This window comes from Dufourea novaeangliae, unplaced genomic scaffold (assembly GCF_001272555.1).
Source record: "Dufourea novaeangliae isolate 0120121106 unplaced genomic scaffold, ASM127255v1 scaffold115, whole genome shotgun sequence".
NCBI lineage: Eukaryota > Metazoa > Arthropoda > Insecta > Hymenoptera > Halictidae > Dufourea > Dufourea novaeangliae.
In genome coordinates this window covers 998,456-1,063,072 of record NW_015373998.1, presented here as the reverse complement: position 1 = coordinate 1,063,072, position 64,617 = coordinate 998,456, and the positions used below count along the sequence as shown (strand labels likewise).

The 64,617-nt window shown below is 33.8% G+C and overlaps 2 protein-coding genes across 2 annotated transcripts; one reads left to right on the top strand and one right to left on the bottom strand.

Moving 5' to 3' along the window:
- Window positions 1-6,123: 6,123 nt before the first annotated feature.
- Window positions 6,124-14,848, top strand: LOC107188077 (odorant receptor Or2-like). Its single transcript, XM_015576320.1, has 5 exons — window positions 6,124-6,369; window positions 6,561-7,154; window positions 14,257-14,364; window positions 14,520-14,672; window positions 14,738-14,848. Exons 1-5 carry the CDS (start codon window positions 6,124-6,126, stop codon window positions 14,795-14,797), a joined length of 1,161 nt encoding a protein of 386 aa, XP_015431806.1. The 3' UTR covers window positions 14,798-14,848.
- A 1,377-nt stretch (window positions 14,849-16,225) lies between these two features.
- LOC107188075 (unconventional myosin-Ie-like) lies at window positions 16,226-52,721 on the bottom strand. Its single transcript, XM_015576319.1, has 21 exons — window positions 52,680-52,721; window positions 45,761-45,811; window positions 45,042-45,131; window positions 44,868-44,962; window positions 44,500-44,677; window positions 44,248-44,410; window positions 43,755-43,862; window positions 43,529-43,657; window positions 42,236-42,432; window positions 41,769-41,936; window positions 22,800-22,970; window positions 21,987-22,153; window positions 21,216-21,429; window positions 20,203-20,433; window positions 19,413-19,697; window positions 19,108-19,263; window positions 18,889-19,028; window positions 18,658-18,809; window positions 17,760-18,146; window positions 16,546-16,875; window positions 16,226-16,302 (listed from the first exon to the last, which is right to left on the bottom strand). The coding sequence occupies exons 1-21, from the start codon at window positions 52,719-52,721 to the stop codon at window positions 16,226-16,228; spliced, it is 3,531 nt and encodes a 1,176-aa protein (XP_015431805.1).
- Between the last annotated feature and the right edge of the window lie 11,896 nt (window positions 52,722-64,617).

Sequence of the window (64,617 nt, the reverse complement as noted above, 5' to 3'; positions counted from 1 at the left end):
TGTAATCAGTGTTTCATATTTCTACAAATGCATTATTAAGTATTGCATCAGCACGCTATTACCCCACATAGCGGCAACGAATTTAAATTGAAAAACCGCCCTTGTCGAGACAAAATATGTAAAAGCAAATAAAATCTGTCATAGTGTTAGGAACATTATAAAAACTATACTTTTGTTTAGACAAATGCCAGTTTTGGTTATCCAGCAATATACATATTTAGGTACGATTGAAATATTTCGTAAGAAGGAGCAATAATAAACGGGCACAGTATTCCCTCTGTACAGGGTGCGTCACTCAATTGAGGCGGGTTATATCTCAAACTTGCTAAGAGATAAAAGAAGAGATAGAAGAAAAAAAATATTTCATGAAATATCTCACATTTTTGATAAATACTACGTGTACTTATTTTATTAAAGAAGATGTTCAAACGCTTCACCATCTTTTTTGTTTTTCTTTATGTTTGTCATATGAAATATTGGTTTTTTAAACATTGTACTTTAATACTCTTTCACGCAAAATGTTCCGAACAATTAATATGAGTACAAAAATACGCAATTCCATTTTTAAAAAAAGTACACATGCATTTTTCGGATACATTGTTGCACTTAAGAAGAAAGTGAAGTCGTAGAAAAATAGACATTACCATACCGTTCAACTGTTTCTTCTACAGTTTTTTTTTCTATTTTTTACCAATTTTGAGATATAACCCGTTCCACGGTTACCCGTGTAACCGTCCCGTTATACGATATACCCTGTATAATCGTGTTGTTCGGTGTGTGTACGTGACAATTACATATAGAGAGCAATATGACAGTGGTAAAGAGATGATGGGATAGAATGGAATCAAAACCATTAATATTCAATAGGGAAGGGCAATACTATGTATTAAAAGAGGGTCAAGAAATCGCGATTTTAAAGGGGAATACTGTATGTTATTACGGAAGCTTCTAATTCAAATATGGTGCTAGAGAATATATGTATGTGCAATAATGCTTTAAAGAAAGTTCGAAGATGTAGTTCGTTCACTGTACCTTCCAAGTTTGATAATTATTTACAATGACTGGCCCTCTGAATTACTGGTGTAATGAAACATGAAATTTGTATATTTTCTGTATTATTATTAGAAAAGTATTTTTACCTCGTTAACGACATTTTTTTAGATGAAAATCTATTCAACGTAATCGGAATTATTCACTGAGACTGGTGGATAATAAGAATCTAGCATGCTTTCTTGGAAGCACTATTGTTGATTAAAGGAAACTGAAACAGAAAGGAATGTTAAAATATATATTATATCACTTCTGCAATTCTCAAACATCAATCATTATATTCATATTTATCACGACGTGAAACACGTGTGAATCAGAAACATTTAAACGTCATGCCTATAGAAAAATAATCACTTATACTATTTATAAATTATCACTTATGCTATCACAGATTATATTTCTTTCGTTTGTGCCATATAAATATCCTACTTTTTTCGTAACCGTTATTATACTCATTTACTCTTTTGTAAAATATTTGCCATTTTAGGGAGGTGATAACAGTATACAATTTTTCCTACGATATACTAATTATTTATTGTTCAGTTTGACACTAGAATGCAGGAGGCCTAATGAATTTTATCTGTTCATGAATATGTGGAAACATTTGTCATGTTTTTTTTAAACACATTCAAAACTAATTTATTTTCATGTGAGTATACATCCTGAAACTTGTGTGAAAAGGAATTATTGCAGAAATGATGTAAATGTAAATGGGCAAGTAACAATAATTTATTTTGGAAACCTGAAACAAAACATGAGGTAATGTTCACACGCATGTACAGTAAAGCTTCCTTGAACGTTTAAAAATAGATGTTTTTGAAACTTCCCCCAAGAAATTGCCGTACGTCTAAAAATAGATGTCAAGGGGAATCTCCCAATAGTGGGGATGAAGCAGAAACTTTTAAGATGGCAAGTTGGCCGAACGTTTAAGGAGCCATTACTGTACTTGTATCTCCGCCTCGCCTGCTCGTTCGTGTAAATCTCAGTTGTAGTATTTTAGTATACAATTTTAGTAATTTCTTGACATATTTATACTAGCTTCAGAAAGGGAAGGGACATTTTAATGATGCGACATATGGTTTCATGAAATGTGATTTTTAAGATACGCGTGTGCCGACGTATAAGTTAAGCATTGTCTTTTCCATAAATAAACTTCTCATATTGTCATCTGCGTTAGATAAATCGTATCGTTTCATATATTTCAGTTCTTTTGTTCGATATGTTTATCGGAATGATTTATCTGAACGTTAAGATAAACCGTAAAAATGTGGATATTTTGTAACTCAAGAATAAGAATGTACTGTAAAGTTTGAACTGTACACACACACACACACACACACACAAACTTTTTGTGTAATATAGAAAACTTGCCTTTAACTGATATGAATGCACTTGCAAAACTGTTAATGCAATATACAAGAAACATATTAAGCAATCTCTGACACTTTTGAGATTCGTTTTTTTTTTTTAGAAAACTTTCTCAATATCAAATGAAACTTCCCTCGAAAAAAAAAATAGAAAAAAAGGAGAGCTTTCATTTCTCTCCAATCGAAAACTGAAATAATGTGACATACAGGAATAAATGCAGGCATATCATACTGATAATAACTGCCATAACCGATAGTTAAAGGCATAAGGAAAGAGCACGTTCACACCAGGGATGATCACGCATTGAGTAAAACGTAGAGGCATAAAGGTTTTAGCTTTAAAGAATTTACATTAGATCTCGTTTCTGGTTTTTTTTTTATCACTCTTAAGTGAAGTATGTACATGTAACGTCGATTTTAACCGTAGCGTTGGAAAGTAATAACAGGGGAAAAGTTTCAGGTAATTAAGTAATAGTTCTTGTTGAATTTCATAAACCTGAAACGTTTTTCTATGTTCTCGCGTGTAGGCGACGTTGCTGAACACGTATGGAACTTTATACGTTCGTTTTTGATAAAAACACGAACGTGTTTCGTGTATTTTCGAGGATTAATAAGTCTGGTACTCAAGGACGAAATAAATTATTATTTTGAAATATTCAGCTGCAATAGCTATGGTTTTGTTAGTACACTGAATTTAACTTCTGTTCTGTTAATACTATCTTCCTTAATATTAATCGGTGGAACGCGAATGCTGTACATGAAGTTACTGAATTGATATATGATTAATTTAGCAATAATTTATAATTCTAGTGCCTATGTATGTATACATTCGTATTTAAGAGTGCAAAATTATACATATAACACGATGAATATGCGAGACGCGATGTGTGTCTGTATATTTGTAATTGTGCAGTGTATCTCGTGACGATTATTTATATCATTAATAACATTCAGAATATCTAAATGACATTGCAATATCTAGAAAAAATCTAAGTAATAAATGAGACTTTTAGCTTGACAATTATTAATGTACAAAAAAAAAAGAAGAATGTGTGAAGTTATATTACAGAGACTGAGATATGAAAGTTGTTTTAACGTTTGAATATACTAATGATCGAGTGCAATACAAATTGGTTTCACAGGCGAAAAATATATTCTCATCGTTCTTCACTGCGAGATACTCTGTATGCGTATTTCTGTGTAAAAAAAAATTCTATCATATCTGTATGCTTATGTAACATTGTGCTAAAATAATCTTAATTTGTTTTATTTACTATTATTAAACACGTTGACCCGATATATCATAATTGTAAAAGCAATGATCATTCTTGCCAACGCTTAATCTGGAGGAGAAAACACGATTTTCTTTACTAGAAATGGTGTTAACTGTAAATCACTTCATGTGGAAATAACTAATGTATAATGTGTCAAAACGTATCACACCGTAGCTATTAATAAATGAGAGCAAATAAAGCACTGTTAGAAAGTACGGAAACAAAACCTTTATAATATGTTGCTAATACCTTTTCGTATAGTTTGTTAGGACTATGAACAAAAAAATAAAATTTATTTAATCCATCAATTATTTTAAATTATAGAGCAAAACACATTTAATAGTAAGTGAATGATAAACACTCCAATTTACATATTCCTATATCCCTTCTGTTCTCTCAGATATACTTCAAAATCCCGATGTCCGTTGTAAAAAGGACATTGGGGTTTCAGAGACTTCTTGAAGCTTCTACCTGACACGCCGGACGCTACGACCTTTGTCGATCTATTCCGATCATAATTTTAGAGTGTCCGCGAATTAAAAAAATTAATTTTAAAGACGAACGATTAGAGAATATAAACATATTTTTAAAAAAATATAAAAATAAAGCGTGTCTGGCTGAGTAATCGATAAGACGATATTATTCGTATTTTCCCGTTCCAAAAACAACGTCAAACTAAGCATTAAGACTATGTCAAAACTAGTAGACGTAAAACAAAGTAAAAATATTTTTTTAATCCATGCTTTGAACTTAATTTTACTTGTCCAAAACAGAACAAAACTGAGTCAATGAATATTTCTTGCTATACATATGTAAAAGGGGATTCTAAATTTTTTAAAATTCTTTACCTTAGCTCTGACTATGTACAGCAAATCCTCGATGACTGTTCGAAGACTCCGCCGGCCTTGACAAGGAGAAGTGTTGCGGCGACTCCCGATAAGCTCGTGAATTACCACTGGTAAATTATTACCGCGGAGTTCGTTAAAAAGGATGGTGTGATGGTGTGTGGTAATATGTGATTTAAATGACTTTGCACAACTTATAGTAACACACTTAGAATTTAGTGTAAACTTATCAATGTGATATATGTGTATGTGTGTTCTGGTTGACGGTCGAATGTGAACTGGTGAATGAATGAATGTATAGATGCTTGCTGAAACGTATCGACTCGTGATTGGTGGAAAATGTAAAATTTTGGTTGGTGTAAGTGGTTCAAGAGGTGGTAGTATGAGTTGAAAGAAGTAAGGTTTGGTGTATGTATTGTTTCTTGGATTCCTGGAAGTCAGTGCCGAAATATAATAAGGAAGGGTCTTGAGGACCGCAAGTGTTTTGCACGTAATGTGTATATAGCTGTCCAGGAATCCTTGTTTATGTCGATTTGGTGACCGTGTTGACGGACCAAGACACGACACCGCGTTGCGTCCATCGCCTACCTGCGTTGGGTCGCAACAAGAGGTCCCCAAATGTAACGCTGACTTTTTTTTAACGAGGCTTAGCACACTGGTACTTAGATTTTGGAATTCTGAAGACAATCATATTTATTTCAGCCGCGTAAGGCCATTGGTTTATGAAATATTTAATGTTCAGTGCCGATGAACCTTCGAACACTCATCGAGGAGTTACTGTATATTCCCTATTTTTTGTATCTCTTGCTCTTCATAACGATTAACCATTTGCCTTATAACATCGAGTCAGACACATAATGACTGAATTTAATAAACATGGACATTATTCGTTTTCGGTAAGTTGAAGTGAAACACTTTTTCGCTGGTATGAACATTCAAAATTTCGAATAAATATGCACGTGCCATAAGAACAAAATTTTGTTTGTATCTGAGAAATTATTAACAATAAAGTATTCCTGGAGAGTGCAGTCGTTAAAAAAATCGTAAGGCAAGGGGTTAATGCAATATCTGTCATTGTATTGGTTCAGTTAAGCTCCCTACTGTATTTCAATTTCAGCAAAATCCCAGACACGGTTGTACAAACGTGATCCGCTTAACATGAAACGATCCCGTGTAGTAAATTTTTATCTAAAACAGACGTTACGAATGTCGTAGAATTTCTTTGCTAACTACCGTATCGGGGATAACTCTTTTTCCTATTTTCTGAAGTTCGAGGGGATCAAGTATAACGCTGACCAGTTCCCTCCCTCCCTTCAAAACTCCAGTAACGTCTAATTTAGCGAATAACTGGACGTAATCGAGCCTAATGAATTATTCGTCGTCACTGGGGGTTTGCTCGAGCAATTTATCGAAATCCAAAGGGTGAAATGGTCGGTTGGACGCAAGGATGATCGAACGACGCGGAAATCATCGTGTTAGAACGAGGATAGCGGTCGCTGTGGGTGGATGAATTACGGCCATTTCAGAAAAAATCGCAGATTGTTACTCATCGATCTCGACGAAATCGCTCTTACAATTGCAACGATAATGGCCACCCTACCGTTGTATCAAACATACGTCAGCTTCGTGAACCGTTCCCTTCGGATATGCGGATTGTATCCGGACACGATTCATCGTAGCCTCAGCAGTCGAATCATTCCACCTTTTTGGCTACTGTGCTACGGGATTATTCTCTACACCGTGACGACCTGTCTCGTGCAAAATGTCACGGATATGAGCAAGGTTACCGCGGGTCTCAGCGGTATTATCGCGATCGTGAACGCGATCGTAAAGGTGAGTACGTTTTCTCTCGATCCCACGAGAGATTTCACCTTACGGTTACTAGACTGCGGATTTTTATGCGAAATAATATTATCTATAGTAATTGACAAAGACACGGCTTACATTTGAAAACCTCAAACCTCAAATCCCCTATCATCCATCAAGAACTCATCGAATAGGAAAGTGTACAAATATTCTTTCAGGCTTTTCGATTTGTCACGTATCGAGGCGAATTGGAACACGTGAACGGTGTACTCGAAACGGTGTTCGAGGAGTCGTCGGATCGAAAACCGGCGAACTCGCCCGCTTTCCGGCTGATGGGCTCTTTTTATCGTTTGGGCTACTACCAGTACGTCTGCCTGCTGTTCACGTCGTTCGTGTTCGTGGTTAGACCGTTATTGGCGGTGAGGTTTCGTAACGCGAATTATTCGTTACCCGTACCCGGTGTTTATCCGTGGACGATCAACTCGACACCGGTGTACGTTATTCATTATGTGATCGAATCGCACATTTGTTGGTCGTTGTGCGTGGTGACGATCGGCGTGGACGCGTTCTTCACTTTGTGCACGTTCCGTATATCCTCGGTGTTCAAGCTGCTGGCGCTTGAGTTCGAGGAATTGCCGAAACGGCCGATCGACAAGGAGAACCGCGAACTGACGTTACGGACCTGCATCAGGCGACACTCCACGTTGATACACTGTTACGATGTTATTCAAGAGATTTACGGGCCGATCGTGCTGGTGGTCGCGCTAGGGAACGCTTTGAGTATGTGCAGCATGATGTTCGAGGTGTTTCAGGTAAATTCGTGAAACATTGTTGTTTAATTCACAGTGACATCATGTTCTTTTTTTCCTTAATTTGCTGGTAAATTGACAGCGTTATTATCAGCGGTAACGCGTCGGGGACAAACACGGATATAAGGCAAAGTCGCTTTAACTGCGCAAAGGCCTTTACGTTAACTGTCCATGCGTCATCTCCACCACTGAGGGGATCCCCTCTGTAACCAGTCAAGCATATAGAGGTAGGTCTCGATTAATGTGAGTTCAAATAGTGAGGTATTCGATTTAGTGCGAATTATTAACTGATACCAGATTACAGTTAAAGCGAACAAAAATTCAGTTAATGGGAGGTTCGCGAGACTTCTTTGATTCGGCACAACTGTGGAAATAATTAATCCTTTGTTTTAACGGTTTTTAAGCTTTTTCTGTTTCGTAGAGACGATGTGTAAACCGTCTCTGAACTTCATCTGTTACACAGTCACGAAGTGACGTGTCAAACGACGTAATATTTTATGCGTATTTTTTTTAATTACAAGTTAATAAAATACGTATAAAAATGTATATGTAAAATTTTGTATTGTATGTTTTCTTATAGTTAAAACCAATTTCTGTATGGTAATTATTCGAATTAGTGCGAATTCGAATAATGCGATCAATTTCTAGGTTTTATTACTCGCACTAATCGAGATCTACCTGTAATTTATTATTACGCCGGCGACTGCCTCTTCACGAGACAACGGCTGAACAAGGGAGTCCAAAAAAGATTAAACGTCGGCGTGTCAGTCAGACAACACTGATGCAACTTTCGGTTATTTCAATTCTCAACTTCTCTTTCTTTCTCATTCCTTGTTCTTTTCTGTAACCATTGTTAATGACATTACAATTTTTAACGATGTCAGAGTAACGTGAGATCCTTTTGAATCTTCTTTTTCCATTCTTTAAGGTGTTAGCCGAAAGGAAATAAAACAAGTGTTATAGGTTCCTCGGCATTGAACATTAAATATTTCATACACTAACGACTATATGCGGCTGAAACAAATATGATTGGCTTCAGTATTCCAAGCACTATCATTGTGCTAAGCCTCACTAAAAAATCGGCGTTACACCTGGGGTCCTTTCCTTGTCAGTGCCGAGGAGCCTCCGAACACTCATCGAGGATTTACTGTATACTGCTCTGTTACTATGTGTGATTTTCCAGAATTTGCGGGTAGTTCATTTCTCTTTTCATTTCTCGAGTAAAGGTTCCTTTAAAAAATATCGAGTCATATGTTGAATAGCATGTTTTGAGTTCTATTAGGACTCGAATATATTACAATTTGCGTAAATTTACATTTTTGTAGACTTATATAATTTATATAATTTATGCATAATTTCGGTATACATACAAACACAGCAGGGACAGTTAAATTTACAGGCAGTGAAAATGTTTGTCAATGAGATTTAATAATGTCGGTATTATATTGTACATTACAGAAGAAAAAGATGCAGGCACTTATTGCACACAACAGCTATATAACCCTTAGCATGCGAAGGTGAAACGATCGACGTTCTTTACCAAACGAGGTCCCTAAGGGGCCCTATGGTCTTCTTATCGTTATCTTAATACTTTTACATTATTTTTTGTTAGAACCGTGTTTTTATTGAAGTTAATGAAAATACTACTAAAAATCTTAAGTTCTATTTGTTAAAAATGTTTATTCCGTAACGCATATTGATTTAGCGTCTAATTTCTACTCTAAACAAAATCACTCAAAATGCAGTCGGTCACAATTTTCGAGAAATATTTATAAATCATTCGCCCACCTTCGTTTAGACACAAACATCATTCACATAGTGTTATTACTCTAGTACAATCATCATATCAATCCATCGGTTACTCAAAAAAAAAAAAAAAAAAGTAAAAAACTGACATACGGAAACATAACGTACGAAAATCATACAGACCTTTGAGGTTTCTAATTTTGTTCCAAAAATCATTTTAACCGTTTTTTTTTTAAATTTGTTTTAACTTATCAGAATTAATAATAAGATACATAGAAAAATCTCCAGCAATATATTTTTAACAGTTACCGAATGGCATAAAAAAATATGTATTGTGGTCTTTGAGTGACCCCATCTTAGTATTTTAAGGGTTAATTTGTTAATCGGGCAGAAACGAAAAATTGTGACAAGATATAATGGAATATAAATAAAAAAAGAATCGTATTCCCGATTAACGAATTAACAATGTATAATGCTACGATCTCTGCCATCCACATCAACTCTATCTTCTTATAAATTCAGTAATGCCCGCTTAAGTGTCACATCGCCGGATCCAACTCGCGACAGTTATCGAGGCAGGTACATACATGTTCCAGAAATTGCCAGCTGTTTTCTCTCTCGGATTTGCTTGTGTAATGGAGACGAGAGTGAAAAACATTGAGTTGATATGGAATAGAGAAAAAATTTCGAGCAGTTCGGAAGAAGTGCCTCTATATGTTAGCACTTTCAAGAATTTGTCGGGATAACACCGCGGCAGTTAAGCGGACATTATTGTTTTTATTAAATATACTTACTTGAAAAAATACATTTTCATAAGTGTTCTAGTTTTAAAATAAATTTTATGCATTTCTATGCATGATATGCATGCATTTTATGCATGGATGCATAAAACAAAATGCAGTGATAACTTTAATGAAGACTAATTGCAGTTTATGTTTAAGTCAATAATTTCCTTTAGCGAAGGAAATAAATGTTTTGTGTAAAATACCTAAATCAGCATAAATTACCATGATCATAATAATCTAATTGTTCGTTACAACACATATGCTGGATGATACGTCAGGTTTGTTTTCAATTGCCTCTATTATATTTGGTCTTATAGATTGTGCTGTACCTAAAATAACGGAATCTTTTAAAGCTTTTAAATCGTAATCTGATATTATATATCTGTGTGCGTATCCTGTTTTCTTTAATAATGAAAAGAATTTTTCACAAACATATGTGGACCCAAACATAGCCAGTATGCGTGCTGCACAGTTGAATAAGCCTGGAAACCTCCCCTGCGGCAAATTTTTGTAAAATTTGATTATATCTACTCTGTTTGTAAATTCCTGTTTCAACTTTCTGTCACATTTTAAATCTATGAGCTCTAACTGCAAATCAGTTGGTACTACTTCTATGTTCACGTTAAAAGGCGTAGTCACAGCATTAAAATCTTTCTCCAAAGTAGAAATTTCAGCAAATCTCAGTGAGAACTCTTCGCTGAGATTTTTCAAAACAGTGACATATCTAGGAATATTAATCTTTTGAGGGGCGGCTGATGCTAATTTACTAAAATGGTATACGTTTCCAGATTGCATCTGTTCTGTCCACAATGTTAATTTCATTTTAAAAGATGCCATTACATCATGCAATTCTATAATTGTTTTTCCTTCTTCTTGCAACAACACGTTTAGAACATTCACATGTTCAAGAATGTCGCACACGAAGCTCAAGTCGAGAATCCATTCGGCATTTTGTAGTTCAGGTACTATGTAACCTCTGTGAGTCATAAATGAGTTAATATCCGAGCGGTGATTGTAAAATTTCTCTAATGTTTTTCCACGGCCGAGTGTGGCAACGTCAATGTGATACGGTAGCTCACCGTATTCAGTCTCCAAGTCCTTTAAAAATAATCTGAATTGCCAATACTTAACTCCGTGCGTCCGTATAAAATTTATTGAATTTACAACGACAGACATGACATGATCGAACTGAATACATTTGACGCATAAAGTTTCTGGATGGATGATAGTGTGTACAGCAATTACTTCTTGCGGAACTGCTAGATTTCGTAGTTTCGATCGTAGACAATTAACAAATCCATTGTTCGCGTCTACCATAGCAGGCCCTCCGTCGGTTGCGACTGAAACAAGCTTGCACCAATCTAGACCGTTTTGTTCGATTGCCTCCTCCACGCAGGAAACTATATCTTCTCCTCTCGTCGATTCTCCCGGAGGGAAAATTTCTAATAATTCTTCTGTGATCGTAAATTTCTCATCGACACCACGAATAAAAACGACTAACTGTGGTCCACCTAATATGTCAGTCGTTTGATCAAGGGCTAAAGAGAACGCAATAAATTTTTTGGTAATGGCGTTTAACTTCAACATCACGTTATTGGCCATTTCGCGGATGCAGTTCTGCATTTTTTCGCTGGAAACGTCGACTTCCAATACTTTGGTGATCTCCTCCGGCCAAAGTTGTTGGGCCGTCGCCAAAAGACACTTCCTAATAGTTTCACCATCTGAAAACGACCGACCAGTCTTCGCAATTTCTAACGCTATGTTGTAGCTTGCTCGAATTGCTGGATCATTATTACGAATTAACTGCTCCTACAATGAAATTAACAGTTTAACGTATTAATTTCGTAAAACTATTTTATCCGCAAGTTGATAGGATGAATATAATTTTGCTTCTTCAATAAACGTCATTTTATTTTGACGCAAACATAATGCAAAATAAAAAAAGTGATAAGTGACTAAAATTATTCACGTTATTCATTCGATTATTTATTAATTATTTGATGATTTTATTCTTGTAACATTCGAATTTTATATCCCGCCATCTTCAGATATCGATCGATTAACTATTCGCCGACAGTTACGTTTGCTGCCTGTTACTTAAAATTACGGAATCGCGAAAACAATTGAAATGATTAAAAACACTTCCATGATTCACTGTTTCACATTTGCATTCCGCATTTTACAATATACTTTATATTAACATATTATTTAATTATAGATAACTCTTTTATCCTGCTTTTTCACCGTCGCAGAAAATATTTTTTAATTCGAATTAACAACGATTTAGTAATAACAGCAATAATTAATTTTAATTAAATATGCTTCAACGGGGGTATTACAACATATTCATTATAAGTCTTACCTCTTCACGCAAGGCTGCTTCCGCCTGCCCCAATTTAGCTTTCAATCTTTCCACCTCTTCAGCTCGCTCCTCGGGTGAATATCCTTCGTAGTCCTTTGCGTGATACCTTATGTAATGTCGTCGCAGATTGTACTTTTTCAAATGCATAAACCCTTTGAGGCAGACAAGACACTTTACTGCTCCTTCGCGTCCAGTGAACATATACGCTTCTTCCCACGCGGGTTTAAAATAATAAATAACAGGATTCGAAGATTGTTGGGGCGGCATCGATTTTACAGATATTAATGGCTGAGCCATGACTGCGGAAAGAACGCGTCGAAACGAACGAAGCTATTATCAGTGTTTGACTTTTCGTATCATTTCTATGTTTAAATACACTTACCGAAGAATTATTCCGCCGGATCGTTTCAAACTTTTAATGAACCTGATAATAATGCCGCATTCGTTAACATGGAAGCAAACTGGTTGTGTTTTGAGGTTATACCGACCCCTCGGGGCAGAGTCGGGGAACGCTTGCTCTCAAGAGCGGGTTTTGCTCCGTTCCGACAGATAGCCAGACGGAGAGCGCGAAATCACGCCTCCGGAGCAATTGCTCAGTGGTGGGGTAGCGCATGCATGAGAGGGGGGAAATGTGTGAGAGCAGAGCCCGCGCCGCTCGCAGCTAGCGGCAGCTAGCGGCATGATTCGAAATTACGTTTACGCCTGCGCGTACCGTTCAAACGAGTTAAAAAAACGTTTACGATACAGATGCTTGTCAGTCAAATGTTCAAAAGAATTACACCTATTTTCAATATAAATTGTAAAAATGTCACTAATTAAACAACAGACTTAGAGCACGGTATAAGAAATATAAGATTAATTTCTAGAGAATGCAATTTTGTTTCTCTTAGTATATCAGTGAAGACGCGTCAGATTATCTCGATTTCCCCTGACTAGACGTTGTCCATTAAAAATTGTCTGTTGTAAGGTTTTGAATTAATATCATAAACGAGAGATAAGAATAAACCTAACCACAAAATGCATTTTTGTGGTACGATTTTCTAGACTTCATTATCGTTTGAGTGTCAATACCGACGGTACCGAATGAGCGCGATTCTGGGTGTATATTAGCACGAATCGGGCATTATATGCTTCGTTCATATTACGGTGTCTCAATTGTACGTACATACATAATATGATTTGGCGAGAATAAACATACATATATAAACAACCTATTTCGAAAATTTCATCCAATTCGGAGCATGGTGGTTTTCGGAAGTATAGCCAAAATGTAATAAAAAGGACATGAAAACGTATTAAGAATCGTGTAAAAACTTACATTACTTTTATAGATAACTGAAAATATGTCATTGTTCATAAGTAACTTTATACCGAAGCATCGCATATTTTTGCTCCCGTCAAATCATATTAAAGACACGTAACACGAACGAGATATATAATAAATCATTTATGCTAATAATACCCACAATTCATCTAGTATCGGTAACGTTGGGTAGTGACAATTCAACGGTGTTGGGGCTCTTCGGCCCCAAAAACGGGAGTGATGTGATCCCAGAAAAGTGGGTGGATGAAATACGTGGATGAAAGGTCTACTCCTATATCGATACCACGTCTGTGGTACCGATTTCCGAAAATGGTCACCCTTTCTACCTAGTGTGTGGTGATACGAACAGAGTACATACCGAACAAGTGATTTTTGTTGTTTGCAGCTAGCCAATAAACAAGCCAGCAATCAGTTGAATCAGTTGAGGAAAATAAACAAGCTCGCACCCAATTAGCACATATTAATTATCGTGCAATTAATAATTGCATGATAAATAATAATGATTTCCCAGGTCTCACCATATGGAGGTTGCTGCGAATAAAGATCCGCCCCCATCGCACCTATATCACCTACCCTTTGTGCAACATTTTCCCAACGAAATTAATTTTTACATTAAGAGAACTCTTTATATGTACTTCATATGACGAGAAATATACATATGATCTTCATACTCGGTAATTAGTTTAATCTAGAATATTTCTAAAATCGTTTGTGCTTAGAATTTTGTTGCCTTGCCAATTTTTACCACGGATTTGTCTGCGTCGGATGATGACCTAAAAGAATTATTTATGTATATGTCTGGCTAATCCTTGAACTTCACTGAACGCAATTCCGGTAATTGTTTTTCGGTTGTTTTAATGTCAAACGATTTTGTTCTCTCTGTTATAGTCAAAAGAATTCACGGTTGGAAAAATCATCGCGACTGTGATTTATCTTTTCGGGAAGCTAATCCAGACTTTCATCTACGCCTGGCCCGGAGAGGTGGTCGCTACTGAGGTTTGTATCGCGTTTAGTTCTCGTATGTAACAGTATTTTCGACAGAAGAGGATGCACATAACGTAGTCCTAAAATGAGCTAAGGTATTCATGTTTCCAACGCCGGAACAAAATAGTTGACAAGAATATTCCACAAATTATTTTACATTCTTGCAGAGCGATGCGTTTCGCTGCGAGGTTTACTGTAACGACTGGTACGAGCATATAGACGATCCCTCTGCAAAATTCTTCCTCATGATACTAAAGCAGAAACCAATAGTCATCAGGGCGTGTAGTATATTGGAGGTTTCTTTGGATCTTTTCGCCAAGGTAAAACAAACTCGTAACAGTGATTTCCGCCTTTCGATGCTATACTGAAAACCGTATACTTTCAGATTATAAATAGAACGATATCCTATTACTTTTTGCTGGTAACGCTTGACGATGGTTCATAATAAAGGAAACAAGGAATCGAATAGTTCAGCAACGTTTTCTACACTGTTCAACATTGTTGTAAATGAAAGTGAAAAATAACACGGGTTACGAATCTGTAACAGTGTCGATTTGTTTTTTGAAAACGAAAGTCGAACTAGTCTTGAAAAATAGCGGAAAGTAGTGCCCCTAAATACTTTTTGTCTTTTTAGCAATAACAGTAGACTATTATATTTGGATTCGCGATATGTCTTATTGTCAGAGATCGACAACGTTCGATTGACTCGATGATGGACAGTTGCCCGTTGTGAACGATTATGATACACGTCATGCAGTATTCTGGGATTTCACTTCCGGTACACTGTGGCTGCTGTATTCGTGACGAAATACATATAGACAATCCCAGTGATTTTATACTTAATATTTGGTAGAATTATTAAGAATCATTGTTGGTTTGCCTTCTTGTTTTACTGTTATCAAACGCTCTGTACATTACAAAATAAACTATTTGAAATATATTATCCTTTACAATACACCTTACACCCACAGTATAGCTTTCTTATTTTATGTTTGTATGTTTATATTCAATATAGAACACTTTTCAAACAATTGGACATAAGTCCAGAATTATTAAAAATGTACGTGATTTCTTTTTACGAAACGAAAGTTGAAATATATGTTGATGATTATGAAACCGACCTAAGAGATTTGTACAAATCGAATGTGTTAATTATTTTGTATTAATTTTAGTGTGTATTTCATACCACTAAATTTTTCAACCCTGTTTCTAAACCATCTTAAGACCTTTTCAACTAAAAAATATTATATCCAATATTTTCTGAATAAATAAAAAACGCAAACAAATAACTCGGGATTAATACTTTACAATTTACATGTAATGTTAATACTGTATAAGAATTGTAACTTGAACGAATGTGTCGACGGATGAAAATGAAGTATAAATTAATTTTGTATCATCTAAATATTGTAATCAGTAATCACGCTCTATTCATCAGAACGTGAATTTTGCAACCTAAAAATTTGTTATACTTGTGAAAAACAGTAAATAATTTATAAAACCTTCCACAATTCGAAAGCACAGCAGGTGCAATATCCAACTAGATTCAACAGTATAAAAGATAATAAACTACTTAAATAAATGTTTGGTAACTTTTATTGACTATTCAGGTGTCAAGTCTCGATTTCAAAACTGCATTGGATTTATCACAAGAAAACCAGTAATTGTACAAGAATTTGGTTAAAATACGGTGATGCAACCAACTCTGAAAACTGATGAAAGCGTTATACAGTTTTAAAAATGAAAACTCAAAATTATTAGGTATTTATAAATTACTCTGTTTCATACGAAACACTTTTCCTATGATCAACATATTTTTTTTCAGTATGAAATATACTGTTAATAAATGATTCATAATTTCATACACAACACTTCATAGCTTTTCAATATAATTCGATGGAAAGAGTCCCGTCTTTCCTTTCAATCTTCCGTGCCACCAGCCGCCTTCGTCTATAGTAAATAACAACAATTTTAAACCACAAACCTATCATAGGCAATTTCATTTTAAAGTCTTAAGAAATCCTACTAGACCTTAATTCGATTGAATTTATCATAAATAAAGATTCTAAATTTCACTCAGTGCAAGTAGAGTAGATGTGGAGATACCAGAGTTGGACACAATTTAAGTCCAATAGCATATAGTGACAAATAATTAGCAAGGTTTAAGGTAATTATGATACCGAAGAAACTCACGTTCTTTGAGTATTTCAAGAATGTCGCCTTCCTTGAGCTCCAATTCGTCAAGATCCTGCGCATTGTAGTCGTACAAAGCTTTCGCTTTGGGTAAACTAGGAACAACAGGTTTTTCCGAATGTTTCGGTTTCGGGGTAGCGCGAGGAGCGTTCGTTCGTTGCGGTTTCTCTAATACTGATTTGGTATTCCACTCCTTCACTGTTTGCATTTCCTTGTTGCACCCTGTACTTTTGTTGTTAGTACTGATTGCGAGGAGATTGTATCCCGACGTCATAGTTGGCGTATTCGGTGGCGGTGGTTCTGACGGCGGCGGGGGAAACTTCAAGAAACCTAATCAATCATATGTTTCATTTAACGATTGGCTATTCCTTCTAGGTGATATATTAATGTTCTTAATCTATACTACAAAATCAGCAAATATTATATCATCTCCACTGAATTAACACTAGATTATTTTTCTTATTATTAGACTTAACGAATTGCAGGCCCGTGGCTCAAATATTTCACTTACTGTCTTTTACTCATTTCATGGATAATCGACGTTGACATTAGACTGTGTATAATTTTTATTAACAACCTACAGCGTAATGTACTGTTACTGCTAGCAGTTAAAAAGTGTTCGATAAATATCGATATTGAGCGTGAGAGGAGCTACAATTTCGTCATTTTGCAGTGTTTTTTATTTTTTACTATCAGGATATTGAACCAAAAAATCGGAACAAATTCTCTAACACGTGCTCCTGGTAACTACCACATATCATAATTCTTTCAGAATTTTTGCATACCATTGAATAGGTAAAATAGAAGAAAAACGGAATTAGAAATTTTCTTTTTTTTGGTAAGCTATCGAATGGTTCATCGCCAGTCCAATTCGGTGTAATGGCATTTTTGACCCTCTTATTTGGCTATACCGTTTCTCAATAAAATTACATTACGCGAGTCAGAACAGATTGACTCATACAATCTGTTTTAATTCGTTCCACTCGTGTATTACATTAACACAACGGTTAACCCTTTCGCTACGGCGGAACTGGCAGCCAGTATGCTGCCACTGTATGGGACAATTGAGTCGGGAGAGTACACTTTCCCGTAAACAGTGTAACATCTACTCTAATTAATGCACTTAATTAAATTTAAGTACATTCTTAACTACTGTGAAACTTTTACGGGTGACTATAGACATCTTTAGGATATATCTTCAGAATTTGACTTACCTCGCGCTGTTCCTTTGGGATTGGTAAACATACCCATAAGTGGTATGTTATTCTCTAATTTATTCGGTTGTTTCACCGGTTGGTTTTTTGGTTTTGCCTCTGTACTAGATGGCAAGAGCAAACGATTCAGCGGCGTTGGCCTCGAAGCTTTAGGTATTTGCAAAGTAGGCCTTTCGGTTGGTACAATTGGCTTTGAAGGTACAGTGTGATCGTTATTAACGGTCTTTGGAAAATTCTGAATTTGTTCTGTGTTTACAGTTCTTTGAGCCGGACGCGTTGGTCTGTTTGCGGATGCTTGTGGAGCGGACTGCGAAAACGGTTGAATATATTTTGACATACCGTGCTGTCGACTCGTAGGCGCCATTGCTGACTTGTTGATATTTGGCTCTGAAACAATGGTATAAACATATCGATTATTCAACACAGTTCAAAATTAATAGTCAACATCACGAAGTGATGAACTCGAAAGACAGATAGTTTCAAGAAAGTTAAAACAAGTGATATTGTTATTAACCCTCATCCGTATCTTGTGTGAATTCGACACATTTTTCATCCAAGAAATGATATTATTCTGTCATGTGTAGGTAAATTTAGCAGAGACTTCGTGACTGTTATTTTAAAAAATTTTAACTGTTTATCTCTTCATCATATTAATTTTTTGTGATTCTATTAATTCAACACTGAGGGATGAATTAAGTTGGTAATAATGAGGAACAGATAAGGGTTAAAGAGCTTATTTCGCTGTTACAGGTAAGTTTAAGTAAGATGTCTTTTAATATTTTGAACGAACAAGAAACTAAATAAAATTTGTAAAATTGTTGCGCAGATAATGCGATGGCGATTCTAAATAGATACGTTAGAGAAATGAAAGTAAAAGTAGGTTTTATTGATACCGTACTTGTAGTAGACGGTAATCCAGGTCCGATCCAAACATTTAAGATTTTTCCATTCGGTTTTAAAATCTCTTTATCGCCGTAATCCATCTGCGTAAATATCACTTGCCTCGTTCCTCCACCTCCCCAACCTTCTTTCTTCACTTTAAATTCTAAACTATAAAAATTGCATTAATATAATTTAAGTTAATCATCGAGTCGTTATGTATTAGATATCCGTGTAAGGATAATCTTACTTGTTACTAAATTTTCGGTTCAAAACGTGGCCAGTTTCTTCTACGTATCTTTTACTAAGAGCAATTAAAAATTCTGTTTTAAATATCAACTCTAACAAACTGGCGTAATCTTCTTTCGTATGTACAATGAGGAAATCATCCTGAGATAATTGACAAAACATTAATAACATTTCTTCCGAAGAATAGTAGAAACAATGGTAATCATCATTATTTACTCACCTGGAGAGTACTTAACGACACGTGACTAATTTGATTGAATACAAGTTTTCGTTTTATGACCGCCACCAATTTTCCTTTTTCGGGGCCTTTTTTGATTTTTTCTCGACCGATTAGGTACAGACATTTGTTCGTAAGAATAAGATCCCTTCTGCTCATCTGTAATTCGTATTTTACTGCTGTTAATACAATAACTACAAGCTGTTGAAAATTTTAATTCTACACTTTGGTCTTAAAATCGCATCACTGTCTCACTTGGACCCCAATTTCTTATACATTCGGTAAAATAATAATTTCAAGGAATATACCTTGAATCTTCTGTCGTATTTTTTTACCACTTCCGCGAAGCAGATTTTTTCCCTTCTTCCGATTAAATTCATTAATTCCGATTTGCCTTCTAAACCAATATAATCGCCCATAAAGTTTCTATTCAAACTGGCCCGTCTTCGTTCTTTATGGCCGAAAAGTAAATCGGCCGCTTCTTGTTTCTGTTGGGCCTGTCTCTTTCGAGCGAAATACTTTTTAAACGCTTTTTGAATTACTCTAGCGTACATATTGTACTTTCGATCTCTTGCCTCCTCCAGCATAAATAGCTGCGCGCAAAAAAACACATAATTTAATTAAACGTAAAAATGTGTTATATACGTATTTTCTCAGAATTGTTTAGTCTGGCAATATCTTTAATATCTATACGTTTTTTAACACTAGAACTACCAGCATTGAGTGTACACTAAAATACATTATATAATATAACAATATATAGAATATACACATAAGATCTAGCATAATGTATCATGAAATAAAATCTGTATTCAATTAAAAGCCAACATAAGTTCCGTCAAAAACACCATGGTAATTACAGTAATGGTAAAATAATAAATCTGTACTTCGTCATTTTGGCGAGTTTGGTAGTTCTAGTGTTAAAGACTGGTAATACTCCGTGTTTGTAGCTTTAATATACCTTGAATAGAGGAATTAAGTTCTAACATAAACTCTGTCAGATTTATGAGATGTATAGTTAAATTCACAGAACATTTTTATTTTTCCCTTATTACGAAAAAATGTTCTTTAATCGATGATAGGTTTTGTTACACTTACACATTCAGGAAGCTTTATAAATAATTTCGTTTTTCCCAGTTGATATTGCGATCGATCAATGTGAAGACTACCTAATATCCATTCCACCCCCTGTTTGTCGTCTCCGGACCAGCGTGGCCATGTCTGCTTTGTCAAAATTGCGTATCTATGCAAAAATTTGGAAAATGGTCTTCTGTATGCAAAACCGGCTCTACGTACTCTGATATTTTCTTTCAAACCCAAATATTCCACCTAAATAACACAACACATAATAAACATAGTCACGTGAAATATACAATTCACGTTCGTGTGAAAGGCCTGGAAATTTTTCGAATATACTATGTACAATGTATATTTCAATGATCGATTGTATTCGTTGGTTATAACGTATAACTAACAATTATCACTTGAATATTCCTACGTAAGCTTATCTTAGGTACTCTATGTTTAATTGGAGAAATGAATAACTTTGTGAACACCCGAGTAAAATTATATTTCATATCAGGTGCATCGTAATTCATTGCATAATCAAAAAGGGGTCAACTATTTTATTATTTATTCCACAAAAATGTCGAAAAAATTCGAAATGAATTTTTATTGTAGGAACCTTTATTTTTTCAGACATTCGATTTTCAAAATCCGTCCGTCACACGAGTACCAAACTACCAATTAATAATACTTGTAACAATTATTGACTACACTTATGTTTATGTTCGTAAATATGAACTATGCTGTAGTATTATTATTTCTTCGTAATAATTAGGTATAAATTGCTGAAATATGGACTAGTAATATCGATAGAATATATTCAACAGTGACTAGACAAATTAGATAGACGTATTCAAAGGTACACGCGTTTACGAATGTTCGAAATAGTATTGTTTCGAAATACAGACGTTTACGTAAAAGAATTTTACACAAAATTTTCGATTTGCTTTTATATGTAGAATCACCTCTTTTGTTCGATCGTGCTATGACTTGCGATTAGAACTGTGTATATATGTTAACAGAACAAGATTTCACAGAATTCGTACCTGATGTTTTACTCTAACCGCATCCCAATCTCTAGGCTTCTTTGTTTCATTCGGTTTGATGCATCTAATATAATGCGGTGTGCATCTCATCAGCTGACCGACTAGCTGACTGGCTTGACTTCGTATTTTATTACCAGCGGTAGTTGGTCTGGACTTAAGCGTTTTTGTTCTTTGTATTTGAGTCTCTTGTGGATACAATTTGCGAATCAGAGAACTATAATAATAGATAGTCGAGATTCTATGAAATTTGGTCGAATAAAAACACTTACGGAAAAAGAACGACACTTTTTTTAGGGTAGTAAAATTTTAAAGATAAATATTCAGATGAACTATTACTATTAATTTTCTAAATGTTTTAGTTCTGAATGACATTGTCAAGTAGGTATATCCATTAACACATAATGAACGCGGTAATATTAAATAAATTTTTATATCGCAACAGAAAGTTTTAAAATGCTTTAGATGACTCTAACTTAATAATAAACAACAATTAGGAGGTAGCTATTAGGTCTATGCAAAAGTACTGACTCTTTTATTATAGAAAATCTTTATTAATATTATATAATAGTTCAGTGTCTATTACTTGAAATAATTCCCTTTACATGCTATAACTTTTCGTCATTTTTGTGATAAAAGTTGCATCTCCCATTTATAAAATGAAAGAAAAGTTCAATACCAATGCATAAGCCACGGCCACTACTTTTGCATACACCTGATATTTATATTCATGTAAATACTGTGCACAAATTTCAATAGAGTGATTTAACTTACTTCGTGCTCGATTGCATTAATTCCACCACGTCTAGAAACAGTACATCTCGGTTTTTATCACAAAATCCGTCTACCGAATAGGAAACCACACCAGCATAATGGAAAATAGCGAATCCGTCGCTTGTGTTTTGAAAGTGTTCGTGCTTATTAGCTGCAACCGTAAGTTTCTGTAAACATTACTGTAATTAATGAAATTGCAAATAGAAATATGTATTAGGTTATTACCGATAAGTAATCTACTATTACTTGATGAAATCAGTATCAGTTTCTATGGAACCCAAGAATCTATACAGCTTTATTTATATTCATAATGGCTTCCCAATAACCCGCACTATTTTTACTCAATGAATAGTCGAATTAATAGTTTTCAGTTATAATATATAATCTCACAATAAAAAAATTGGTGGATTACTTATTGCTATATAGGTGTACCAATAATAGAATCACTATGTTTTGTGAAATTTACTACTTATTTTTCAAGAAATCAAAAGCCTGTTCGATGATATTCGTCTGGTAACTCGAATGACCGTCGCCATTTTGAAAAAAGGAAAGAGTAGTTATGTGTTTTCAAATTAAACTATGCCATCAGTTTATTTTCATGAAGGTGGACTACTTATTGATACACCTAATAGAAAAGAATATACATATAGTTTTTATATTATACTAATTCGGTATTGATAACGACCATGTACAATTAATATAATGTGAGAAAAGTGCCCGAACATAAATTCAAATAGCAATTTTGCCTTCTTTTTAGCGATGAGTGAAATTGTTCAGTTACATGTTAAATTAAAAACTACAGATTGGGTTTACCTTCTGCAAATCTGTGTCCGCCCCAGTGCTACCACCGTGAAGGGTAGCACACACGTCATCGAGCACCAGGAAAAGTCCTGGCGGACGCTTCCCTTCGAGGAGCTCAACCACAATCGCATTATTGAAGTATTCTATCGGTGTCCATTTTATACTTTCCGCCACGTACTCCTCCTAAAACCAATATTGCACTTCGTTGTTCATAGAGTAATCAATAATTCAAAGCTATAGTAATCTTAAGCATCGTACATCATTTTAAAATTAAATGAAATCTTCTCTAATAAAATTCTTCATCTTTTTTTGTTTTCAATTCCATTATTTGTTAGTTTATCGTTAATTACGCATTTCTTTCTACAAACTAGTAACTTCCTCTATATTCTTGTAAATATTTTCATAAATTATTTCTTTTTTTCATGCTTACTTTTTTAATTCTTTATATAGTCTTGTAGAACTTTTGTTAAATTTTGTTTAACTTTCTGTATATTTACTAAAAGTTTTTGTAAATTCTAGTATATCTTTGCGCATTATTGTATATCTACACTTTCTGTTTGTTCCCTAGACTGCCATATATTTGTATATCGTATCAAAGGGCTCATAAGCAGTTTATAAATAAATATATTATTATCAAATTCAATCGACGCAAAGTTTCACTTCAAGACCTATCGAACATCGACGACCCTTCGGTGACCCACCGATTAATTAACTTACGTCATGAAATTCGAATTTTTCGTATTTCTATTTAATTGCATTCTGTACATTCAGGTATTCGATAAATGAATAAAAATTCCGCAATCGAGTGTTATTAAAGTTCGGAAAAATCGGAAAAATTCCATTTTCGATGATAAATGTCGCATCGAATTCTTTCACATGGATCCCACGATGTTTATCGCTTTCGTACGGGTAATCTACGCGAGGAATTAGCGCATCATATCGCAACTATTATGTAAACGTTGGAAAACGCGCATAATTGCGTGCCACCGAGAGTCCATCGCTCACGCGGAAACAATTTATATATCGCCGCGGTAGAAAGGAAAGGCGTAATAACGCGATCCTTAGCCACTTTTAAAATGGCTTTCCATTTTAGGCGGCCGAAACTGTTTAGAAACCGGTTGATGTTACTCAAACCACGAATAAGGCACATCACCGTTTGTTACGGTCATGCGAGTGCAACAACTGACTCATAAAACGTGTGAAAAACTATACTCGCGATGGGAACGTTATTGTCCTACGAAAAAAAAAAAATCGGAGGATTTTCACTGTAATCGCCTTTTATAGAATTACTTCACAATGCAACGGGAAAATACCTTCAGTTACCTTTTCAAGTAGATATTCTTACAAAAGAAGTTATCCAGATGTAAAGTTAGTTTTGAAACAATAATGGTTGGAAGTTACAGGACTTTACCTTTTAAGAACTTAAATAAGTAAAACAAATAAATAACTATTTCAACATTTGATCCAGATGAAGAAACAAAGAAACCGACCTAAATAAAACCGTGTAAAATTGTAACGTCAAAGTTCGTTATAAGCAGCTGTGTAAATGGATATAAATGATTTTTCGTTTCCTTGTTAATGTCTATTCGATTGACAAGTTAAAAGGTGCGATTTATGCTAGAAATGATTCAATACATTTCTGAAATTTTAGCTAATACTATTGCTTTTGGTCATTTATAAGGTACTCAATTTTATACAAACTATTAGCTTCATACGATTTTCATATAAAAGAATGACATTAAGTACAATCTCTTCCAGAGTTTCCTATAATTTTTTCTGTTATGATTGCTTCCACAATGGTGGGAATAACACCATTACTCGTGTCGCATTCATCGAGAAATCACTGTAGTAGATGTCTCATTGGAGGGAAACGAGCATCATTAAGTGTTCATAACACTATAATTCAACGCCTTGGTACACTTCGCATGTGTACAAAAAAAAAACATTCGCGTTGCGTTTTCCCTGAAATGTTTTGAAAAGGCGATAAAGAGGCTTTGTTATCTGTTCATTCTGCGTTTGTTCTCGTCGCACGGGTTTCTTTTCGTCGCATTCGACGATATATATGTATATATATGTACATATATATATCTTTGTTCGGATCTCCCACGATCCACATCGTGAAAAGTCTCCACGGTTCCGCTCCGAATGGTGGCTAAGACGATCGGGTCGCGACAAAACGCGGCTTCGAAGCCGGCGGGGCAATTTCGGTCGGGTCTCCGTAGCTCTCTAGCGCGTTTTTTTTGCCCGGTCTAGTTGCGGCGAGCATCGAGAGGTGACGGCAAAAGTGGTACGATTCTTTTCGTCTTAGCCCGTGCTCGAGGTAACGATTCTATTTCACGTTACTGGCGCGACCTCGTTCGCTTGGACCCGTTAAAGGCATGAAACCCGGCTTTCCCGCGGTTCCTGTGTTCCTTCGAGAAACAAACACGGGACAACTGCGACACGAAACTGTCGGTATGCACAAATTTTTGGGGATTCGTGTGTGGCAGAGGGTTGAAGATAACGGTTTTCTACTGATGTGGAAAACAGAATTGCCTGGATCGTATTTATGCAAATTCCAACTAATTCTGTAATGTCATTGACTTCTTCTGTAACACTGTTTCTGCATTTAAGGGGTTTCTGCATATATGATACTTGTATGTTGTACCAAAGGATTCATACAACTCGTTTATAAAGAAATATCATTATTATTATTATTATTATTATTATTATTGTTAAGTTAATTGACCATGGTGAAGAGTATACATAGTGTAGTAACTGTTTCAAGAAAGATGACTTTTTTATCAGACTTGAAGATATCGGAAGATTAAGATACAGTTGGATTCTAAGACATTATGGATATCAAAGATCGTGTTTTTTACTGTTTGATTAAGTGGAACGTCTGCGGTGAAGATCAAGTACAGTAACTGTTTCAAGGAAGATGTCTATTCCATTGTACTCGAAGACGTTAGAAAAATAAGTAACAGTAGGGATGTTTCAAAGTCATTTAGTGTAATAGTAGTTCACTGATTCTTCCTTCCAACTGTTTATTAGGATGAAGTAGAACTCTCGATTTATATGAAACACTCGAAAATCAATACGGTTCAGATAACTGGATCATTCATATTCTGTTTGTCCTTTCGAATATAATTGGAGTTGGTATTTATATAACCAGATTTAATTTTATCTCTTCGTATATAATGTATGTACATACGACTTTTTTCCTGGCATGTTGGGGTGTTTCTGTACCTATATTAACAAGGCTGAATTAATAGTATATGCTGTATACAGATAACAGATCCTTTGATCAAGAAGACTTAAAAAATGATTTCGATCGTACGGAAGCGAACAGCTCTCGGTTTGACACAAAACAAATTTATAGGGGAAATTTTGTGGAGAAACATTTCTACATTTACAAACGAAAAAAACAACAGATCTGCATTTACTGCACACGAGACAATTACTGCTCATATAACACCATTCTTCAATTGTTTTACCCTTCCTCGCAACGATACGTTAAACTAGGCAGAACAAGCATTGTGCAAGCCGACCTCTAAATTTCCTACTATATTTATTTTTGCGCTTTCATCCATTCTAATAAGATTTCTAGTGCACTTTGAACGTCAATGTTCGGTATTAAAACACATTCTTCATCGAAGTAACTTCCTTTCGCTTTCCAATTCAGAAACGTTATTGTTCACGTATTTGCACACAAATTCTGAATCATGCCAGGCGCATGAAAATTACGACGTCAGATGGAAATAATATTCATGAACATTGTAATAAGGAGACTGGAATAATTCTATATGAATACGCTCTAATAATTATTTTATGGGACAACTGTATTATAACATCCGGCCTTCTTTAAGCCCGAATGCAATATTTTTCTATTATTCTATTAAATCTTTTCTCACGGTCTTTCTTACATTCAGGACTTTTGTGCTCGTTTCGTCTTTGGACGAAGCATCAAAGAACTGTATTATTGACCCCACTGTCGTGGAAGTGTCACAGGTTTTGCTGTTCCTTCCAGGCACGTCCGCCATTACCATTCTTAGCTGACCCGTACTATAAATGCATTTATTTTAGGTCGTTGCCCAGGAAATAACTGATTTTGATGATAGCTATATTTGACGTTATTTTTATGAATGGAAACTATTAACCTAGCCCTTTTTCTCGTATTGTGAAATTACACAGTGTAGAGCTCTGAACTCATTGCCATTTTACTCCCCAACAGCCCTGAATATGGCAATATAGTTATGTAGTCTACTGTACTAATCTACTAAAATTTAACCTAAAAATTAATATACTATTCTATTTGTACAATTAAGAGAAATATCTTTATTAAAGTAATTTTCATCAAAAGTATTACATAATATGTATTAAATAATGCTTTCTTCGTTATCACCACTAAGCACCATTAACCGAGGGCGTTTTCTTTTTAACAAGATATCCTCATCCTCCGAACTTTCTTCAGCATTACCTTAAATTCTATGCTGCAATTTTTGCAAAAAAACTGTTATTTTAGATTGCTTGCTTTTAGTTGAGAGATCTTAATAATTTTCGTTATATAGTGCTAAGGATTTGTGTTGTTCGGGGTTTTCTTTAATTCTCAAACCGTGTTAGAGTGAAACCGTGTTCTAGGCTGCCATGTTATACGAGGTTTACCTATACGGTGAATTGAAACTATTGTTTTATTTCACAGTGTCAACATTAGTATTCTGTAGTCTGGATACTAGAATGTAAGCGTCACAAGTGTTAAATGTTTCTTATTGGATGAAATTCGTATTATAAATTTTTCGCCCGGTTTTTGCTCCAATTAAACTTCGTGTACGCTTGCGAGTGGTTTTTATGCACGGTTAACGCTTAATTGCGTCTACGCATACGAGTTAATTAGGTCAAAAGGCTGAGAGGTCTATGGGAAACTCGGTTCTATGGTTATGAAACAAGAGAATATAAGGAAGAAAGATAATGTGGCAGATAAGCTTGCATTCTGGGTTAACTGCGGTGAAAATTTTCAGACAATCTGTCTTCTAATAATATCTCTCAATAAGCGGTCGGTCTTGGTGATGTGATTTATGTGTCCTGGTCCGGTGATATCATAGAGCAAAGATATAGATCGTGTATTTGTGTGTATAATAGCTAAGGAAACATCAATGCTTCATTCACATCGTTTAAAATATTGTAATGTTATACTTTTTTAACGAGCTGTTTAGTTGAGATCACGAATTAAATTATAAATTCTCGTGTTCTAGGGTAACCTCGATCTCACGACAAAGCGACATACCTACTGCATAATATAAAAGGAGGCAACGAAACGTGTAATTAAAGGGATAACGAAATATCGATTGACGAGATTGATATTCATCAAACGACGGAACTTTCTCTTCAACGAACAGATCAATATTCTGTACAATTAAAAAATGCTTTCTCTACCACGGGGATGACTGTGTGAATAATAAATAGTTTTTTAGACGTTTTCTGTGTTTGTATAAATCTAATAAGATTACTTAGAGTTGCATTTGATATTTCTAGGAATATCCGTCAGATTATACTTTAACACATTTTTTACGAGTAGATAAGTATTATGAATGAACGTCACTTCGATGTTAAGTGAATGTCTGCTCTGAACTTTTACCGGGGCATTACCTGTTTCTATAGCAAAGGACTTAAAAGATTGCTTAGATATTAAGCAATCGGCAATAATAGACTCTAAGCCTTAGAATAAATGAAAGCAAATGATTAATTGAAACGGAAATCGTTTAGAAATTTTAAATCAAATTTGAAGGTGAAATTTTTAATGTAACCTGGTCTCATAATTTCGGACGATAGTATATACAGGGTGTTTCCGAAATGGCGGTTCATTCCGAAAGGATGTGATTCTAAATGGAATCATCCAATTCTTATTGCAAAAATAAGTTGAAAATTGCAGAATAACATGTTTCTACTTACTGTCACTATCGATACAGGCGTTAGATAAATTTTGAGAATTGATTATCTTGGAAACGGAGCATCGTACGAGAAAATGTTATTCTCCATTTTCGACTTATTATTATATGTAAAATCGCATTTTGTCGGGTTACCTTTCCTGTATATTACTTAATGAAAAGGGTACGTTACAAAAGTAAAAAAAAAAAAGGGAAACTGTTGAAGGTTTGTTACTTATGAAGAGTTTATATTACAGTGTCGTATATTTCATTCCCTCTTTTGCTCTTCTCACGATAATTTTTCGTTAGACCAATGTATAACAACAAAGTTTCTACTAACTATATAATTAGAGTGTAGCGGAACGACTGTCAGCTGATAACATAACATCACGATACCTTCACCATAATAGTACCTTGTGTATCTATAGGTTCTCATTTATACAACCTTTCCATCTAGGAAGAACGTTAACAGTTACTTCTCCCCTTAAACATTCGATAGGATATTATTTGGTGAAAGTGAAACACGGAAACGAAACGTTTCATACATGTTCTAAAATCTGACGCACGAATAGGAATAATAATTCTGATAATAGGAATAATAAATCTAATTTCTTTAAAAATCGCTCGATCGATGTATTTTTTGGTTCTGAACCCTGTAACATACATATCCGGTCAAAATTCGTAGTACAAATAAGAGTACAGCTCACAATGAGAGTGCGGCTCAAAATAAGACACAAATCAAGAATTACGTAATTCCTTTAGAAACTTCGTTTTCGAAAAAATTAAATCTGAAACGCGTGTATTCATGGTACTAAGTAGAAATGGAATGTAATAAACAGACAGATCCAGCAGATTTACAAATTCGATTATCTCGAAAACGAAACCTCAAACGCAATTTCGTTATACTTGATTTTCGTCTTATTTTCAGCCGTACTATATCCAAATGTACAATGACGCTATAAGATTTAAATTATTTTGGTTTTACAATTTTTACAGTTCCTTCAGACACCAAATTTAACGAAGAATAGAAAATGTATAAAAATACGCATAAAATTTGTCAATATTACCACTAGAACGACCAACATTAATTGTATAATATAATAATATATAACTATTACAATTTAGCATACTACAGTGTAACATAAAATGTATAGAAAATTGAAAGCCAATAAAAATTCCATCAACTATTATAATATTAGTAATCGTAAAATAACCCAATCCAAAACCAAGTCGATGAAGTATAATTACTATTATGTTTTTCTCTGTTGTATTTTTGAAATTCTTGTCTCTCGTATTTTTGATTCATATAAACAAATATTTTTTCTCTTGTACCATTCCATAAATAAAATTAAAATAAAAAAAAAAATAAAAAAAAAGAAATCTGCAAACGGTCATTTCAACGAGTTTGGTATTAATAATCGCTGTTTTCTCTCTCAACGATTGAATACGATATAAGAAACAAAACGTTCTACACAATAAGTCCTAATGTTCCGTTACACTTTTCTCTGACAACGTCTTCCGGCCAAAGAGAATGCTCGAAATTGAATTCCTAATGAACCGCTTTAACCCATTTTCTCAGTCTTGAACAGGCAGGATTTCCTGTGACATCTACATCACCGAAAATAAAACAGAGTTCCACAATTACACTGCAACTGTGTGTTCTTACATTGAGATTCCGGCGGATAACGAAACCGTTACTCTCCAAGTCTCGAGAGTGACAAAATTCTGTCATTACAACCAGCGAATAGGAAAGTTTCTGTGTGTATTATAATCACCGAAATGTTCAACAGATACTTATTAACATTGATCTATCTATCAACCATAACTGAATTTCGTAAATAATTATTCAATATAAATATTGGGTCGTTTGGAAAGTTCGTAGCGTTTCGAGTATACTGTTTTCGTTACCTTTTAACTGAACGAAAGCAAAATCGTTTGATCTGGCAAACAGGCACTGATATGAATTGAATCTGTTTGCTGTACAAGTTACTCATCAATTTATTTTTCTGTTTCTTGCAAGAAATACCGACGAAACCTATGAGTAAGCAAAAAGTCCATTTTCATTACTTGTCAAAAAATTACACTACTTCGATTGGAAAATTGTATAGCATCTACCTAATTAATTAAACTTTGCTTCATCATATGATTATTCCTTTAGATCGCCAGAATATTCTACGCGCTGCAAAATCGAAAATTATAATTTCCCGACTTTGGGACAAACTTATCCCCACTTACGGTACGAAAAAAACATTCCAATAAGATCCACATGATCCGTCAAGGATCAATCGTCGAGAGTCACGGCCAGCTCTGAAACACCTGTCAACTGTTGCATCCCGAAATTTCACGGTGCGATATGGAAGGAAGTACACGCTAATCGCGGCGGTTACGCGGACAATCGTGAATAAAGTGCAGACAGGGTGGAGGTACGTACGAAGTAAATGGGGGGAGGGGGGGGGGCAGAATCAAGAGAGAGAAAGAGAATGAACGTTTCACTTAGCTGTTTCATTACCTTCACTCGAGCGTTAGCCGCAGTGCAAACAGAACCACCGTGTGTGCAAGGTGTACCACGGTTCTTCGCGTTTAAATTTGTAAATCGACCCAGTAGAAGCGCTACGTTTTGCGCGGGAAATATGACTGTTCGCTCGTATTACGGACGTACGAACGATGTAAAGTGCGCGTCCGAGTAGCCTTTGATCGTCACAAATGGCACATTTTTTCGTTTTGTATCGTATGTAATGTTCGTTAGTCGCAAAGAAACAACGTTAAATATTATTCGTCGAGAGTACCAAGTAACGTGGATCGTGTTCAAGACAATCGCAGGTGACCGCAGCTACACCCACGAGATCGATTCACTCGGGAGGATCGTATTCGCACTAACCTATTTCGATTTTCTACGTCAGGTACGCTGGGATTAAATTCATGACAACCATATCATGTCGAAGCTTTTTTTTTTTGTATTTAGGCTGCGGATTTTATGGATCTATAGGAAACATATTCGAATTGTTCACAGGCTATAGTAATTAACTCCATTTCTTGAATTTTTTAAAAATTTTAGTTCCAATCTTGATTGGTGCTTAACTTTTTCTATTTTTGTGGAATTAATCAATTTGGCAAATGAACTAAAGTGACTAATTACGATTTTGGAATGTTTTTCAAATTTTGCGCCAAAGCACTTGATTGGTGCTTAACTTTTTATATTTTTGTGGAATTAATCAATTTGACAAATAAACTAAAGTGACTAACTCTACTTTTTGACTTCTGTTAAATTTTAATGCCAAAGCGCTTGTCTGGTACTTAAATTTTTATATTTTCATAGTTTGTGTGGAGTTAATTACTTTGACGAATGAACGGTTCATTTGTGTAAAACTTATAATTTCGGTACAATCCGAAAATTGCAAGTTTTTGAAAGCTTTATAGGTTTGTAGGTGATCTCGATAGAAATATCGGGAAATTTTACTTTTTGCTACTTCTAGATTCTTCAGGGTAAAGACACCCCTTTTTTAATATGTCTCTTCATACTTTCCTATATATCTTTCAAATTATAATAAATATAAAGAAATTGTTAGAATGACAATTTGATAACTTTTTATACTTTAAACAGCTGTGTAATGAAATTGTTAGAAATTTGTTGTATAAATAAGGAAATAAGCAAATATTTAACAATTTCTTACTGTTTTATAAAGTTCCCTTGTCCGTATAGTAAAGTTTTTAATTAGATCCCATGGAACAGTTCACGAAGCAGAAAAACTTTTATCGAATTACATTTTCTGCAGATCATTGTCCATGGCAATGTATATTTGCAGAAACATTCGCAGTCTATTTATAGTTATTACTCGACATACGCTTCCGTCCATAAGTTATCGGATATTTATTTTTGTAAACGTGGAGCGCAAAGAAATTCAATCTTATGTAAGAAAATGATGCAACAAATGAATTTTGATTAATTCTTTACGTTATTATCGTCACGTTATTCTGGTTAATCTTGACCTTCGTGCGCCGTTCGCGTCGATCTGACACGAAATCCAAGTTTGATTTTGAATTATGCTCTTATTATGAAAACTTGTCAATCAATCTAACAGAAATAGTCAACATATATTACCATTGAGAACTCTGTTTAATTTTAGTATGAGAGCCATTTAACTTAAGAAATAGCAAAGAATAATTTTTTCAACAGTGCACTATCGTTTAGTTTCTTGCTTATTAGCGTGTTCGATTCGTTCGAATTGATCAGAGGAGTCTGAACATTATTTTTTTTTCAAATTTCTTACGAGGATAAGACTATTTATTATTTCCGAAATGCTTTATTTCTGGACAGTCTGAAGGGGGTAAAAAGTGGCACCTCCCTTTTTAGCGGTAATCAGACATTTAACATGATATTTTAAAAATTTCTAGATCACCTAATAAAATGAGCGACCAACCTTAATCTACATATTCATATAACATACCACGATACTGTTTAGCTCTAAATATCTGAATGATTGCATTCGTAAAGTTGAGCATTGAATAATAAAGTACTCCTTCTGAAAATATATTCATTGAATTCTGTGTTAAATTTGGTCCGATTCTACGTGTCGAATCGAGGCATGCCTGTGTTTCCTTGTTCGCTGTCAACGATTAACGAACGATAACGTTTCCTATGTGTCACAGATTTCCGCGGTTTCGTCACATCTGACAGCACCTAAGACCACGAATTTAAACTAATGAAAACATTAATCTAAGTTATATTGCGTAGCGATGGGGTAGATGTAAACTAAAAGTATATCTCTAGTACTTCGGTAGAGAAAACAGTCTCATTTCAAGGTTGGCTGCTATTTGAGCACTGTAAAAGTTAATTGCAAGTGAAATCAATACAAATGAACTTTCCTTCAAGTAGCTACCAGTAACTCGTACAATTAACCAGAATCACAAGAAAGTGCTCGTTACAACTATTTGTAGCACATTTCTCAGTTCTCTAAAATGTAAAGAACGTTAAAAATATATTTCGTTTAAAGTAATCGCAATATCTTCACTCATAGTATTCTTAGTTTCACAATCATCGATAAATTAATACCTTGAATAAAGTTCACAAGTATAAATTAAATTTAAATTCAATATCAAATATTAAATTATTTATTGGTGCAAGTAGTAGTAAAATACAGAGAATGAATGTTGGCCCAAATTTTGTTATTCTAATGTGTAATAGTTTATTGAATATGCTGTAAAATTACATGTTGTAAATTGCACTTTGTAAAAAACTACTTTGTTTAGAATTTACGTACCTTGCGGCTGCTTTCTACATGTAAATTATCCTTAGATAGAAGAAAGTCTTCTGCCTAATATTCTTGCAACAATACAATCATATGTTACGTACTTTAAAAGAAGAAATATTTCAAAGCATAAGTATGTATATATATAATGTACAAGCTTCTTGTGACTTTCCCCTTCGTATCATTCGAAACCGTGTCACGTGCGAAGAAACACATTCAGTTTTCCTTGAAATATTAAGTATTCAATGCACTAGTTACTTGGCTTATTTAATTACATATATCTATCTGCGGTTGTATCAGATTCAGTCAGAGGTGACTATAGCCCTAGATGGTGAGAATCGAAGGAACAATAATTAAAGAATAGTAATGATAAAGGTTCTTAAGTTTAACGATCATTGATAAATTTAATAACAGTGATGAAGATATCGTTGTTATTAAATGTATCAATTATTGTTAAACTTAAGAATCTTGATTGATTTATAAAATTTTTATACCTATCTCTAATAATTTCCCATCACATGTCTTGTACTGAACTAAGAATTTCAGTGTCGGTTTATGCGTCTAATAAAATCTAAGGAAACGCAATAGCCAGACTTCAGAAGGAAAATTTGTGGAGATTAATAACGATAATAATGAAGCAGCAACTGATTGAGAATGATTTCAACCGCGTCGACGATTTTCGTTCGAAAATGAACAAACCGAGATATTACTTGCGAAACATAAAAAAATCGAATGATAGAAACCACGCAATTTCGATTATAGCTTAACCGCAAAGTGTACCTACTTTGGTCGAGTTTCAAACTTTCACAAAAATTAAGTGCATTGTCGCTTCGCGCCTTTCTTCGTGGATGAAAAAATGCTGAATTTATGATCAGGGAAATATTCGTTTCTATGAGCGGAACTGACTGAATAGACCGCAAAATATCCAACGGAAACACATAAAGACGAATTATGTTAACAGGATTCAGTGCAGAAGATATTCGAGATTTGAAGATTTGAGCTTATTTTGATTCTCATATGCATCCATAAATTCCTCAGTATTATTTTATTCTACAGAATTGATACTGGAATAGAAACAATAAAATTTTACAATGTATCGATATTATATAAAAAATACAGTTGCAGTTAACTATAGTATTTGTATTTTTTGATTGCGTGTTATAAGACTATAAAGTTGATTAAGAAAAAGTTCCATTAAAATTATTTATATTGCTAAAGATAGTTTAATTTTGATTATTATGCATATCAATGAATAATCTAAATAAATTCTAAAATGAAAATAGAAGAGAAATGCATACTTAATAATATTCATCATTCTTGTCTAACGTTTTGAGTCATTTTTAACAAGTACAAGGACAGGAAGATATATTTAATTCAAATAATATTGGCAACTTATTATCAAAATAGTGATACATAGTGACAAAAGATAAACTTTAGAAATTCTTGTGCTAAAAGATTATACGTAACAAACAAAAATAATGTTTTCGAGTTAAGTAACAACCACTAAATGAGACTTAAATTTTCACGTGGTTCGAGTAGACAATGATTCAAGGAAAAATATGATTGATTATAATAATTGCTCGACATTCCTTTCCTAATAATCGTGTTATTACATTCTGGACCTTGAAGAAATCGCAGATAATTACGTTCCCAACATAGAGACGATAATAAGTTTTTTCAACGGTGAGACAATAGGCCACAGGTGTTCCAATGCCAATGTAATTTCCAAAGAAGTCTCGAAACAATAAAGAATGAAACATACACGAACGACAAAATTGTTTTTCGTACGATGAATAAATTAAGGAACAATTATGTCTAATAACAAAAAATGGCAAGTAGAGAATCTGATCTTGTGAAACAAAATTTTTTATCCTTTTTAATCTGTTAAAAGGATAGTGACTTCAATGTATGTCATTAACTTTTCTTTTCTATTTTTTCCTATTCTTTTTTTATGATTTCCTTCTTAATGTTATATCTGGGAATGGAATGTCGTGCAACATGTAGAATCTTTCAAAATATCAATATTATTTTTTCATATAAGCTGTATTTCAACTTTACCATATTAAGATAAACTTAAGAAATAATAAAATTAAATAAAATTACCATATTAAGCTCAACTTCAGAAGTATAGAAATTAAATAAAATTACCCTATTAAACTGAGCTCAATATCGTAATGTACGATATTATGCAAATATGGCGACACAATAAGACATAGTTGGGAGCACAGCCTACGGGTGCACCGAAAACGAAACTCGCAAGCGAACAAATCCAAGGCGTAACAGTCACTAGAAACCAAACCCACTTGACAAACCGACTCCACGTGGACTCTTACGTTCACCGGAGTACAGCCGAGTACGTTCACCAGGGCAACGAATGCACTTGCACTTTTTAAGAGAACCTGTTTCCGCTACAACGCGAACCTACATTGAGTGAACCACACCTACTGAGAGTTAAGACCATAGATCTCCTTGGAAAGGAGGACCTTTCCGTTACTTTTGCGTGGTGAACAGTAAGCGTAATTACGAAGATTACCGCGAGATATTTTAGCGAACAGTCAATGATTCAATGTTTCATGGTAGAAACGAGAACAACCGTTCGGTGGAACGAAGTAAATGATTCTACTTTAACACTTTTCAGTAAAAATCTATCAAACCATTTAAGATCTATCAATTTTCATCTGAAAGTAAAGTACCAGAGTTTTTATGTGGGAAATTGTGGAAATATGTGAGCAATTAATGATTGAAAATTTTCTCTTTAAGAAATGTTCGTGATACGATTAGAAATCTCTTCGCGTGTAATGATTAAGGAATTTCTTCTGAATGTACAGATTCTTTCGAAAGTACTGTGGAAAAATTTGCAGATGTATTCTAAGAATGCTAAGAACTAAGAAAACAGTCCTAGTATGCATGGAGATATAAGGATTTCGATTAATTGCACGAATTATGTTAAACGTCAAGCATCGACAATGAAAATATAGTCACTTAAAGTAGCTATATTTTCGAACTAACAGGGTTCTTTTAATCCATATTTATTACGACTTTTGTCCTTAATTTGTAGATGTATGATACACTTGACAATTATTCTTCAAGACTTGTGAAATACTGTGTATGATGTTTTTTATAAAACAGTAGTTTATTAAGCGAATCATCTTTTACAAAAAGAATAAAGATTGCTACAAACTTCTGACTGACAATGCACAGCCAATTAGTTATTCTGTGGAAGATGTTAAAAATATATCCAGCAAAGAATGAAGTAATGTGCTATATAAAAGTATGATTTTCACACTTAAAGATATTCTAGATCTTACTAAGACGATACTACGTCACCACGAAGAATTGAATATGAGTAAACTATGGACTTATAGGAAATCATATTTTTGTAAATATATTACTAACAATTCTCTGAAAATATTGAGTAATTTTAATCACCTTTATTTTTCGTTCTTACCAGCAGATTTTTTCAGTATCTTTTGCGACACTCTAATATCAATGCACAAAATTGATAATATTCCATTTCAATGGAGACTAAAATGCAATAATAACCAAGGAATAATTTCACACTCTATTAGTAAAAGTTTATTGGTAATAAATTTCTTCTTGCTCATTACTACATTTAAATCTTTTACAAATTAATTTCTAATTAACCGTCTTTACTTTATAACAGTTAGAAAAGATACATAGCAGGTATACTGGAAAAGACAATTTTTTTACAACTTGAAACAAAAAGTATGAAGACTTACTAGATATTTCCATAGAAAACAATAGATTATACATTTTCGTACATCTAACATATCGAGAAAGAATAATAATGACCTCAGTATTTGAACATAGAATCGTCATAATCGAAATCTTGATACTGTCAAACAATCCTTAAAATGGCGAGCTTATAATTGCAACACATTCATTTGCAATTATAGTTCACTGTCATTAGTCACGTTACTTCTTTGATTAGAGGAGGTATGCATACTAATTCAACATATCGGCTTATATAAGCGAAACAAGAGAAATTGTATCATTTTGTTTCTTCAGGCCGGTTGTTCGAGCAAGCAAAACTTTCACTGCGTTTATTATAACGCGCTCGTTACATGGCTGTTCTATGTGACTGACCAGGAACGTTTTTATCCTGTTCTTTGTGTCTTAGCTTACTTCCTTTCATAAAAGGGGCAACACAGTTCTTATAAATACTGTTATTATACACGATTGTTGTATTACGAGAGCAACGGATTAATTTCACTAAAGGGGAATAAATCGCAGATTTTAAAAAAAAATTTCTCTTCGATTGAGCTGTTTTGTCTTAACAGGTTAATTTTAATAAGAAAAATCTTAATTTCACTAAAGGGGAATAAATCGCAGATTTAAAAAAAAAATTTCTCTTCGATTGAGCTGTTTCGTCTTAACAGGTTAATTTTAATAAGAAAAATCGAATTATGTATTTTCGAGACATATATTTCTTATTGTATTAACAAATTAATTTTAATTAAGAAAAAAATTAATCGCGTATTATTACTAAATATTGCTGTTCGATTGCATCATATTGTCTTCAGTAATGGCACGTTAAATTACATCTTGTGAAACTATATTGAGGATTTTATGCCGTTGTGACAAATATAAGTACGTATACAGGATGGGAGATATTTTTCGTGTGAAAAATTTCATATGGCAAAATTTATTTTCAGAATGTTCGCGGCTGAAAACTATTTCACGACGACAGTACTTTTCGTACTTACGTATCCATCGTTCTCAGCGATGGTTCTTCCAAGGCCACCGTCCTCGCCGAATCATATACCACAGGATCAAGGACCAAACGACAGAAAAGTCTACGAAGGAAAGTCCCTCCAAAGTTTCATACAGAGTTCGAACGTCGAAAGACCTAACACCAACGATTACAGGTACTAATTTCTTATGATTACCTATCTCGAATTAGTTAACTTTCGAAATCATTGAAAACCTTCGCCATTTCTCTTTTTCTTCGAATAATCTATGTTGAAAGTTGATACTGAATTAAGAAAATGTAATACACAGATAGTATACATATAATTGCATTATAAATACAATATTATTGATAACAAAATATTTACACTACTGTCCCAAAGTTTAGAAATAGTCATATTTTTTAGCAAGACAAATCCTTTGTGAATACGTTGAAAGTAATCGCCTGTAAACACTTTATTGCATACTTTAACCAGGTTGCAGAAAAGAATTTTTTTAAACTGCACTTTTAAAAAATTCTGTATTGTGAATTTTACTTACAGCCGAATGGAAAATATAGATAAAGAATATTTGAAGAAATTAATAAATAGAGAGCCCGAAATTGGTTTGTGAATTATTCAAAATAAAGGTGGTTATTTTGATGAGACAAAAGTATGATAAGGATAAATTTCTTTGTTACATTTAACAAAGTTTTTTTTTTCTCGTATATACTTCTATAACAAAAAATATGTTCGGAAGTTAAGTTCCAATTTTGGATCGATGTCGGGGTGAAAAGGGGGATTCAAAAAACCAATAACCGACACTCCCCTAACAGAAAACACACCTGTGTTTCAGCTTCTTAGAAATTGAGTTACAAAGTCGGGATCAATTAGACCCGACGAATCTTCAACACATCGTGCACGCGATGTTGAAACAACCGGAAACGATTCGCAACGAGAGCTATCCGAATCCAGAAGTAATACCTCACTCGATCTTCGGCGTCAGGGACTTCGGTCTGTCCCCGAATCTCAAGCTGAAGATGTTCGAGGACGAGCAACACGTGTTAATGGTCCCGCCGAAGTTGCAGAATTACAACGAGAAGCTCTATTACCTGAAGAACAGCCGACCGAAGGTGTACGTGAACGTGAGGGGTCACAGTGGCTCCTTTCGAAAGGACACCGCGACAAAAACGACTTCCGGCGACGATTCCATGGAATTTCTCCGGGTGACGCCGTACCACGAGAAACAGGTCGACTGGAAGTCGCAACTCGGCAAGAAAGGTCGACCGACCAAGAAGTACGATCGTCGTGGAAACGTTACCCGAAAAGATCTATCACGAACCGAGAACAAAAAGAAGTTGAACAGATTGGCTTCGGTTTACGGGTTGGACGATTCTACCACGGAGAATTCTATGGTGACCTCGAGCGAGCTGCCTAAACAGATACCAGCACCGCCGTCGAAGGTACCCAGCAGAAGTTTAATGGCGCAAACGACACCTGTTCAGCGATACTCGTTAAGAAGAACGGACATACTGCCGGGATACAGTTTCTCCGATGATTGAATACGCGGTGAACGATGATTAGTAACGTTCCGGAGACCTCAGTTCTATGAGGTCCGAAAGATTCAAGTGTGTGTACTGAGCAAGTCGGGCCAAATCGTATGTGTACTTATGGATGTTGATTAAAATCGACGTTTAAGATTCCTTTTGTTTGGTTTGGAGTGGTATAGTATGTGATTGTATAGAGGTATGGTGCGTTTTGTAAACTTGAGATGAAGTTGGAAATTGTAGGGAGTCCTTATACTACGATACTTTTGTATTTGGTCATCTCGTGAGCTGTGCGGCCTTTTTTGGAATTGAAGTTAGAGCAATCGAATTGAACGTGTTCGTCATTTATCCGCTTGATGTATCTAGTGTATTGAACAAATATGTTTGGATAGTATTTCGTCGGAAATTCACGGGTGTAGGCGAAATGGGCCAGTTATCAGGAACGTTTTAAATGGACATGGTTGACATGTCATGTTATAAGAGTGGAACAGGGGAGTTAACACGGATGCAATAGCGAAAAATACGTTCTGGGTGTAGGGTAAGTCACCCAATTACGAGTGGTATCCGTATTATGGAGGGTTCATTATATTTCTATGAATAAAAACACTGCATTCATGCAACATCTGAAATAATTCTTTTTTATAAAGTTTAGTTCCGCTTTTATTTGGTGGAATTAAAACATTTTCAATTTAAAGTCTTTTATTTATTAAGTTTCGTATTTTAATGTTGAATCTGACAATTCAGTAAAAAGAGTATAATTAATAATGTGTTTTAAATATTAGTTTCAAATTTAAATATTTACTTTCGAGAATACAGATCACTCGTGGTAATTGAATTAACTACTAAAATAAGTTTTTGAGTGATATAAAAAATTCGATATATCATATGCACTGACCTAATAGATTGAATTACATTTCTTGTAATATATCAAATGCAAATTTCAATAAATTCTGTTGCCTATTCTTCATTTTACTAAAAAGTATGTAGCACGCGTTAAAGCGTCTTATTTATTGATAAATATTTCTGTTTACGATTCTGTGATCAGAATTGCCAACTAAACGAATATTAAATATTCATCGAGTCTTAGTAGGATAATTGTACTTTCATACTCTTACAATTAATATAAACTTGTTATTTAAGATGTTAGTGTATAACTCATAAACAAGTACTACAAAGTTTGAAGTGTATTGAACGAATACACAAATTTTTATTGTTATAATTTAAATGTAAATTGTAACTAAACGAATGCACCGTTATTTTTAAAATATTAATTTATATTGGTTGTTAGAATCCCCATTTGCAAGGTCAATATAATGTTTTTAATAAACACAAATTATTTATATGACGAAGGTATCAGTTAATTATAAGAATACATATTATAGGAATACATATTGTATAACTATACGGAGTATGAAGTATACAATTATGTTTCCATAAAAAATAATCGCGTTAATATAATTTTTTACGTGAAAAGTATTATTTCTGGTAACTTTTATTGCGTCTTAAATTAAATTTAACTATACTTGGAACCATTTCATTTACAATTTAGTAAAGAACTTTCATTTATGAATTTTTATCGAGATAAAAGTAGACTTACCTGTTCAGCCTTCAAGGTGAGTTCTATAAAGATCTGTTGTAGTTTTTCGTTCACGAAATTGATGCAAAACTGCTCGAAGCCATTCTTTTCGAAAATTTCGAAACCATAGATATCCAAAATTCCAATCTCAAAACCATCTGACGTGGTTTCCATGGCAGTATTAATTTTCTGTAACAAATTAAAATATGTATTAATAAAAAAAATAGAATATTTTATTAATAATAAATAAATATAATATTAAATGCATCTAGAGTACCGTAAAATAATGAAATTGTGATTAGCAAATTAATAATTGCAGTGAAGAGTCCTATTAAAACTAAAATCAAATAGACTTTATTATTTATACTAATCTTTAAAGTTTATACTATAAAAACTATGCTCTCTTTCACTTTATTCCGTAATTTTAACTTCCCATTATTTAAAAGGTTTCAAGAACAACTTTATACACTCCACAATGTTTAACTTACTTTAACCAAGTAATCGAAGAGTCTAGCATAAATGTCTTTCGCCAACGCGTCTCGAGTATAAAGTGCCTGTTCCACGTTTAAAGTGACATCAAGGCTTTCAGACTGACCTCCCCATTTCGACTCAAATTCACGCGACGTTAATTTATGGGCTAACTGCTCCGCGGAGATTTCAAGTAAGTAAGCTGGAAACTCAAGACCTGAAATACACAAACAATTTATTTTATTGTAAAATGCATATGAATAAACCTTTTTTCGATGGGAGGACAAATACTCATGAGCAGACTGCGGATTTGATGCATTTAAAGCCTATAGGGCTCTGTAAACCACAATAAAAGACAACACTTTTATCAGATGCACAGAGTTTTCTACGTCATTCTTAACTCAATAAGGTACGCAGGCGAAGAAATTCCTATTTTTGTTCTTCTCCTCATGAATTACTATTTTGTATAAAAATCCAGTCTACTTATAAGCACAGTCGAATGCAATAATGTTTTCTCAGGTCGAACGTACTATCGTTTCTACAATATTGTAACGATAACAGTTCTCTTGAGCTACTCATATACACCTTATCCGTGTTCACTCTCTCAACGAGAGGTCAGTTTTTGCAAACACAGATGGAGAACGAATGGCTTAAGGTAATAATACGTGGAACACAGTGGGAATGGTAATGGTACTGTGGAAATAACCACGGGGTTTTGGCCTGAAAGCTATTATTTTACTCTGACTGTATAAGTACATTTTACTTTCCAGAATTCGTCCTTCTTTATACTCCAATGGAATCACAACTCCCACGGTTTCTCGTTGGATTAGTCATGACTGGAAAGGAGAATGGGGGACAAGGCGAATGAGGAAGAATGGGAATGACACGCGAAAGGAAATATTAATTTCCTCATTCTCTTTAACCGAAGCTTTAATAGAAAGCGTTACGCCCTGATAATCAGTTGTGTACAAGTTTCGAGTAAATTGCCAGCAAATAATGACAAAAGTTGTCTAAAAAACCATAACCATCTGTTTCCTTCTTTGGCTTGGATTTTACAGGCAACGTCAGCTGACAAAATGGTAAAGCAAATTGGCAGCAAGTTTCGACACATAACTTGTGCGAAATTGATGGCGAAAACGGAACAGAGTCTGCGCAAGCCAATTTGCTGCATATGTTGCTGTCAATTTGCGCGCAAGTTGTTTATTCCAAATCTTGCATCAAAGTAGCCATAACTTAATAATAGGCATTCGACGAAATTTGACTTTGCAGGTTTGGCTGACTGGGCGTTTATCGGTTCCTGAAGGAATACTTACACTGTTTATTCGCCACTTGTGAATAATTTTCCTTTTCCATAAAGTGAACGTTTCCCATGTGGAGAACTCCGGCGACTATTCGGAAAATATCTGTTACCTCCGAATCGGTTATCCCCATTACGCTCAATCCTGGAAAAGAATAAAAGTAAACGTCTTTTTTTATTCGAAAGTTTTCTTCTAAATTTCATTAAAACGTGATTTCTTTTTATATTCCGGATAATAGTACCTTTTAACGTCTCTTGAAACTCATGAGCATCGGATACGCTCTCAACCCTATGATTCCCGCTGAAGCTGAGGTACTGGTAATAATCGAGATCCGTTAATCCAAAGTCAGCTGTAAGACAGAATAGAAAGTGTAAATATAAATCGAATGGTGTACGAAAATCATTCGAAAACAAAATATTGGTTTATACAGAGAAGAATAATAAAAGTTACTATTTCGATTATCTCCGGAATTATTACACGGTTGTAACGATTGTTTTTACAAGTGCAGCTTTGCACCTGAAACAAGTGCCATTTTTATCGTATCCAAGGTACTTAAAAGTGGTAATCTTTATCTATCCACCCTGTACACGATTTAATTTCAAAATATGAAAATGATTTCAAGTTTATTCAGTTCGTATTCTCACATTGTACAATATAAAATATAAACGTGTGATTTGTAACGAGAGAAATAATTCACCAGAATTTTCTAAATATAATTACCAATTGATATTTACATTTCATCTGTTGGTTTGCACCTGTTACCAGCTGATAGAACACGTGAAAGTTTCTTTCGCCGGAATTGTGGCAAGTGACCCTCGACTTTTCTAAGAGGAAATTGGAAATTTTTCCTCCGCTTGGCTGGCCACCACGACCGAATTGTATTTGTACGTATTTACCCTGGAAAAGAACAAATCGATTCGTGGAGTGTATTTTTTTCGTCAATTTGTAAATTTTGAGTAGAATAGAGGATGTTGAAATACACTTACGAATCTGCTGCTATTGTTGTTTCGTACAGTTTTTGCGTTTCCGAATGCTTCCAAGAGCGGATTCGACTCCAAAATAACATCTTTCACTTTTTGCACACGTTCACCACCCCCACTCACCCTTGCGATGTAGGACATTATGTATTTGGCAGTTACTGTTTTTCCAGCACCAGACTCTCCACTATAAAAGACAACGTAACTGTATACAAAATTTTCATGAAAATAGGCAAAACTTAAAACAAAATTAATTTTTCAATGCGAAACTTGATCATACTGGAAACTATTTGATAGCAGGAGATAGAGAAATATTGCACGATAAATTAGTTTCGAAGTAATAAAACCCTTAAACTTAAACGTGATATATGTAATACCTGATGATAACACATTGGCTTTCATTATCAATTAACATGTTCCTATACATCTCATCTGCTAATCCATATACATGCGGAGGATTTTCGTATGGTGCCTGAAACATGTATATAAGAAAACTTATTAACGTCCTTGATATTACGATAACATAAACCGTTATGTTGAATGCAACCCACCGCTCCTTGATAAATTTCAATCTCCTTTTCTCCAAAATATGGCATCTGTTTGAAAGGATTGATCGATACTAAGACGGGACCGATACATGTCTACTAGTCATTTAAGAAAATTAATGGCATAATCGCAAAAATCGCATAAAGTCCAGAATTTTGTCTTTATTCATTTGTGATCAGGCAAAAGTAGTAAAATTTTTCAGATTTTTAAAATGATCTACAATTGTATCGCTTCTTTAGATACAGGTTGAAATTTCACAGTCATTTATACAATATATACTTATACATTGTTAAAAAAATATTGCTTGATTAAATTTTTATCTTGTATTATGTATATACTTTGATTAATTTTCTTTATAAATATATCTATAACTCTCAATGAACACAATCACTCTGTGCTAAATCGATACCGTATAATAGGAGATGTCTTACGAACGTTCTGGGGAAGAAGGGACGAAGCCTTTTAAGATATCAAATTCAGATCAGTAGTCGTGAAAATAACAAAAGATTGTTGCTTTTTCCAACGTACATTTACAATTAATTACTGCCTCAAAAATAATTTTTCAACGTATGCCATTTGCATTAAAAATATTTTAATTTAAAAACCTTTTAAAAATAGCAAATATATTCGTTTGAATTCAATTTTTTGAAGTTCAATTTGCATTCTTCATTAGGAACGTTCTGTGGTATTTATTTAAGTGAGAAGTTATATTCGGAAGTAGAACCATGTCGTCCACGCCGGAAACTTTGACATTTTGACTCTGCCAATGATACACCTGAAACAAAAAATATATATGAATTGAGTCTGTTATGCATATCTGAATAAAAAAAAATGTCGATCAGTATAATGATTCTTTTTGTGTTCTAGCATTTAACAATCCTTAAATCCACATATTTATTTATTATTTCTCAATTGGATCGAAGCAGGTATTAAGTTATTGTTTATATTATATAACATGATTGCTTTCAAATAAATTTCAATATTTAGTATTTGACATCACGTAACAGTCGTACAATAACAAACCCTTAATTCAGTACAGATAGCAATGAAGCACAGAAAAGTCACCTAAATCCAATTAGGATTTCTGTGTCGCAGATCTTTCAATGCACGCGTACTCTATTCGATGTTTTACAGACCACTGGCTGCTCTAAAGTACATTGGTCGCAAACACAGAGTGATCGAATTATTAGAATCACCTACGTAAATTGACGATTTTACAATTTGAACTGTATTTTTTATAATTACACTTACTTGTGTGTATTTTTAATGGATAATTGTTAATTAAAAATTATCCAGTGTAGAAATCTTGATATTGAGACTTTATTTTTAAAAAAGAATCCCAACAAAACATATTTTTCGTAGTGTAGCTGTAATAAATTAATCATCCACTGTATATTTCAGTCGTTCACAGGTCAAAGTAACTAACTTCACTTTTTGGATTTTTTCAAACTTTAGTGTCTTTAAGCACAGAATTGTTGCTTAACTTTTTATATTTCTGTGGTGTTAATCACTTTGGCAAATGAACGATTAATTTCATGTATAACGAACATAAACTCATATCGTGACCCAAATTTATGGATTTTATTGTCGTGACATTGAATCTGATGAGATTTGTCATAGTGAAAACTAAAGAGTCACACTGTCATAACATTGTAACAAGTGACGCGGCGGCAATGTCACGAAATTACCGTTGTTATGACTTTTAACGATGTTTTGAAGACAACACCGTCAACTGTGCGAGATTAAAATGAAAATATCGCGCCAGTGTTATATTGCATCGGTGGTTAAGCATAATTAATATTCATTGAGTAGGTTTTATCGTTTACTTGAGACTAATTGCTGCTTAGTATATCTTCGAATACATAAAATATTCTAAACCTTGGAACACATACGGTCGAAAAAATAGTAGTTTCACACTAGTGACATTTATTACGAATTGACGATACTATGTTTACTATAACATCAGGTTAAGAATGATGTATTTCCGAATATAGCACACTAAGTTAGCTTTATCTTAAAATGTAGATCCGATAAAAATTATTTTTACCCTGTTGTTACACCAAAAATAATGTTCGTAAACCTTTTGAGAAATATGAATTACTTTTTAACTTCACGGAACACAGTTCTATTTCACAGTTATATTTCTTTAACTAACCTCTTATACCTAGTGAACCTTCCTATGTTTGTAGAACAATCCCAATATACATAAACCCCAATATTCGTTGGAATTGTAAGTTTATCAGTGAACGTATAGAGCATATGTTCCCAACGTGGGCGCTGAGGAGATCTGGGAGGCATTCTAGTTAATGTATTTTCTTTACTTTCAACCTAGCTTTTTAAGATTCAAAGATTACATGCACAACCACTCTAAGAAATGTTGATAATAGAGATGGTTTACTCAAAAGGGGCGCTGGACAAAAATCTTTGAAAATGAGGCGAAGAGTAAAAAAGGTCAAGAAACTATAGTGTCGAGGATTGTGTACAGTAGTGTTATTTTTGTATACGTGTTCACTTTAGGGTCAAGGAAAATATCTTTGTAAAGAAAACTCGTCTCGGAGCGGGACTTCGATGACATGATTGTCTCTCTTCCGTTGAAGAGTAATGGGACTGCCGGCTGTTCGTTTACCGTAGTTCCGCCTAGGTGTTTAAAGCTGTGTTTTATTTGCTTGTCTCTCTGTATCAAATATTTGTAACGCAGAATCTCCTTCTTATCTATTAATTCCTCGACGATAATGATTGCTGATTACAGAAATGAAAAATTATTAGATGATTTGGAAAATTGTTCCGGTGTTTAAACGAGATTTCGTAATAAGTCTAGTGTTAATACTACATATAAAAAATCGTTACATGGCATACTATAGACAATCTTATACGACATTAGTGTCAGATGCGTCAATACGAATTAAACTGCTATCAGAATCGTTACTTATATTCAGACCTGCACAAATTTTATTTTAAATGAAAATAAGAACTAACTATTTCAAATACTTTATGTATTTCGGAACTTTATTTTCAATACTGTTATTTGAAAATAAAAATATTATCGATTTATTTCATACAATGAATTATTGTGTTATTTTTGTATTTCAAATTTGGCAACAGAAATCATACTCAAAATAATATGCAACAAAAAGATTTTATTTTAAGGATACTTTACAGCAATTTAGTTTAGGCAGAACCCGCTCTTCGAAAAGTTCATCTGTGAGAGATTTTTGCTTGGGTACATCTAATAAAAAAATCTTATAATTTTAATAATAGTAAAGTAAGAAATCTGCAATCTGTCATTTGACAGATTTGGTAGTGGATTGAAAAGAAACAGTGAATTGTTTATTGGTACATCAAAGTTTCTGATAATACGAGATAAAAACGATGCAAAATGTACAGTAATACATTTGTTAACCGTTCTGCACAGCCTATACTGATTTCTGCGCACATGATTCAGTGTTGTTTAACAATTCTCATTATCAGCTATCATGCAGACGACCTATCAATATTTAACAATGATTATCGTCATTAATAGCACGACATAAATGGATCAACACCCACTCCTCGTCTTCGTTAGACTCCTTAACAACGACTAAGAGCTCCACTAACTATAATGCAGGATGTACCTATACGTGTGATGCATCGTCATTGGCGACAATCATTTCTCTCAAGGCGCCTTCCTTCTGATTTGGTTTATTGAGCTCAAGGCAATAAAACGTCTCGATGCGAATTCTCTCTCAAAGTTACAGGAATCTGAAGACACAGGTCCAAACAGCATTTTTCTGCGAGAATTTCAATTCAATAAATTGAAATTTATTTTAGTTGGTGGATCTTCGAAAATTTTTAATTAAGCTCAATTTTTCTACAAAAGACTTTCAATCATTTCTACTAATTCGATATAATCAATTTACAAGTAATTGATCCATGTTGGATATATTATCGTTTATTTGATGACAATTCTTCAATCACACTTAATTATCGGTCACTGCTGGATCTAATGACGACATTTGTGTTCATCAAACGTAAAATTACAAAAATTGAAAGAATATATATAATCTGTGTAAAAGCAATTGTAACTTGTAATGTCTAAACTAGGGGTATTTATGCAGATTCTCATTTATTTGGATTATTTTACAAAGATCTGGATCAAAGAATATTGTACTTAACAATACAGAGGTTCGTTAAATTGAAAATAAAATAACAACTTCATTCACATTTATTGCATTTCTTTTATTAATTCTGAAGCTTTTTATTCTGATTTTTGTATGCAGCCTCGAATTCAGCCTCAATTTTGAACACAACATTGGTATCTAGTTATGAAACGGTAATTAGTGACCTGATTATTTTTATCGTATTATTACGGTATTACGATGCCTTGAATATTTCTTTATGCGCTCTAATTGGAGTTCTCATTAAGATAAAAAGAGTACTCAATATAGTCTTAACAAGGTAACGGTAGACTGAGTGAGTAAATCCTTTGATCACCTCCAAATTACATGTAAACGATTTTTTGCATGAAAAACCGTCTAAATCAAATGTTCACAGCAACATATACTATGTTATTATCCATTTTCGACTATAATTAGTCATAAATTTGTATGCAGAAGATAACGGGATCGATGGGGAACAGATCATACTGCATCATCGTCTGTGATTATAAGTGCATATGGTGAGTAATACACAGACACATTAGTCAGACATTTTCTAACGCACGCGACTCGATGATTATTCAAATTAGATTTTCCAGAAAGCGAAGCTCCGTAAGAAGACGTATTATTCAACATTATCGATTTGTTTCTGCACGTACAATCATCTTTTCTTCGATTACATCATTCATTATCGGACACCTTGTATATCCACACGGATTTATACACATGTATATTGAATGCACTCAGCGCAGTTTCTTAATCCCTATATTACGTGTCGATTATGAGAAATAATTATTAGACTATAGATTTTTATGGAAATCTAGATTTTTATAGAATAATTTACAGAATTGAAATTATGTCAGTGATTTGTTTCTCTTATTAAAGGTTTCGTTAGGTGCAAAGTACAGTAAAAATACTCATCTTTCTGAAAATATTTACTGTGTTCTATTTTACGTATTCGCATTTACGATAAATGTATAAAATCTACAGACTAATAATTATTACTACTCAATTTAACGTGAACCCTTCATGGTCATTATCGTGTACATTAAATTATTGTAATCGAATACTTTATTATTCATACAAATGAATTTTCAAATTCTTTCGATAGCTGTTATTTCTGCTTTTTTTAATGTGTCCAAAGTTGCACAATAGTTTTTTATTCTAATTTTTAAACTCATGTGTATTTTTAAATCGTTATACCGTTGTGTTTCAAGAAAGAATCACTGAATATGTAACTAAAGATTGACTCCGTTTCTCGATCATTTCGTGCAACACCGCGTTTAGAGTGTCTGTTACACGTTCCTTTGTTTCTCCACGAACGGGAAGTGATTCATTTTTCCTCGGTTCAATGACAAGACAAAATGAAGACGTTTGTTATCCTTTCGAAACATCTGACTCTCAGAATTTTTTAATTGTAATAGTGACAGTGGCTGGGTTGCGTTGTTTTGACGTGTTGCAAACATTTACGTGGTATTTCAACCAATACGCGACATCGATAATTTTCAGGTCGAATAGCAGAGGAAAGGATACAACTGGAAGATACGTGATTCACTTAATTCTGTTGACACTTTGCCTTTCAAATAAACCACTCAATTCGTTATTCGAGGACACAATTTTGCGTTCCAAAATTTTCGTATAACTGAAGTGTTGTTATCCAAGATATATCAGGTGTACTAATAAATAATTCACTATTTTTTTCATTGTAAAGCGATATATTTTAAATGATAGACATGGGATTAAATCTGTTTCTCGCCCTGTTGATGATTGCTTCGATCCCTTCATTAGGCGCTATTTTTATGTAACGAAATGTAACTAAAACATTTTTCAAGTAAAAATACTGAATTGTAGAATAATTTGGATAATGTACTTTTGATCTAATTCTAAAATCACAATGTTATATACAATGTATGTTTTTCATTATATTTCATTGAATTTTCATATTTATCATTTTTTTTACTAAAAATCATAATGTTTAGAGTGTCTTGTAATTGTTACAGATTAATCTTGTTACCGAATACTTCTACTTTCTAAGAGAAAACCCAATTCATCGAAGAAATCAACGAAGAAAGTTACTTTCTATTTTTCTTTTTCGTGAAGTGCATACTCAGGTTGCTCGAAATTTCGTCAAATGTTTAATTAGCTCTAATTAACGAATTAAATTTACTAGTTAGGGTACAAAATGTTCTTCGAAAGATGTAATGCAATTTTTAATACTTTTACTTAATGGTAAGAGGAATGAAACTTGTATTTTATAAATAATTTGCAAACTATCCATTAATTTATACTATAATTCTCATGTAATTGTTGAAAGTAATTTTTCTGTAGCAAGTGTGCATATTTCTTACCAACGTTTATACCGCAAACCATACTTCATCTTATCAGTGCAAGATTATCTGATGTGATAAGGTTTTAAAGGAATATGTTTGGTCAAACTTGTCCTTTAAATGATGTTTTTAGTGTAGAATCTAACAATTTAAATGGAATGGAAGTATATTATTGTTAAATTATTTCAACCTATTTTCTACATTACTCGAAATTTCCAAATTTATAAGAAAAACAATTGAAAAACAACCAATAATTTGAGATTATAAATAACAGTTAATGCAACACGAATTCTTACGATTTTTACATACATTATTAATTATTCATTATTCAAATATACATTATACCAAATTACAGGCGATCCAAATAAACTTCTCATCAAACGACATTAAAACATTTTCTTTCACAACTAAAATTTTCACATGTATTCATTTCCGATCAAAAATATCCGAATCACAAATCAGCTACAGACAGATTGCAGACTTATTCAATTTCATGAAATGTATTTATTACCGACACTTTATATTTAATTATCAATGATAACCTACGCCACGTGTTTACCATTATCATCCAACGTATCTCTATTTATTTTAATAGTAATTCATGCCATGTGTTCAACCTTATATCTACAAAACTCGTCAAAACACGGATTTCAAATTTCCCATATCACACTAATTGAAATCACAGAACTGCTTCCGTCGAAATTTATGTATGTCGCGCTTCAACTTATCCTACATTCTTCTAAATTGTATTATGTATTATAAATACTACTATATCACAGAACATAATGCAGTATAAATTCAGAACTGGTAACCGCTAAACCTGTCAAAACGATGGATTTCAAATTTCCCATTTCACACTAATTGAAATCACAGAAGTGTTTCTGTCGAGCTTCAATTAATCCTACATTCTCCTAAATTGTATTATGAATTATAAATACTACTATATCACACAATTTACTGTATTATAAGTTCAAAGTTGGTAACTCCTAACCTGTCAAAACGATGGATATAAAATTTCTCATTTCACACTAATTGAAATCACAAAAGTGCTTCCGTCGAAATTTACGCCGGCTTCAATTTATCCTACATTCTACTAAATTGTATTACATATTATAAATACTACTATATTACACAATTTACTGTAGTATAAATCCAGTACCGGCAGTTCCAGTGTTACTATTACCACACACGACGTATCACACTGCTGTTTACCAACACTCACCATGTCGACAAATCTCCGTTTTCGTAATTCCTTATTCGACTATCCAAGACTTTGGTATCCAAAATTAGGCACTGGGAACCACTTCACTAACAGCTGATTGTTAACACCATTTGTATATAACACACAAATACAAAACGTACTGAGCACGGGTCAATAAAGCCGACTACGAGACACGCATTTGACGTTTACGGTCGTTGAAACGGAAGAGACGAGCTCGACCGTGCCGCGGCCCGACGTGTACTGATCGATGAGTCAGTGGTGTTGCCGGTCACAGACACTGTCGTCATATCGCGGAACGTCATTCGGAAAAACACGTACGCTACGCTTCTAATTACTTAAGAATCTTGCTCACGTACACGACCGACGGTTTATAACTTGCTTTTGCTCAACAATGCGTGCCCTTCACACCGTGTGGCATTGCAATCTCTATTCTGTGCCCTAATTTTCTAAATGGTACCATTTGGGTGTAATGTTTTATCCACACGGTACCGTTCAACCTTCTGCAAGAAAGTTTCTTTTGACGCCGCTCGAAAATGCTTCTGTTTGCAACTATTTCTGAGTTCCGACGAAAAGTATTCGATGATTCAGAGAAGATTTTTTTTAGACTGTGGAATTTATACATTAGAGATATACGATTGAAAGGAACCGTAAAGATAATTGAAAATTTAATAATGGTTGTCGAGAGTTTTGTTTAATTTGCAAAATGGTGAAATTCTTAGTTTCTGTTTAATTTTAGTATTTCTTTATATCTTGCTTACTCAATAAACACACTTTTCACAGTATGAACATTGCAATTTCTACTGTGTTTTAGTTTTTTGTTTTGTATGCAAATGCCATTGGATGCACCAATGAATGTTCTAATATTTCTGCAATAATTAAATAAAATAATTCTAATAGAGTATACTTTTCGCTAGATTTTACACAATATAAATTTTAATAACGTACGAGTTTGGATAAGAGTGAGTTATTTGTTCAGGTGACAAATTTACATAAGCTGATATAAATTTGGATGAATCCATTTAATCTTATGTACACACAGTGTTGGATATACATATTTATTGAAATCTAGGTAATACGCAGAATTTCCATAGGGATAGAATTGATAAAATGATTCATATTCAACTTATTTTGGTCAAACTAGAGTAAAGTACACATTTTTGCAACAAATATCGTTTTCAATCAATTTTCCTACTACTAGTAATAAGAGATGTATAATCAATAACGTGTTTCATATTCCAATGGTGCAATAAATATTTGCAGTACTGTAACGTATTACCTTTATTGAATTTTAATTAATATACTTGCCATACATTACTTTTTTCTTACCTGCTTTACATTTATTGATATACCATACATTTTTCATAACATTTTTATTAATATTTCGACGCAATTTAACGAAAGAAATACAGGTTACTAAGGAAAAATTCCTGAATTAAGTCCAACGAATGGAAAGGCCAGTAGCATGAAAAATATACAGGTAGCCGTGACCGATGTCATTGCTCCTAATTGCAGTCCCACCGATAACAGGTAGCACTTTCATGTGCCGTTGCTCTTACTGCACTCCGACAACGGTACATTCTAAAAATACCTTTCAGTAATACAGTACGTAGTGATGCCTGCCACGCTCATAATCGTACGTGTGGTAATGGAGCTGTTTCTTTGATTATCTCGGTATCTACGTAAGCTTAGTCAACTGAGAAGTTTCCCGGTAAGACCATCGGAATGGTAACGTAACTTCTGAACACTTTCCCGACCAATGACTCTAGGCGACACCTACATACGTCTGGGAACCGCGTTTAACAATGGAAATTTAAAGATGTCATAAAAATACTTAACCATTAACAAAATTTGCTAGTCTATTTAGAACGTAAAATCAATAAAACATTGATTAAAATTGTGACGAGACAAGATAACATTTCTACTAGAAACAACATCTATCAAGATAATTTTCATACTTTATTTTTAATTATTATTATTCAATCTAATGGTAATTACTCTTAATTACTGTGAACTGAGTAAAATATATAGAGAATTGTCTAAAACTCAGCATTGAACAATTCAATAAATTGTAATCAACTTTTCACATTCAATTTCAAACCTGATAGAGTCCTAAGGTTTACAAAATCATTAAAAGGAATCTATAAACAATATGATTTTACTTCACATTGTTTTCCATAAATCATTTAATAAAAATCTCTGTATGCATAAACTTCCCTGTTCTATTATGGACATAGAGTTGCTTGATCAACAGTGTACACAAAATAAAATATAGAAAACGAGAAGCAATAATGTAAATTTTCATTATTCAAGTTAGACGTCAACGAAGATGTTAAGGAAATTTCTGTTTAAAAAAAATAACACCTATAACGATTCACCATGATTCATTATGATTCACTAAGATCACAGTATGTATAACCGTTCCATTATCGATAGTGCTGATTAGATTGCTCCGCCTATTGATAACTATTATTTACATTAGTTAACCAGGGGGATTAAGAGCTTCACGAACAGAAGAGCAACGGTGTGTTAATTAACGACGAAAATTTATGAAGCGCGAACGGTTGCGTAGCGTAGGGGATTTAATTTCACACAATTGAAACATGCTGACCAGCATTCCATGACTACTGGCCGTGGATCTTGGCCTAGTGACTGGCATACATATAAACTTGTCAATTTGGGACATCGATTCGTTACGCCGTTTTTATTTGCATTGTAAATCCATTCGAGCCATGGAAGTATGTAGGTCTAAGCCTCATCTTGACGCACATTTCACTAAGCAAAGCATCGTATCTAATAGGTTCGTTAAGCATAATATTCCATGTCATACATAAATATTATTATTAAACAATATGACCAAACGGTTCTTCATTATATTCTAAACATTGCATGTATTTGTCCCTCCTTAGTTAAAAGTTTCTATCTAAAAAATTATCGTTTTCCAAAATTTTCTGAAATATTTGGGGTTTCATATGTTTTTCACTTTGTAATTGAAGTTAGAATGTTTTGTAGGCCTCTAGAAATAGTCTAATTTCTTTGTCCTGACTGCTTCTCAGATGATTTTACTAGTTTATATTGTTTTATGCAACTTCTAGTAAGATAGATGATCCAACGTTATCAACTATGTTTAACCGTCAGTTATTTATGTTTAAGTTGTGCGTAAAATAAATGAAATAAATATGATGTGAACTGTCCTGTAATGATAAATAAAAATGGTATAAAAAAATGATAAAACCTCAATTTGCTTAGATGTTTGAAAATGTTCGGACATTTGTTGAGAATATCTCATGAATTATTCTCCTGTCGACCATCTTACCTTAATATTTTCTTACGCGGAATTACGAGACGGATCGATCTGTGGGAAAAAATTCTGAATTTGTTATAATAATTGCGCAACTGCTTAGTATACTCACGGAAACGATTTTGTAATAACTCCTCTGTGAATCATGCAACTTTTTCCTCTAACATTTTTTTCTAGTTACAATGTTGCAAGCAGAAAAGAGTTGCGAGTTGGTCCTGCTGCATCGACTGTCCTGTATAAAATATTTGATATTTTTTAGTTATTACGAAAATATATGATGAAAAAGATATTTATATTGATACAGATGGTTTCGTACGTTCCGCTCATTTAAAAAGTATTGGAAGAAAAAATTATATATGTCAATGCAGACATATTTACTAAAATCAATAGTCCTTCATGTTGGATGAGATAAATGAAACACTGTATAGAGTTTAAGGAAAGACGAATAATTTGGACATTACTGAAGTGAAAAATAGCAACAATGTGCTGCTTCATATGTACAAGTGTTTTTGAGAATTTGTTGTAACCAATATAAAGTTTACAATGTATTCGACGCTCCTACTTGTATTAAAAATATATATAAATTCAAAGAAATATTATTTCTACGGTAGCATGATTTACCGTTCGCGAAATAAGAACAACAGACTCATATGAATTTCATCTTTATTTCATATAAAGAGAAACTTGTCATGTATAAATCTATTTCATACATATCGCGCTATTAACATTTTATTATGACGTGAAAAATTGAAAAAGAAGTATTTCTTTTATACTGTATCTGGAATACTACATTTCCTAGTATGAATTTGTAGTAGAATCATGGGAACTAAAACCGAATGTTGTACAATATAATGTTACAAGTTCGAGTATCCCGATCGAACGTAATCGTAAACGGATGTTACGGAAAATAATATACGTGGTCAGTTAATAAACAATTCATAATCGACTTCGACAAACTGAAAACAATTTTTGTTGAATACGTATTCTTTACATTCCTTTCGCTATTGTGTGATATTCGAAACACGTATCGACGATGTCGAGTGAAATAATTTACAAATCTGGAAGGCATGAGTTGGAGTATTTGCGAAATGAATTTATACCCTGGAAACTGAAAATTTAAATTACCGTATTGACAAATCAATGTTTATATACATATACACATGCACAGACTGTATCGACATAATAATTTCAGAGGCGAATCAGCCAGACAATAATGAAAAATGTTTATATAAACATGTCTCCTATTTGATTTTGTATTCAAGTTGTATCTCTAAAATTTTTGTTATTATCGATGCACACTAGTTATCAGTGAATCGAAATAACACGAAACAATTATCAATTGTTAATCGTTTCTTCGAAATAGATTGTTAACAGAAGAATTCTGACAAACACTATATAAACATACCTGTAATTTGAAAAAATAGAATACATGTCTGTATAAATGTTTTACACCACTTCTGTGTAGTCTATCAAACTCCGAAATTATACTTATATCGTAAAATACACCCTGTATATCAGGTAATTCCATAAATAATGCCCTTTGAAATACAACATCGATGCCATAATAAAATATAAATATATAACGTCATTGATTAATAAATATGTCCCAATTTTTTTGACTGATTTCATTGATAACTAGAATATAACCTTGAAATGACCTTGAGTATAAAAAAAAGGAATCAAGTCCAATTTATCTCTGACATAGCATAATTCAAGAACTGTTGATCAATTTGTGTCTATTGAAAAGCAACCTAGAGGTTCAAATTGGTCAGAGATAATTTTCAAATGAGTTTCACTAATATTTAACTGTAAGTTTGTGTAATTTTTCTAGAAATTAATTTCCAAGAATCGTTGAAGCACTACAAACGGCATTATGTTGGAATCGTCCAATACCTGAACCAATAAATTAGTTATAATACAAAATCAACATGGTTTTTAATCAACGTAACAAATCTGTGCCTTCTGTGTCGAAAGTTTTGATGAACCCAGCAAATATGACAAACAATATACACTATTCACACTTACGAGTATCGAGGGACAAGCATTTAAAGACACGATCCTCCCGATTCCTTTCTTTAAATCAAATCGCACTTAAACGATACTGAAACATCGATAACAATACGAAAACTAAGCTTGACATTTTACTGCACAACAGAAGATTATGTTTGAATTACGTGACGACTCGTATGTTCGCTACAACTGTGGTAAGGTTGCGTTAAAACATCCTCTAATACATTGTTCCGGTGTTTGTTCACACGCTACGGTTTCTCTATTCATCTAAACAATTTCCATTCATCACCGAGTGATAATTCAACGGACACTGTGTGTGTGTGTCTGTGTTCGTGTGTGTGTTAATGTGTATAATTTGGATCACAAATATGGCACAGTTGAACTTATCCGACTTAACATTAGTACGTCTTATTGGCGAATGATTGTAACCGTAAATGATTATGACACGCGTAAAGTCGTCGATTGCATGCTTAAATACGCTCGTTACTTTCGCTACGCGTATGTACACCTGGCCGAAAGGAAAGAACGGACTAATTGTACAAAAACAGTTTCGCGGAATAGAGGGATCGAACGCTTGTACTTTCTACAAGCCTCCGTGGTGTGATTGCATCACTGTGAAATACAATCCTTAATGCAGATCCTTCGGTTTTTTTTTTCTTTTTCGTAAACAAGTCGCAACCCAGTCACAAAATCGTAATTAAATTGGCGTACGAAGTACACACATTAAAACAAGTTTCGCACAACTCGCGATTTTGCGGTTTAAACTCGAATACAATAAGATTATCTTTTCGAGATAATTCGTAGAGTGGTGGAATGTTTCTTGTAGGAAGTTTGAAATACATTACGTAACCCCGTAAATGCGGATGGAGACGCACAACAATGTGCGGAATTCACAATTAGATATTCTTTCACTTTTGTATCAGTGACATAAATCGATGATCAGTGAGATAAGAGTCACAGTTCACGTTATTATACAGGGTGTCCCAGTGTTGATGGTACAACCGGCGAGGGGATGATTCTACATGAGAAAATAAGTCGAAAATATGGAATAAAATGTTTTCTTTTGACACACAAATTTTTACATCTTTCATTACCTTTACTTGCAACTTGTACCAATAGATTCCACAAATACGATACTTGATGCGGCGTACTCACGATTTGCTAATGCTCGATTGGAAGATGATGTGATTGTGTATGGTGATATGGTGTGATTTCAATAATTTAACACTATTTTGTAACACACTTAAACTTCAATATAAACGTGAATGTAACAATGTGATGTACGTGTATGTGTGTACTAGTTGTGTTTGTTCTGAATGAAAGATATGTACTTGTTCACGGTTGATTGTGTCCTGACTAATGTATGCGTAGTCGCTTGTTGCAATGGATCGACTTATGAATGGTGGACAATGCAGGATTTTGTTGAAATGGTAGTATGAGGTGGAAGAATTGTCTACCTGCGTTAGGTCATAACATTCTTCGAACGATTTGTAATAATACGTAATTCACGATTGTTCCAAAATAATTTTAATTATGTATTATGTTTAATTATGTATAATTAAAATTAACCCAAAATTACGCACTATTTGAGCTCATTGATATCAGAACTCTACCAATCTATTGTTTGAATCTATTGGCAAAATTATATTTTCACTGAAATATAATGAAAAATGTAAAAATTAAAATCTTTATTTGCCCGTGACTCAATTTGAGTTCTTACATTGTCGCAGAGATCTCGATCACGAGAAACTTTCAAATGTAAGTTAAGATCAAGATCGAATGTGATATCGAGCGAAGATCGTTTGACGTCTGTACACGGTCTCCGCAGTTAAAGGATCAATACTACTATAAATGTGACGTTTCCGAAAAAGTAGTGCAAGACTTTCTTTGATGTGTGTATTTCGCGATAGGAAACGTTATTCATGGTTTAAAACATTTTCTAAGAAATGAAAATCGAATAGTCATTTAATTTCTATTGCTTGGAAAGTTAAAGCTATCGAAAAACGTGGTAGACTATTACATCGATTTTAAAAACGCAAAGCGGTTATTAAATTCGTCGCGCTTTACTATTTTGCTCGCTTGCCAATTTTATGTACTTCTTGAAATTCTTTAACCCTTTGCATGTTTATTCTATGAGAATTAAAAGTATTATTCCTCTAATCGACACTTGCAAGTATTTGTAATTTCAATTTTAATCGTTAATCCTTTCGTTCCCAAATTAATAGTCAGCAATTTATGAAAAAATATTTTAATATTTCCCAACGTTTCAAGATCGTATTCATGGAAATTCGTTTCGAAACGTTGAGAAATAACAATAAACAAGTTCTAATGCAGTTACATATGATCTTGGATTTAGTTGAACTTTGAAGATATTCGTAGATATTCTCTGAAGATGTTTAGTTTAATAGTTGAGCAATGCAATAAATATGTCCAGTACTATAAATTGAACAATATACGTGGGATTATTATATGTATATGTCAAGATTATAATAGAACATTTCATTTCATACCTGTTGTATTGGAACGAGAGATTTAATCCAGTTCGCGTCACAAGGAACACAAAATGAGACAATTGAAGTAAAACAAAAAGTACACTGCAAAGGGTTAATTCTCTTCATAATTCGAATTTGATAACCTCTGCGTTATAGAACGTTCCAAAAATCTCGTACAGTTCATTGTCGTAGATCGTCACATCGAATTGTCTTGGCGCTCTTACTTTTACATCTAAAGTTATTATATTGCAATTGACATCCGTTTGTTTATACAATTCGCGTTTAGACGGGTGCATTGTCCTTCGATACAAGCCACGGGTATTCAGCTAACAAAACTGTTTGCACGGATGCAATTCTAATCCCTTAGAATCGTTCCTGCACCAAACAAATTTTCGCTCCTATAGAAGTTCATTCGAAAGCTATTCGAAGTGTTTCCTTCCTTATAAACTCGATTTGTCGAGGTTATGATAATTGCGTCGCTATCGCCAACATACCACTCAATTTTCATTTTCGCTTACTTTTCTTTATTGTTAAATTTCCTATGTTTATTGCAGTTTTATGCAATCTTCATTTTCATACATCATAATTCGCAGTCTCCTTATAACTACTTTCACTCACAATGACTCACACGAAATATCGATCTTTAAAGACTTGTGGCAAAAACCGAATTTTTTTCACTGTATCGAAGGTCCTGTTAGGTTTCAAATAAAACCTACTAAAATTTACTGCACTACTTAATACATTGAATTTCATACAATCAGCACGCTATAAATGCAAAAGTCCCTTTATGACATAACAATTAAGTGTAAAAATTCCAATGCAATTTCTATTTACGTATTTTCATTAGATACATATCCATCATCCTCTTGTAATAAATTTTTTATAATAGTAAAGTAAAATTTGTATTTTTGACAAAAATTTTTTGTCAAATACATGTGACAGTCATTAGTGGATCAAATTTGTGAGTCACTGTATCCCCGTTGGAAACACAGATGCGAGTTGCCCAGCCAATGGAACAACCAGAAAATCGTATTCACTGTTCCGTATAATCAGGGTAGACGAGGCGAGCGACGTCATTATACAGGGTAATAAAGCAAAAGGGTTCATAATTTGTAAAGTAGCTAGTGCTTGCCAAATGATGAAAAGAAGTCCTAGTAAACATGGGTCAAACCATGAATATTTTCGAAGTTACAAATAATTGTTTGTTTCGGTTAAAGGGATTGAGTTTTCCTCTCGAGAGTCATCGTACCGTACGGAAACAACGAAGAAAATTCTACAAAAAAAACTAATAAAAATGGTAGAAAACCTTGTTTATACCTTCGAAAATATTAAATTTTCGACCCACGTTTATTCGGGCATTTTTTCATCATTTGGCGAGTACTATATTCCAGAAGTTATACACCCTTTTGTTATCATCCTGTACGCGAGAAATGCTGTATGTTCTGAAATTGTTCTTTGTCATTTTGGTTTAATTAGACAGAAATATCTTTGCCCGACGGTCGACATTCTTGTATCGAAAGGACCCTGCACTCGTGGCTCAACACAAACATCGGTATTTTTTTACCTTTGATCTTTTATACGTGTCGGGTGTACAGACTCCTCTTGATTATCGTCCCGAACTCGGGTCCGCGCCAGGACAATAATCTTATAGGGAGAAATGCTTCAGACCTTCGTGAATTCATTTTTTGCCCGAAGCTCGAACCTCGGCAACAAAAGCAGAGGGGCAACAAAGTATACGTTTGACAGGTTCCACTTTCGCCGCCGCCCTCCCCTCTCCAGTGGTAGGGATAGCGCCTGGACAATAACTGTGTAGAACATGCCAGACGATAATCGAGAGGAGTCTGTAATTGGACAAGCCGTTTGTTTAATTTCCGGCGGGTATCGAATGAATGTAAGAAGACGAATACAATTTCTCATTTTTTTTTCCTTTCTTTTTCTCGAAAACTTAGCGAACAGCAGCTTCCAAAGGAGTTTAGAATAGCGTAGGCACTTTCAGGAAAACGGGTGAGGATTGAGGGTGGCGGAGAACAACAAGGAACGATTTTTCACTGATATCTTTCTTTTGTCTCATTTTAACTTGTTTGTTTCATTTTAAGAACAATAGCCAATTTTTCTCCTCGTTGTTCCCCTGTCCCTCGAAGAAACAACGCTCGCCATCACGAGGCTCAAGAAATTTGATCATTGCAGCGGAAAGGGGGAACCTTACTATTATGAAGAGTCGCGAAGTATTTTTGATTTTACAAAATTCAATTTGGTTTCTTACGTTTATCATCGTTCAATTTGTGCTGAAACGGTTCGGTTTACAATTAGTTTCGCGAATTAAACTAGAACGGTTTAATTCTGAGGGATTTGTATACAATCATCGCTGGAGCGAATTATTCGGTTGTTTTTGAAAATTCGATCGCCATCTGAGACAGAATTAACGTGTTTTATTATACGTACAGAATATCGCAGAATTTAATGAGAAACTTTAATTCAGACGATATCGTTCTCTTCTGATTATTCAGAGATATGAACGAATTATAGAAAATAATTTCGAAGATTTATTTTTTTCGAGAAAGTAAACTCAAAGTTATCGAAGCTTCTGTATTAAAATCTGAGACATCCTGTTTCGTCGACAATGTTCATATGTTCTTGTTCGTTAAGTGTCTTTTCCAACAGTGAGAAAAAATCTCATATTTCGAATGCTATTGTAAAACAAAACGAAAAATTGTGTGATAACGAGGCTTATTTTATTGCATCGGACAATTAAAATACTATTTTCTTGAAATAAGTACAATTTCTGAGTGTTGTTCACGAAGATATTATTTTGCTTCCTTCAAACTATTATTAAATTTCAATGTTATTGTTTACAACAATCATACTGATTTTTATTGGCATTCCTTTTGCTAGCAATTCCAGTAATCAAATTCACGTTGTTAGAAGACATGCGGTGATTAATGAATAGATAAAATAAATTCACTTATTAAAGAACAATTTACAGATTTCAACATAATTAAATATTATAATGAATAAATATAAAGTAATGATAAGTTAGGGTAAAGAAATTGCTTGTACACTAAGAAGTAATGTAGAAGCTGCTTTATTTACGAAAACCTTCGTTAAATAATAGTTCCTGTTGTTATTTAGGAAAATGCAATCAAGCAGAAATTAATTGTTTCTATTAAAGTTTTAGAGAGATTCACAGTTAAATAAACATTTTGTTGAACCTTGTCAGAGTTCTGTAGAGTATCTCATATATTGATAATACTTATTAAAAATTGTCTTCATTTTCGAGAAACGAAGGTCTTCGACCCACAAGAGCTTCGAAAATTATGAACGAATTTTGGTTTAAAAAGAAAATACATATTCACCATTCACCAGTTTGCTCTATTATTTTCCCCCAGAAATTCCTCCTACTGCCCTTATGCATTAAAATTGCTTACAAGCTACATTTAATTATCAAATAATTGCTTTTCGTTGACCATTTAAAATTGCCTAATATCTCTATAAATAATGTTAACTGATTAGCTCGCTAATAACGTTTATATAATAATATATTATATTACATATTCATCTAAATTATCAGTATCTTTAATGTTAAAATACTTTATTCTTTTTTTTTGTTTGTTCGTATTAATAGTGTACACCCACATACTTTGTATTCATTGAACGTGTGCTTGTATGGGAGTGTGTTGCATTTTGCATCAAGAAGAAATAACGCGTAGAGAAAACTTTTTCTTGTGTTTCACTTAGCTACGCGATAGGCCATTGGACACCAATTATTATTCTCCGAGAATCAAGTGAAACTCAGAAAGTTAAAAAATTAATCTGATTTTTAAAATTCGCGTATTGATATAAAGTCTCGAATATTCTTTTCGAAGATGAACATTTCAAACGACAATTAACGAAAATATGACAATTGGTCTAATACTGGCACCGTACGATTACATTCGATAGCAAATGCTTAGAAAATCAACGAACCACTTAAGTTTTCACCCGAACCTTCTAACTAATGTCTATTCGATTTCTTTTCTATCACGAAGATGTTCTAAAAAGGTGTCTTGCTTTCACGATAGACATGCCATTTGTCGATATTGGTCTTTCTCTAAAGTCGAAC

Bases quoted from the DNA above. Each gene is read 5' to 3' on its own strand.
- LOC107188075 (XM_015576319.1), bottom strand. From the start codon at position 52,721: ATGGTGAGTGTTGGTAAACAGCAGTGTGATACGTCGTGTGTG. The intron at 44,963-45,041 runs GTGGGTTGCATT...TACATGTTTCAG, and splicing joins TTGAAATTTATCAAGGAGCG to GCACCATACGAAAATCCTCC. The intron at 16,876-17,759 runs GTAAGTCAAATT...ATGATTGATTAG, and splicing joins TCCCAAAGGAACAGCGCGAG to GTTTCTTGAAGTTTCCCCCG.
- LOC107188077 (XM_015576320.1), top strand. From the start codon at position 6,124: ATGGCCACCCTACCGTTGTATCAAACATACGTCAGCTTCGTGAACCGT. The intron at 7,155-14,256 runs GTAAATTCGTGA...TCTCTGTTATAG, and splicing joins TGATGTTCGAGGTGTTTCAG to TCAAAAGAATTCACGGTTGG. The intron at 14,673-14,737 runs GTAAAACAAACT...GTATACTTTCAG, and splicing joins CTTTGGATCTTTTCGCCAAG to ATTATAAATAGAACGATATC.